Source organism: Vespa velutina, chromosome 9, assembly GCF_912470025.1.
Source record: "Vespa velutina chromosome 9, iVesVel2.1, whole genome shotgun sequence".
Classification (NCBI taxonomy): domain Eukaryota; kingdom Metazoa; phylum Arthropoda; class Insecta; order Hymenoptera; family Vespidae; genus Vespa; species Vespa velutina.
In genome coordinates, this window is record NC_062196.1 from 467,501 (window position 1) to 535,000 (window position 67,500).

Here is a 67,500-nt window from a genome sequence, read left to right on the forward strand (position 1 = left end):
ACCCACTTCTTCGCTCCTTCAGGAAAAGAAAATAAAACCCACAATGAATTTTTTTATCGTTTATTGTCTTTACGAGTCATGTCTTATTTAGTTAGTATTATAAATGCAGAATTATTGAATATAGCTGATCATATTAAGACATTAAATAAGTGAAACTTATGTAAAATAAATGGATAAATTGTCATGTAAAGGTAAGGAAAATGTAATACAATGTTTATAAGTAAAACATATATATAAGAAACTTAATTTTGTTGAAAACTATGTTTTTATAAGAATGAAGTTCAAAACAACAGTTGTTTTGTTTTGGAAAACGAATAACAACACAGAATAGAACAGAATAATATCAAAATGGATGGAATCGGACGGAATCGTATCGGTTAAGATAGAACGAGATCGTATAGGATCGAATAGTACCGAATAGGACCGAATAGTACCGAATAGGATCGAATAGTACCGAATAGGATCGAATAGTACCGAATAGGATCGAACGATAGAATCGGTTCCAATAGGATCGAATAGGATTGAACATGATAGAGTAGGATCGAGTAGGATCGTAATGGATCGAATAAGATCGAATTAGATCTCAAAAGGATCAAATTTAATTTAATTTAGTCGAATTGGATCGAATAAAATCGATTCAGACACAACTAAACAACATAGAGTCGGCACGATTCGGGATGAGTCGGCTTGATTGGTCGGTTCGACTCGACTATATTCGTATAGAGTCGGGTTTGCTTGACTCGGTTCTATTTTGTTCGACTCAGATCGGTTTGATTTGGGTCAACTTAACTAGGTCTGATTTGACTTGACTTGACCTGGTTCGGTTTGGTTCAATTCAGTTCGGATCGGATAGTTGAAAATAGCTTAGAATAGATGTAAATAGATACTGGTAATTTTCGTTTCTTTCCTTAGATATTGGCCAGCCGGGGCCATCCTGAATCGAACATACTCGTCCCAAGCCGATTCAATTCAATCCAATTGAATCATATTTGATTCTATTCGATCTTATTCAACTATTTCCGAACAGATCCTGTTTTATTCTATCCTGTCTTTTCTGTGATAAATATTTAAATGTTCATCTATTTGCCTATCTGTCTAGAGTAAGGTGGAGTGTTTAATTGGAAACTGCACTTAGGCCATACCTCTTACGGTCATAGAACTGTAAGAGGAATCGTAAACTTTTAGAAAACGATAAGAAAAAGGGGACGCTTTTCTGGAATTTTGTTCTAAGCAAGTAATACATAGATATTACAAAATTTTTGTTTCTCTTCAGATTTTATTCCTATCTTTTTGTATCATACTCTATTATTTTTACATCAAATTTGTTTCCTTTATTAGTTTATTTGTATAAAATAACGTTATTGTTAATTGTATGAAATAAAGTCAGACCCGATAGAATTTGTTATAGGTATTAATATAGGTCCAGAGATTTTATCTCCTTAAAAAAATCTTTTCTGATAATGACTCTTAGTTGTCTAATAGACTTTTTTGAACTCACCGAGAATCCTTAAAATATTATTTGCAGGTACATATCAATTATTATAAACAATATATTACCTTTCAGAATTAATAAATACTGAAAACACTATAAATGTCATATATTTAACAGATTATAATAATATTATAAAAACGATGGTTTGCTCAATCAATCGCAAATCATATCAATGTTATATATCAATTTTTATATTCGTCTTTCAAAACCGAACAATTTTTGTGTCAAACTTTTTTTTCAAAAATATGTTATTTTTTAGATATTTAGGTAACTCAATATAAAAAAACCTTATATATATCATAATTAATTTATCATTATGTGAAAATTCCAACGAAAAAAATTTATCTCTTTGTTAACGACGAAAATAAAAAAAAGAAAAAAGAAAGAACGAAAGATATGCCTTGACTGTCGGCGAATAAATTAAAATTGTTTTACAGGTGACGCAATATTGTCTCGTAATTACGAGTATATAACCCATTTTTAATCCGAACAAAATATGTTTTCCCACGCACAAAACAGTCGATAATCTTATATAAAAAAATATATTTGACTGGAATGCTGACGCAAAGATTCCCTAAATTACGGCTATGGGCGACGTTAATTGACCAATTTAAGTCGGCTTTTAATAATTTAATTAGAGGAACTTGAGCGATCTCTTTGAACCGTGACGAGCGATAGTCTAATAAACCATTCCGCAATGTTTCGTTATAGTTACGTCAGTTAGTCTAGAGAAGTCGATAATGGTCGACTCGCTTTCATAATTTTTTTACTTGTTTTTTCTTATTAAAAATGCGTGTTTTTTCTTACCTTTTCAAAAAATCGTTCTTTTTTAACATTTTTATAATTTTATTTTTTTATAAGAACGCGTTAACTCTTTGTATTATGATTTATTTTCTCATTTTTTCTCGGGCGATTATAATCTGATTTTTGCTACTTCCAATATCTTAACCATACATACACACATATATATATATATATATATATATATATATATATATATATATACTTATACATATAAATTTAAAACAATTTTTAAATAGAACTGTTTATCGTTAACTCAATAAAATGTTACTCAATGTAGAGACGATTCAAAAGTTTAAAAAAAAATATTGTTGTCACATCACTGAGAACTTTATAGAGCAAAGGGTTAATATAATATAATAAAATCCTATTTTTGATCGATTAATGAATCGTGTTTCGAAATAATAGTTTTTGATTTCATATAATTTATTACATCCATATTAAAACCGCAAGTTTATTGTGTGTAATGCACTATTTATAAGTCCCCCTTAATTCTAAATAAAAGTGATCAAATTGCACGATTCATCTTATATCTAGGTACTATGTATGCGCATGTGCAGGCACGTAGTCTTGCAAATGGAAGTCAGTGAATCACGAAGCAAGCGGTATGTAAATCCGCGTAACGGAGCCGTTTATTCGTCCCATAAAAAGGCCAATAAAACCTCTCCGAAGAGAAAATGGTCTTTCGCCACCCCTCGTCTTTACTCTTTTCTCCTTCTCTATCACTCTCTCTCTCTCTTTCTTCGTCTTTCTTTCCACCCTCTTTGAACGACTTCCGTTTCCCCCTTCAACGTCTGCCCTTTCGTCCTGTCGACTTCTTTTCTTATTTTTCTTTCTATCTTTCTTTCTCTCTCCCTCTCTCTTCTTTCTTCCTCTCTCTCTCTCTCTCTTTGTTTCCCTTTATCTCTCTTTCTCTCTCACTCCTTCTCTCTCTCTCTCTATTTCCCTTTATCTCTATTTCTCTCTCTCTCTCTCTTTCTCCCTCTCTCCTTCCCTCTCCCTCTCCTGCTTCTTCATCGGCCGGAAAAATGACAGAACATAAATCGTCGTAGGAATAAAGAATATAGGAAGAATTGTGAAGAGAAAGAGAGAAAGATAATGTGTATATATATATATATATATATATATATATATATATATATATACGATATATATATACGTACATATATATATATATGTGTGTCGTCTTTTCTCTTTTCTCGTTACATAGCCAATCCCGAGTGGATGGATTTCGAGAATAACGGAAAGAAATTGTTCTACATATTGCGTGAAATTGATCTTACTCCGCCTCTTCTCTTTCTCTCGTCTTTTCGTTTTTCTCTCTCCTTTCTCTCTATTTTTTTCTTTCCTCTCATTCTCTTTTTTGCCTCACGTGCACCCTCGAAAAATTCCCTCGAGCACGGCCTGACGTATTGCGTCGATAATTGCCAAGATTTTCATGAAAACGAAGGAAAAGTTGGAAGATTAATTGTATGGGAATAAGCGAGTTACTTCGTTAAAGTATAATTAGAAGAATCGTCACTGTACAGTTGTAGATAATTTATCGTGTAAGATATAGGGTATCTTCGAAATATATTTATGTATTTTTTATAAATAAAATAAATTTCAAAAATACGTTTTTCCTGTATAATTAGTAGATATGTAAATCAATTATAAATTAGTAAATATGCATAACAGCAATAATAAAAAGAAAAAGTAAAACATCCTGCAATATGCCAGAATTAATTTTTTTATATTCACAACTATTTCCTGTGCTCATAGTTATAATTCATGATAAATATGCATGAACGTAAATTCATGTGGCAAGGTGTCACATAAAAAGGGATGAAATTTAGTGATACCACGGGTAGATTGTCAAGATGATTTTTAAAAATCCGGTTCTTTTACGGACACTGTAATTCGTGCACCGGTGAATAAATTTAAGGAAACTGGATCTGTGCATGACGAAAGATGTAGACGTGTAAGGACAGCACTGAATTTGATACTATATATATATTTTTGTTTTATTGTAAAAATATACATAGTCAGATCGCCAAGAAAAATTTTTCAAAACTAAGATGATGAATACGAGTGTAATCAAAAATTATGTAACGATAAGTAATGTTAAAATTTTCAATATTTAATATTTAAGTAAACTATATTGTATTTAGTATTTTCCGCTAAAAATTTATATTATACTCAATAAATATTATATACTTACTAACAAATATAATATATATTTACTTATCATATTTATTTATATATATTATATATAGTTCTGTATGTGAGGAAACATTATTCGACAAAAGAATATTCTCCTTTTATTAAATGAGATCGAAAAAGCTTCGATGATAAAGAATCTCGCGAGATCGACCGCGTTATGGGACACGAGAACAATTTTCATAGCAATAAAAAGCAAAACGAAGGGTACGAAGGGCAGAGACGACTGGATAATCTCGCGATGCCTTAGTTTACTCTACAAACATCGCCTTGGTGTCGGAGAAATATTATTGCAAGGGGTGTTGGCAGCCCCTATCCGACGCTTCTGAAACCGATATACACCGTGCCAGCATACTATACATGGCCAGGTGTTAACCTTCGAAGATAATATTAAAAGGATAGTAAGGTAAATATAAGGAAAGGACCTGAAAGAGCTCTATGCAATCTTTCGTCGCTAAATCTTCGATCGTTATTAAGAAAAAAGTATCCAAAAAAATAGTTACGAGAAAAGGTCAGTTAATAAATTGTTTATAAAGAGAAATGTATTTGATTAAATTTATGATTTGTTCGTTAAATTTTTACGATGATACGATATATCATTTATAATGGTCTTATTATTAATTATCATTAATAATAGTTTTCGAAGAACTTTTTTTTATCGACGATTACATTCTTAATAGTAAATCTAATAATTGTTATATAAGATTAAAATTTTGTGAGACATTGAAAAGCAAATATTTTCTTATTTATAATATTATTTATATTGTATTTATATTTAAATAATTAATATCTCGTTATTTATTTAAATAATTTAATGTGATATAAGTATTATTTAATCATTACCTACTTAATGATCAATATTTTTCATTAATACATATTTACATTAATACATATCTACTATTATAATTAGATATTTATTAAACTACTCTACTAGTCAAAAAAAGTCCCTTAAATTAAAGTTAAATGTTAGATTTTTCTTAACGAGAACGATGCATTGCAGAGAGAAGGAGAAATAAATCTAAAACTCGAAGATCCGTCTTCGTCTTTTAACAAGAATCTCAAGATGTAGGCACGCGCCGTAAGACTAATTCGAAGCAGACTTTTTCTCGATCCTTGGTTAAGATTACTTCTCTTGTGTTCTCGAAAACGCTTATCACTCTACTTTATTCTTGTCTCAGTTTTTACGAAAGCGAAAGATCGATTCTCAAGAGCGACTTTACTCGTTGCATCTGCCGTGTATTCTTTTTTTTATTTTCCCTCTTTCTTTTCGTCTCGTTTTTTCGAACAAGCCGGCACACCAATCCGTAACTGCTATTTTCTCTTCTCTTTTTCCATTCTTTACTTTTATCTCTAAACGAAATTTTAACAATAAGTGCAAGAAAAAGAATTGTAATATTTTTTTCTTGTATTATTTCAATCTTCATAGATATCAATATTTTTTCATATAAAAGAAGCTGTACTAAATAACTACGTACAGCCATTACGATGCTTTTTTCTTTATTTTTCGCTTTAAAAATGACATTTATATATTAAAAACAAAAATAGCCATTTTCAAATGTTTTCTCGTATACAAGACAAATTCTTATCATCGATTGTAAAATCATTTTCATGAGAGAATTTATGCGACGACGAATAATTATTTGTTCTCAAATTGAAATATTAATTATTAAAACAATTAATTATTAGAACTTAATTATTAGAACTTAATTAATTAATTATTAACTAGAAGATGATTTTCGAGACTCGGATCGTTGAAAATTGAACGGAAATCGTATGGTCTATAACCAACAAATTCTTTCAACGCAAATCCAAAAAGATCGTTCGTAACCAGGTTAAAGTAATAAATGGAAAAGATGAGTAGCCCCGTAAACGGATGCGAACGTATTTATGTCGAGGCTCGTAAGTGCGACTTTTAACACTCCATGTGCGCTCATCTCCTGCGCTCGATTTAGGATAACGCAGAATAGTATCGGCATCCCTCAAACAACGAGCATCTGGCCTCCGGTGATCCGTCCTACGCATTCACTTAAAAGACGAACTGAACATTAGGGAGAGAAAAAAAAACCCGAAAGTATAATACGAACTATTTGAAATGGTTCGACTTGTTAACGATTTGCCGATAATCTTACACCGATAATTGATCGAATTAATTGATTAGAAATAAACAAGTGAGGAAGTAGAATAATTTTATTATAAAATATATATGTAGCTATGTTTTCATTGAAAAAAAATTGATACGTTGTATTCTTATACGACTATGTTTAAATGAAATATAACATTTCGATTCGGTTCAATCGATAATTTAAGAAATTTATGAAATATTTATGCAACAATTTATCACAAAGATATATCTATATGCAAAAATTTGTTATCATTACATAATAATAATAATAATAATAATAATAATAATAATAATAATAATAATAATAATAATAATAATAATAATAATAATAATAATAATAATAATAATAATAATAATAATAATAATAATAATAATAATAATAATAATAATAATAATAATAATAATAATAATAATATACTTTCAGATAGTACTAAAGATAAAAATTAACAATTTTCAACAAAATCTTTACTAATTGATTATTCACTCGATATCAATCATCAATTCACAGAAATCTTTTCATTATAAAACGTTCATAAGATTATTTCATAGATTATTTATTTCTCACGTATGTATCTAATACGATAAATAAAACTCGTAGAACCGTTAAAAGAATAAAAGCAAAGAAAAAAAATAAGAGAAAATCTCTATAAAACAATCGTAAAATAGTCGTAAAGGTTTACAAGCAGCGTGAACGGTTGATCAGGCTAATTAATCAGTGTGGCATAGTTATGATCCTCACGAGAGACAATAATATTCGTCACTAGTAGAGCCCTCAGGGGTCGAAACGTCCACACACGTTTCTCTCTCTCTCACTCTCTCTCTCTCTCTCTTTTTCTCTTTTCTCTCTCTTTCTTTCTTGCAATCTAACATTCTAACTACTATTCTCTCTCTTCCTCTTTCTTTCTCACACGTACACACACATATAACAGAAGTAGAAATCGCGGAGGCTATCGCATCTATGAAGCTTCTACTCGCGCAAAAGCAAGAGATACGATTTCTGGGTGTGTGTTAAAGCGTATTCTAATGCGTGAGAGGGCAGGAGCGAGTACACGTTCACTCTTGGCGCGTGAGCGTGCGCGCGATGCTTTAACAAGGGTCTGACAGGCTCGTTGCCGTTGTTATTTATCGGTTATGTCGGCGCATCTCCCATCTCGACGAGAGAAGCCTCGACTCTTCTCTCTCTTCCTTCTCTCTCTCTCTCTCTCTCTCTCTCTCTCTCTCTCTCTCTCTCTCTCCCTCTCTCTCTCTCTCTCTCTCTCTCTCTCTCTCTCTTTTATCTTTTCCTCCCACACGCGTAAAAGTCTACACTCCTGCAAAGACACCGTCCTATCCTTAGCACAGGGATGCAACTAAAGTGGTGGGTCGAACTCCGAGCGTTGTAATTTATCGTAATTTGTTCCTACGTACTTACTTTTGAAATGTTCTTGGAAAATCGAACGATAAAGTAAATTACGAGCAGAAAGAAAGAAAAAGAGAGAGAAATAGAAAATTTTTAATTCGATGAAATTATAGAAAATAAGTTAAGTAGAAAATAAGAATATGTGTTAATGATATTTTGGAAAAATTATAAAGTAAAACTGTCTTAGGGAATATAACAAGTTGTTTGTGTTTTTAAAATAATTTATCTATAGAAGCTCTATCAATGAATTAGAAAAAATCATTTAAAATGATTCTAACAATTTCTAATAGAATTTTTACTCTAATGAATTAAAATGATATTATAGGATTATTTAAATTTATTCAATCTCCCGTATCGATTATTTGGGAAAAGACATTTTTATTGGTGTTTTAATCGAAAATAATTTAATTAAGGAAATAATTCCTTAAATAAGGTATTATTGTAAAAAAAAAAAGTGTAAAAGAAAAAAATTGTGAAGTTGTGAAAATTTCGAATTTGAAATTTCAGTATGTGATAGGGTACCCGAGCATATATGTACGATCCTGGTTTCGCGATAATGGCGCCGGTGGACGAACGCATTCGTGTGCTCGAGCTTTACGAGTGCGATGATGTTAACGTGCGTAGAGAGTAGGATGAAAAGGCGGAGGAGAAGGAGGACATAGAGTGCTGTTAGGCTCTAGCACGTGTTAAAAACATAACCACTTACTTGAATGGACTTAGACTTTATTTATCGTGACTGTTTTTCTTTTCTTTCTCTCTCTCTCTTTCTCTCTGTCTCTCTCTTTCTCTATCTTTGTCTCTCTCTCTTTGTCTCTCTTTCTCTCTCTCTCTTTCTCTCTCTCTCTCCCTCTCTCCCTTTCACTCTTATATTGCCTGTTATAATTCGTCCAATCCGCTTTCTCGCTTATGTTTTCTTATAGATAGAGGAAGCTTGAAAATTACCGTGAAAATGGCATTACCAAAGAGATTCCTGCTTTTTGAAATGATCATTGAGTGATCTGTGATGAATGACTCTAATGGGCAAAGTTATTTTACAAGCTAAATCATTCGACACTTTACTTTGCTCCAGATGAATACGATCGACGGGGTTATATTCTAACCATACTCGCCACCTATCTTCGATATCTTGAGACACGAAATTTCTAAAAATGGCGCGACTCGAAGTGTCTATCAAAACTAACGGGAAGATTTTAACAATTATTGAAACTGAAATAAAATAAGATAAGATATTTTTTAATTTTTACTATTCTAAAAATTCAATTGTTACATTCTAATATTTTTAGTATAGAACAATGGTGTTCAAATTATAATTACCTGGAACAGCTAATATGTTGTTAATTTAAATTAATAAATATAAGGATATTAATAATATCATTTTATTTTTATTTCCAAGATAAAAACAAAAGTGTTTATTTTAAATTGTAATATTCTATTAATAGTTTTTATACAATCAACGGTTTATATACAGTACAGTTGTAACATAGAGAAATCAATTTTTTATGAATTTAATTGTAATGAGTGTCAATTTCAAATAGAAAAATATAAAATGTACAATATATAATAAATTCAATTTAAATATAATCTCCAACATTTTAATATTAAAAAAAAAAAATCTTCGAATTAAAAAGTCTTCAAATTAACGCGTATAACAAACACTTATAAAAAATACCGTTGAGATGTTCTTACAGCATTTGTTCTTTCCCTCTAATCCTCAAAAATATCAAACAAAAAAAGAAGAAGAAAAAATGGAAAAAAAGAAAGAAATAAAAGCATGATTAAAGGGTCACACATATATTTCTATGTGTATATGTGTATGTGTATATACCGTGTAAGACGATCAAGTTGGCAAATTTCGAACGGTAGGAGTTTCGAAAATCGCGGTTAACGTTGTTCGGACTGGATTTATCGTTCGGGGAATGGCCTTACGTAGAAAGGGAAGCTGACATCCCGTGGGAGACGTCTCCCTTTTACCGTTGACTGAGAGCTCCCATGGGTGAATGCGCGCTCATACATGCGAATAGGGAAAATTTTTGCGTTGGAAATCGGCTGCCGGCTACATATAGACACGCACACACATATGATATATTTCGTGATAACAACAGTCATCTAGAACTGTTCTAAAAAGAGAGATAGAGATAGAGAGAAAGAGAGAGAAAGAAAGAGAGAGAGAGAAGTTACATGCTCGTAACGCTTTTAATCGTTTCATCAACTTGTTGTTATCGCAGCGAATGGCCGGCCATTTTGCCGTCGATTGGAATGGCGAATGGCGACGGACGAAGAGCAACTTGTTTTGCCTCCCGAGGCACTCGACACTACTGTGCGTCGAGACACGAGAGCGTTTTCGCCAGCGATTAAAAGTAAACGCGCTACCGGATTGCCCCTCGGCACTCTCTTTTCTAGCTTACCTACCGAACGATCCTGTTGGACATACGCAGGGGTGCTACTGCAAAAATTGCAAATTTGATTTTATCAACTAAACGATTAAAGATTTATCATAGAACCGAGAGAGATCAAATGATCTCAACTTCGATTGATCATTCTATATATTTTTTTATTGGTAATCTTGATATTGTTAGGGCCTAATAAAAAGGCATCAATTTATAGCGGAGATTAAGTATAAAATTTGAATAAGTTTATATATTTTAAATTTTATTAAAAGCTCTTTAATTATAAGAAAAAAATCTTAGCCATGTAAGATTTTCAAAAATACTGATATAATATTTATATTATAAACTTGAATCATTCGATTTATCACGAATACTTATCTATTACTTCCACAATTTGCACAAAACGTTAATGGCCATCCTATAAAAACACATGACGCTATTTCACATAAGGCAACTCGAGTTTTTGGATTAACAACAACTTGATGATAAAGATCTTTTCAATTCCAAAAGAAGAAATGACTCGAATAGAATTCAAAAACGTCATTAGTACGCGAGACTTGGTATATAATGTAAACGATTTAGTCGAATTAACGAAGTAGTGAAACGAGAAAAGCTTCTTTCTTCTTTCCGGGAACGGTGACTATGAGATCATATATATTCGAAGGCACGACACTCGATCTGTTTTGAAATTAGAAGACGGTAAGATAGGTCGCTCGTAAAAAGATACTGGAAGATGCACGCGCGCGCAAGAGTAAAGCAAAGCAAACCAAAGCAAGGAAGAGAGAAGGTAAGATTCTATCTGCTAGAATTATGTCTTTATTAGATGGAATCTCTGTCCGATGACCGTAACGGTTTACCGCGAACAGCGTGAAACGCAGGTGTCCCAGAGGATATACTCAGGCGAGAAAAGAAAGAGAAAGAGAATGGGATCAAGAGAAAAAGAAAAAGAACGGGAGAGGTAGAAAAAGAAAGTATAAAGAAATAGGAATAGAAAGAGAGAGAGAGAGAGAGAGAGAGAGAGAGAGAGGAAGAGAGAGATAGAGAGAAGAGAGAGATTAAGAAAAGCAAAGGAAACAAGAGAGAAAGAGAAAAATAAATTTCTATTGGTAGAACAGTGCCAATCATGTCTCATTATTCACCCAAAATTTTAGACTCTAGATCAAGGAGTGATCAACAAACGAAGATCCACATAAAAAACAAACACTCTTCTCTTCGACTTCTTCTTGTTTTTCTTCTTATTCTTTTTCTTTAAATGTGATTGGTCTCCGAGTAACAGTAGCTTACCGTAAATCTGTCAGTTTTTTGCGTATACCGTTACTTTCTCTCTATCTCTATCTCATTCTCTCGCATTCACCATCGTCACCATCAAAAGAAGGTAAGAAGGTTCTCCTTCTTGGAATACTGATTTTTCCCTGTGATTCCTCATCCTCGCGCGCAGAAGGACGAGATTTCCATCGGATAAGAAAAGAAATTGGACGGGATCTGTTTAAAGTACTTATCAGTGTTCCTTATCACCTTTTGACTTTTTTTTTTCTTTTTTATAGGTAATCCTCATTCTTATCATTCAAATACGGTGAACAGTTCGCTGATTTTTAATTAGATATAAATTGTTCCTATTTTTATTCTTTTAATTATTATCGATAAAACCATCTAGACACTTTAATGTTGCTGTTTAATGTTTAAAATCGAATTTTCTAAGAGAAATGAAATTTAAATCATCGTACCACAAGATTATCAAAATCATCCTTTATATTTAAAATCAATACCGTAACGAAACTCGTTAAATATCGATCAACTAGTCCCTATCTACTGATTTAAAGTGTAATTCATTCTTGGAAAAGATAGAGCCGCGAGGTTGATGGTTTCCACAGAATTGGCAAGAACATACGGACGCCCAGCTTCCCTGTCGTGAGACGTGATGAACGATGTCCCATAATGTCCCGAATAACAGGGTACCATTGACTTTTGACATTGTCGTTTGATATATCCTAGAAGCACAGGGGTTTCCAAACTGTCGATTGACCAAAAACCGCCCCTTCTGTGTACAACTGCACAAATCGATTCTAAGTAAGTGCAGACTATTTATTATCTTGAAAACCTTAAAAAGGATTTGATCAATTTTCCCATTCGATCAAATAAATATGATTTTAGAAAAGTCCATCTAAATAACAAATTTTAACGATAAATCAATAACTTTATTTGAATAATTATATTGACATGTGCAAAAAATTTTTTTATAACTTTAAAGAATTCTTCAAGTTCTTGAAAAATTTGAAAACCCCTGCCGTTAGTATACCACCCGTTGAGAACCATACCCAACCACTTAGTTTTCTCCATTGTTCCGAAACTGGAACTGCGCCCTTATTCAAGCGCTGTTTTCACGCTTCATTCTTGAACGACTCATTTAGATACTTTTGAGAAACCGTGCCACGTTCCGTTCTTTTGTTAAATCTATCCTAACTAAAAGACCTATCCTTTTAACAATGAAGCTAAACAAAATCGTTTCTGAATTATAGTATATCCTATATATAGGATCCTTTTCTTGTAAACTTTTCACATATATTATAGAATATTCAACCAAAAAAACGAATAAAAGACGCATAAACAACAACGATAACAATAATAAAATAAACAATAAATATTATAAAATTCTTTAATATTAAATTGAAAAGACAAAAAAGTAATCACTGTTGTCATGATAATCGATAATTCAACTGTTTACCCTAAACTCTTTTTTGTTCGAATATTGAATGAAACGATCACTCGAGAATTACAATGAAAAAAATGTTGTCGAGCGAGGAGAACCTGAAGACTATCAGTCACGGAAGGACACCAACAACTAATAACTACAGTAATCAGGGAAAGATCGAAATCGTTCAGCTGCAGTCTGGACGTCAGAAAGGAAAAGGAAGCCAATCGGCAGGTGCAACGATGCCTAGCCTGCGGCATTCGATCCGCATCGTGGCTAATCGAAACGCCATTAGTACACGTTTGCTGCGTGTTCTTCAGATAGGTAGCCACCTTCGTTAGCTTCCATGAAGAATTAGCAGTTTGTTATACTTCTTATCTTAACACGTTCATTTTACTTTTCAAGATGATTTGAAAGATAAAATATTCAAGTTGATGTCTTGAAAAAATATTCATCAAAATAACAAATTGTGAGTTCATTAATTATTTTTTTATGGACATACTTATTCACTTCGTAATAGTTCAACTTTTTTATGAAAAAATGTATAATATTTGAAAGTAATCTTCTTTCTTATTCATCTTATTTTGCAATTTTTATTGTAATTTTGTTTCGCCTATGTGTACTGTTAATTATCTTACATGTATTTAAATATTCTATTAGAATGTAGAAGTGGATTTTGAAAAAAATGTTTTTTTTTATATTTCAAACAATTTACATAATTGTTCACAAGTTATATAAAATCACTTTATTATAATTTATTCATTTTCATTTAATATTAAATGATAATACTTCAGAATTAAGATCTCAAAAATTCGGAGAACATGTATTATTAATTTTTTTTCTTTTATAATATTAATTATCATGGTTTCTTTCTTATTATTTCTTCATTTTCATTTAATTTAAATGATAAAATTTAAGAATCAAGATTTGAAAAATTTAGAGAACATTTATTATTTATTTTCTTCTTTTGGAATTTTCTTCTTGTAAAATGTTAATTATCAAAATCATTATCTTACTGATTGTTCATTATCATTAATCAGCTTTGTTCTAATAGTATCGTTGGTTATCTCGTTAATCAGTTTCCGTAATCGTTTGGTATCCTTTCGAAAATCGAATTACAGGTCGACGGAAAGAGCTTCCGTCGTGACGGAGTCATAAGGTCGGCCTTTATTGACCATAGTTTACGTCCATTGTCGTTGGTATTGTGGACAGGTCTAGTCGTACCGCGTAAGCCGTCGCTTCCGTCGCTTCATCAGAACGCTATCGTTATTGTTCTATTCTATGGTATATAACTATACATGAGACATACATATGTACATACAATATATCTTGTACATATGCATATAAGGTGAATTGTATGTGTTCGAATGAAAATTCCAGTTCGTTAGTGAACCAAAAAAAATCTTTTCTTTGATAATTTATCTAAATATTCACAAAACAATTAATTAAATTTTTCATATGCATATTTATTTGATTGAATGAAACATGCGCTCGCTCTGTTAGAAATATCTATTTATAAAGTAGGAAATAAAAAAATTGATGAGATAAAAGATAAAAAAAAGGGAACACTTAATTATCTATAAATATCGATATCAAAAGAAAAAAAGAAAGAAACATTAATATAAAAAAAAACACATTAATATAAATTAGCATTTGTTAATAAATCAATAAAAGTTTACTATTGGTATCCATCTACGTACACAAACAAAATAAAATAAATAAGAGACAAGAATTATTTCCCAAGATTTAAAATCTTAATTCTTCAATCTTATCATTGAAATTAAATGAAAATGAATTTATAATAAGATAAGGATAAGACCAAATTAAAAAAAGGAAGAAAAAAGAGTGAAACGAACAACATACGAAGACATTTACGTGATTACTTACTTGCTATAAAGATATGATGGTGGATCGAAAAGAAGAGGGTGGGAGGTTGGTAACGTCACGATGTTTCTTAATGGAGGACCAGATAAGATCACCCCTTCGTAATCCCAATGAATTCATGCGTGGCGTTTCGTGGCACGAGGCGTGTTTTTCCTAGAGCAAGCCGTTTCTCCGGGCTCGGTCAATAAATCGGCCGATAACGGCGACGATAAGCTCACCAAATTGAAGGCAAACATCCCGCTGGCACGCGGTCATTATACCATCGTGGAATAATAGTTGGCCGTTTGTTACGCGCTCCCTAATTACGGTGACTACGAAACCGACGAATGAAGCATAGCGAAGCTCGTGTATGTAAGTAGAGAAAACATACCCTTTCCCTTATTCTTACAACTCCACCCTCCATTTTTTTTACATTATGCGCCATCAAATAGGTAGCTAGGTATACATCACTGATTCAAATGATCTCGCAAATCTCGTATACTATATACTCTATATAGACATACCTATGTGTAGATATATACGTATGTATATAAGTATATATGTAAGTATCTACGTATGTATACGTATTCCTCGCGTGAGAATAATTGAATATTAAGAAATCTCTCTCGTCCATCGTGTTCTATCCGGCCACTTACGAAGCATCGACGTAATTACGGGAGGACAATAATTATTTTCTTCGAATCTATTCAACGAAGCGGAGACGTGTAAGTGGTAGAATATTACGAGAAGTACAAAAAAATAGAAATCTGTTTTTTTTACATTATTTTTTCCTTTATCTCGATTGGATTGATTTCATTGTAAATATTAATATATATCCGTATATGTGAGATGCTTTATTAATTATAATTATATCATCATTGAACAAACATTTCTTTCTCTTAATCGGAATATCTTAATATTTTTTTTTTTTTTTTTTAATAAATAATATAAAAGACGAATCATATAACTTAACGATCTTCATTCGTGTTTAGAATTTGAAAAAGTACGATCTTTAAAATAAACATATACAACTTTTCGATGATGCTATTTCCAAAATTACTTGTTTCGTACTCGTGTAAAATTCGTTTCATAACCGTGCTAAGACATCTAAATCATTATTTCAAACGTGAATACGATGGATCTTTGAAGAGTCATTTATCATTCACAATATCGAGTGTGACATCTGTCCTCTGGTGAACAAGCAATTCGTAGAAACGCGATACGGAACTCGAAATGTTCGATATCGGCCCTTCCGACCTATGCAACAATGCCCATCCTGTTCTACCATTTACTGTATGTATATATACGAATGACTATTAATATATGGCCACTAGAACCATTGTTGCGAATTAGGTACCACCGAACGATCCATTGTCGAGGACAACGGGAGGCTTGAGAAATGTTCCCCAAAGAACAATTTTTCGAGGGTTGACTTCGAAAGTCGATTGACTTTTCATGAACTTTCAGCTTCATCAGTACCTTCTGTTCTTTTTCCTACCCTCTCTCGATCAGCGAAAGGGTCGAATAAGATTTAATTATGTGAAGAATAAAATTTCATTACTGAATTTAGAAATGTTTCGGTAGAATTGCTGACATATAAAATATATCTCAAGATTAAACGTTTAACCAATGAAATTGGCTCGAAATAATAATTGTGTCTTTGTTAATATTTTATTCGTCCTATATATTATATTTATTATATTTTATTATACATTAATATATTTTGTATATATATATATTTTTTTGTTGACAGTTACTAGTGATGCCATCTGATATGGATTTTATCAAGCACATTGTTTTTATGGATGAAATTGTATATACCGACGGTAGGTAACGATAACGTTCCTGAAATATCAACTTCGTAGTTCGTAGATACGTCATTAATGATAACTCTACAAGTTAAAAGTGTTAAATGTAAACTTTAAATTCAATTATTAAGATAATGAGATCGAATCGATTCTGTAGAAACAGTTTTTCTTTAATGTTTAGTGTACAAATACATAAAATGCATAATGTATATAAAAGTAACGAAATTGAATGATTATATTTAAAAGGCACGGGTTCCGCACGGATTTCATGGTTTGCCCGACTTAATATTTTCTTTCTAAAAAGGCATATCGATGCTTTTTTTTTCTTAAGTAGCATGGCTACGCATATATTCATAAAGTTCAGCTCTCTGTCATGTCCGTAAACGTTTCTGATCTATCTGTGACAAATCATCGATACGATTCGAGTTCGACATACGTAAATGAATCGAGAAAGCACATGTTTCTCCATTTACTAATTAAAAGACATCTCTGTTTCGTTCGACGGAAATAACTACATTTCATCAATCACAATACTTTGTTTCTCAAACGTCCAAGATTACCAATTTCTGTTTCCAAAACGTCTCCACGCTGTAAAAGAGAAAACAAAGTTTAACGTCTTAAAGTTTGAGAAAATAATTTCTTTCTTAATTATTTAATGAAATAAGAAATTTATTTCAGCATACTTTCAAGAACTCCGGTGGCTTTCTCGTGAATCCTACACCTGCTGGAGTACCAGTAAGTATTACATCTCCAGGTAACAAAGTCATAAATCTAAAAGCAAAGATATAATATATTCTTTGACATGAAACCTTCCATTTCTATTATGAAATGAAAAGAAAATAATACTAACTGGGATATATAAGCAACAATTTCATGAGGTTTGAAAATAAGTTCACTGGTATTTCCATTTTGCTTGAGATTACCATTTACCCAGGTTTTCACCGTTAAATTATTAATATCGGATATTGATTCCTTCGTCACAACAGCAGGTCCAAGTGGACAAAATGTATCCATGCCTTTACCAAGTAGAAATTGTCCACCATTGCGTTTCGATTTCTGCCAATCTCGAGCTGTTATATCTTGAGCAATTGTGAACCCAAAAATGCAATCCTCTGCTTCTTTATCACTGATAGTCTTACATCGCTTTCCAATCACTATAGCAAGTTCAGCTTCCCAATCGACCTTCTATATTGAAAAGATTTATAAATATTAATATCCATGAATATAGTATAATTTTTGTAATATTGTATTTTTTAAAGGATAACAATTATCTATAAATTGAAATTATTTTATATTTAATAACGTTTATACAATAAACGAATTTATATGTGAGGAGAATTTTAATTAGATGGAAATATTTTTTAAAAAATATTAATTACAAGATCATAAAATTTATACAATTTATATAATTAAATGCTTTTATATTTATTATTAAAATCATAAAACCAATTATTACATTATTTATTATTTTTTATCTCTTTTATTAATTTTCTACTTTACTCTACGCGAAACAAATAAAAAAATCATTGGATTGAAATCATATTATTATTTTTTTCTTATCTCTCAAACAAACTTAACAAACGAAACATTATAAATCAGAAAGACATCTAATATAATTAAATCAAAAACATATTAATCGGTTATATAATCTCAACGATTAAAAATATTCTGCCTACTCAAATGTTGATATTGATACTTTCAAAAGTTACAATATAACTTAGAACATAATATAATATAACTTAGTGGATATAATTAAAGACATTAATGTTTCTCATAGATGTCTTTCAAAAAATATTATTTAGATTAGAAATGAATCAATGTCATTGATTGATAATATGAATTCGAATCATCTGATCTTTAATTTGTTAATTATATATCTCAGTTAAATGTAAATTATATTGATGATATCTTCGAATAAAACTTGTCCATGATTTTATACCACAATTATAAAGTCAATACAACAATCACGCCGATAACGTAGATTTCTTTAAATGTAAATCTTAAAAAAATATTTTTATGCGAAATTTATACTCACCTCTGATATTGAAGGTAAAATAACATTGTCGGTTGGTCCTACGATGTTACTAGGAAATTTGCTGAAAACTACTGGACTTTCCGGTGGCGATACGCCCTGTTCTTCGCAATGTCCGCTATAATTTAAGCCGATGCATGCTAATTTGTCCATTCGCGTAATCGGTGCCAAAAAATTCACGTCTTCCGCCGGAATTATGCTACGTCCTTCGGCGACGATTCTATTCAAACATGATACATTATATCATAAATACATATATACACTTTTTAACATATATACACGTATGTCCAATATAAAAAAAAAAAAAACATTTTTCTTTCGAAGAATAAAGGAAATTAACAATTTGCATACTAATTTATAACATGAAAGCACTCAGAGAAGCTCTCAAGACTCAAAAACAAAAAAGAAAAATCTAAGTATTCTTTTCACGTTCGAAGAGGCATTAGAAATAAGTAAGGCGATAGGTATTGTATTTTGCACTTGCAAACATAGCCATACAGTGTGTATATTTTCAATTGTATGTAATACGAAACATTGTTGTTTGTTTTAAGATCGAAATCTCGTTCGTTACTGAAAGCCAAACAATGTGATAAGGATACAATGATAGCATATGAACGTGATTCGATAAGAGAACTTATATTTTCTCTCCCTCTTTTTTTAAAGTAAAGAAGGAGAGAGAGGGGGAGAGAGGGAGGGAGTATAATTATAGTCATGACAATTAAAAATTACTTTAGATTTCCTTATGAAAATTAGACAAAATGTAATTGTTTTCCAATAAAAAACAAAAAAATGATCAGGAATGTATAATGCAAACTTGATGGGACTTAAATTTCGTGCAATAACCAACCTCTCTACAGCCGCCATTAAATCGATATCGTCTTCCCTGGCGAAACAAAGTTTTTATATGAGAACGATATTTTATATATTTTCGTAGAAAGAAATAAACAAAAAATAAACAATAATAAAGTCATTGAATCGCTAATAATTTTTTTTATATAAAACTCAATGGTCGCTTCTTATCTCGTAACTTATCTCGTATTATAAATTTTTTATTGACCAAATCACGTAAGTATAATTAACTTTATCTTTATTTTTTCTATTTACTTTAAAAATTACTAGAAATTTTCAATGGAAATTTATAATTAAAATTATAATTGTCATTAATCTCGAAATCTTACAAATAATTTTGTTGTAATAAAACAATTTGAATATTAATTATCAGTAAAAGAATAATTAAATAAAATGATTCGTTTTAAATTAGAAAAAAAATAATAAAATTTCATAAATATTTATATAAAATATTCTTATTTTCATTTCATTTTTAAATTTGATAAATATTTTTCGACGATCACTATGCATTATCGTCCATTATCAATTGTCGATAACATTGCTAATAATCGATAGATGAAAGATAAAAAAACAAGGAGAAAAATACAATTACCTTTTAGCACTTTTCACAAGGTCATCTCCACCCTCGAGGAATTTCTTTAACGAATTCGGAATCCTGGAATCAACTGCAGACACAGCTATGATATCTCCACCTTCTTTAAGTTGGACTCCTAAATGTTGAGGACCGCCATTTTTATTCGTGAATTGCACGAATCTATAAAGAGAATTCGAAATCAGAACTTATTTTAATAAGTTCTCTCTCACTCTCTCTTTCTCTCCACGATTGATATTTAAAAATAAATTAAACTGATATTTTAGAAAGGATTTAAAGTGTAAATAATGAAAATAAACAAATCGTACTTATTATCCAAGATATAAAATATTTATGTATATATATATTACAAACTAAATATCGTAATCTCATATTTTTTTATCAATATTTTATAATTAATTATTCTATAATATTTTATTTTTTAAACGATTATAACAATTATTTATAAATTAAAAGATTATCATCTATGTGATAAAATCTATTAAATTTATATTTACTAACCAAAGCTTCATGCGAATAGAATATCAATTATATGAGATACTATTTCTACAGAGGACATACATATTCTTTGTTAAACGTCGACGCATTGATACGTAACTAACCTCAATATTTCAAAACCTGGGGACGTTAAACTCACAGGTGCAATTTGTTTCTCTATACATTCTCTATACATTCATTATTAGAAAAAAAATAAGAATAAAATATTCAATAGATAACGATTTATATCACTTTCTTTATACTTGACTACATGTGAATTTTTTTTAGCAAACACACTTGAGTCAACATTCAATTATGTATTCAAAAATATATAAATTATTATATAAAATAGATGTCATTGATATTTCAAGCTAAAACGAAGCATTTACGAAAAAGTATTATTGATAAACATAAGAAATTGAAAATTACATAATTTTGAAGGACAATCGACCAATTTTGCGAAATAGTTATTACGTCGTTGACAGTTTTCATAACAGTATAGTTAACTACAAAAAAGAAGGAATATGATAATCATATTTATGCAATATCAGCAATTACTTTTCCTGACATTGGATGAAATTATTGTTTTACGTAAATATATCGTAAAATTACCTATAAAGAATCGACGAATAATTGAGAAAAACAAAATAAAAAAAGAGATATAGGAAGAAATATATCTCCAGAAAAATACATCCAAAAAACAATGATCATCCAAATTCTTTCGAAATACATATATATATGTATTTTTAATCTATAATTAAAGATTAAAAAGAATGATTTATGCTGTTAAACTGTTTCACTCTCAAATGTTTTTTTATTTTGCAACTAGAAATACATTCGACATTACAATGTTCAAACGTGTTTTACAAGTAAACTATACGAATGTAACTTTCTAATCTAATCATTTTGTCCTTTTCTTCTTTTTTTTATATATATGTATGTATATATATATACACACGGATTATATACATATATATATATATATATATATACACATACGCACATACTCTACCATTTCACTTTCTCAATATTTAGTTGAATAATTAAATTTCAAATTAATGAAATGAAATTTCATTATATTTTTTCATTACGTTAAAATTGTCTTTTGTTTTTTTTTCTTTTGCTACAATATGTTATAATTCAAATAATATTTCGATCTAGTTTCATCTTCATTTCTGATCACAAAGTGCAAATATTTAATAAGAAAGGTCGAAGGGTTGAAAGATAGGAATGCACGTATATAAATTTTATTTCATAATGAAAACATATTTATGCGAAAGGAAAAGGAAAAAAAAAATTTTCGAAGTGGACATAAATGTTAATCGATTCATTAACATAAGGATAAATATAACAATGAATAGATAAAATAAAAAATACTCTAAAAAAATTGGCAGAATACCAAATGAACCGAACGTATAGAAGACATACGAAAAAAGAAAAGTAAGAAATATAGATAGACAAATAGAGGAAGGTCCAAATATAATCAAATGACCAATGACATCAATTTCAATTTAACCCAAAAGTATATATTTCGCAATTATCATTAAAAAACAAATAGGTTATATTTATGTGTGTGTGCATATGTATATATATATATATATATATATATATATATATATATATATATATATTTCTTTTTCTAATAGTAAATTATAGTTGTTTCCCTTAAGAACCCCTAAAGTAATACGTCCCTGAGACCGGGTGTATTTGACTCACCTCATATTGAGCGCGCTGTTCACAGAGAAGTTCCTAACAGCAGTAATATTTGCGACGAAATGTGTATTGACTTTCGCTTTCTCGCTGCAAGAACTCCTCAAGAAGAGGAAAGTTCTGCCAAGTAATCGGTATCTTCCACGATACGGCATATTCTCGTTTCTATTATCAGAATTTTTTCTTCTATTTTTTTTTGATAAATATCTTTAGCTTATACACCTTAATCAGTGATTAACAAATCTCAAACAAAAACTTTATGATAAACAAAATTACAAAAAGATAGAATAAATGTGATATAAAGAAATCGATACATCCGTTATGAAAGACTGATTGTGACTGAAGAATGCGTAACACTGACTAGTCCCTCTAACGGATATCGAAGGAACTCATTGGTATTGCGATAATGACCTATCTTCTTCATATAATTATTATGTTTTCAAATTATATCCAAAATTTTTTCTTATCTGTTTTGTTTATTCCATCTTTCGAATATACTTTATCATTTGAAGCAAAATAATTTGCTTTAGTATTTTTATTTAAAAAGAAAAAATTCTAGGTTCATACACCTTTTTTCTTTTATTTAGGAACAATCTCGTATAACTTTCTATTCGCAAGATTATTGTTGAATATGTGGATAAATTTTAATATGTTACGTATTACTGATGAACTGTTACATATTATTGATATTAGTATTAAATTATGTGGAAAGATTATCTTTCTCTTAAATCGATTAAATTGTATAAACTATGAGTGACTAATCAAATTTAGGCAAATTCGTATATAGTATTCGTATATAGTAAGAAACAATATAAATTCATAAATTGTGAGATTGGATTTTTGTTACTATCGCCATCTTGTGATATTTTGTAAACTTATTTTTTTTTTTAAATGTTCAACGTCTTTGGGAATTGACAAAAGTCAGTTTTTGCTGACTTTTGTCAATATGAAAATATTTTAATGATTTGCTTTTGATATAATCTCTTTTTTTCTGTAACATATTCTATAATATTTTATAAGATAAATCAGAATTGATTTAATATCCAATAAGTCTAAAATAAATAATTTAATCTAAAGGTTTTTTTCGTGTTATTCTGAATTCTTCTCTTTTGTGATATGGATTGTAAGGATCATCGACATAGAATTTTGGTCGTCTCCAATACTTGGTTACCATTGTATCAAGTAACCAAGACTGTGTACCATTAATGAAAATATGCTGACGTAATCTGCGCTTTCTACCTTCTGTTTTTCTCCACATATGTTTGTCATGTGCAACATATCTTCTTATCCATATACCCCTATGAAAATAAATATCATTAAATGTATGATCACTTAAAACTATATCATATTCATTCTCTGTATGGCATTAATATTATATCTACAAGATATATATTCTTTAGACTTAAAGCTTAACAGTTTTACCAATTTAGCCTATAAAATCTTTTGATAACTGTTTTAACAGTCTTCCTCTTTCCTTTCTTCAAAGAAAACTTTGTTAAGGTCCTTTTTGGAGTAATTAATGTATCTTGCACAGAGATAATATTTCCATGTGGCATTACTGCACTGTAAAAATTATAATTTTAAAATGTAAAATATCTCATGTACAATTCTAAATATAAAAGATGGCTATCATGTACCTATCAATCGATGATTTCTCTTTTACTCTATTTATATTAAACCATGTCTGCGTATATAAAAAAGAGGAGGATCTATTTTGGGTAATATTTGTAATAAGTTTCGGATATTCTTTGAGTAGAAGAGTACCAACATTTCCTACAGTCGCATGTGACACGATGCCTGAAATATAAAAAATGAATAGTAAATTATTAACGATTACAAAATAAGATTTACATCAAAATTACGAGTAAAGTGAGACATTCGAATGAAATTCAAAAATAGAAGAAAAAAAATAAATACACGATAAGACGAAACAGATAAACTACGAGTGGACTGTTCCTTCTGTTAAGAATGTTATGTGATCGTTCCGCTCCATTATAAAATCTAACCTAAAAGTATTCCGAAATAATATTTTCAAAGAGGCAATTTAGAAAAGGACAGAGGTGTTTGAAATTATGCGTAAGAACGAGAACGTATGACAAATAGTCGTAATGAGAGAAAATATTATCGATATAGAAATATCCTTAATAAAGCGTACCTCGAACTGCAGCGCTAATAACGCGCAACATTCTTCTTTCGCGTAGTTCCGTTCAGTGGCCAGCTGTTTTGTACCATCGTTCCCTCTTTTCCTTCGGCTGCCTGACCGGCCAACCCGAAAAAGATGTTTCGAATTGGACTCAAATTTCGTGCACGGTCTAAATGGGGTACGTAAAGTGGTAGTGCTATAAGAAAAATAGTCTTCTGTCATACGATTTCTTTATTTGACATTACTTAGAAAAGAATTCTCTTTTTGTGGTTAAAAACAGGACAGAGACAAAAAGAGAGAAAGGGAGAGAGGTAAAGAAAGAGAATGAGAGAGAAAGAGAATGATTGGAAAACAACATTTTCTTAGTCATTGATCTTTTATTTAAATTTTTCTTATTTCTCTATCAAATTCGTTTGCTTTTTTGAGGATTGGAAGGATGCGTATTCTTTGCACATTACTTGGAAATTATGAATGAAGACAATTACACGAGTTGTCAGTGATTATTGTAACGAATAAGATCAAGGTTGTGTACCTCGTGTGACAAGATGGCTTAAAATTAGGAATCTTATATAATTCTGGGAACATTGACTTGACATACGCTTGACCTTTTAGGTAAAAAAACACGGTTACTCTAGACTGTATCTAACTGCCAGGTACTACGAAACGCGTGCTCGTGTCAAGTGTGAACCGGAGGGAAAGTAAGAAAAAATTCTGTTATGACAAGTTTAAATAAGTTTGATTAAAATCTATCAAAAGATTTTATCTATGATTCTTTATATGTATAGCGTTTATGATTTGAAATTCTCTTACAAATTTTTCTTACATTTTATTTTATCATATGGAAGTTATTTTCTTAATTATTAATTCATTTAATATGTAGAACATATCGTATAGACAGGTAAGGTTATGTTTAAATAGATTACCATTCGTAGGTACAAAGTTTAATATGATAATTGTGATAACTTTTCAAAGCAAGTTCATATCAGAGTATATAAGCATAAAAAACAAATAAAATATGTATTTCACTAATATATAATAGAAGAACATGTTATAATGTTATAGCTTTTTTTTAGGTTTTGCAAGGATGTTAAACTTACGTCCAGACTTTCTGGACATAAGTATTCAACCGATTCCAAGAGAAGGTATTTAAATTTATGAATGCTGAAGTTAAACCTTATAGATAGGTTATATCTGTATGATTGTATAGTAAATGTTATATCAATGATTAATGAGAAGATGCATGGCAGAAATATGATTTTTATTTGATTTTGATTTGATATGTATTTTTATTCAGTTACAAAATAAAATTTATACATCTGTTTTTGATGGAAGCGAGAAGAGCAGAAGTTCCGGTACATTGGTAGCTTTAGGAGCCTTAACTATTGGGACCATAGGTGTATTGGCTTTTGCAAAAACTAATCCAGACTTTCGAGCGACATTAGAAGGATGGATACCAGGAACGGATAAAACAATACGAATCATCTTTCAGGAAGACTCTAATTATTTAGAGTTAATCCTTACACGTTTAGATGCTCTGAAGGAGAAGTAAGTTAGGAAAAGTTTTCCTTAGATATAATTTAATAATTGTCAAACAATATTAACGTTTATGTATTTTTTCTAGAATATCAAATATAACTTCCATTTTCTACAAGGGTACATCGGAAAAAGAAGAATCAGGTCAGGTTAATCGAAAATTATTAGATTGCACGAAGTTTGAAGATTATAAACGTGAGCTTAGAACCTTATCCGTAACAAATTAATTTACAATCGATCTTTCCCATTTTCCCTTCCTGCGTTATCATATAAAGCATTTATAATTATACAAAAATTAATAAGCTCTTTATATCTTAAAGTTTACTTACTAACATTTAACAAGTTCATGTGTATACTATAGCTCCAAAATCAGCTTTTGTAGAACTGATAAACAAGAAGGAATCATCTACTAAAGAACCTTATGCTGAAATTCGAGTAAGCAAAGAAACTAAAGAAAATCAAGAAGAAATTCAAGGCGGTATGCTTTTATTTATTTATTTTTTTTTATTATTTAGATTATAATATTTAATTCATAATCATACTTTATCGTAAACTTGTAACAATTAATTGATATGTACTTATTATATTAATTAAATAATTTATGTATTACACAGTTACTGAAAAGCCAGCATCTAAAGAAATACCAAAAGAATTAATGCCGGAAAATCTCGTCGAGTTGGAAACATTTTGTGGCCAAACTGCGGCTAAAGCTATTGCTGCTTATAAGACAGCAATATGTGCATTACAGGATTACAATCGTGATGTAATTAAAGTAGTAGAAAGTGTCGATACATCGGTACCCTCTAGCATTTGGAAGAGGTATACTTTTAAATTGCACAAAATATGGTTTTATAAATAATAGAATTACTTTTTTAACCAATACAATTTATTATAGATTAAAAGAAGCCACGGAAAAAAGAGAAGAAGCATTGCGTGAAGCAGAGGAACATGCTACTAAAGTCTTAGATTCGCTCAAGCAAATGTATTATTTGATCGATGAGCCCAAATTTGATGCACCAGCTCATGTGAAAACTGCGGCAAGGAGAAATATCAAAAAAGTGTTGGATGATCTTGACGATGTCAAACAGAAATTCGAAGATGAGTTGGAACATGGAAATATACTGAACGTTATTGGAAACAAGTGAGAGCGGCTCGAGAGAAATTTGAGGAGAATTAACATTTTATTCCCTAGTATAAATATTCCAAGAAAGAAATTTTCCGTCAAGGAGGATGCATTGATCTTTTCGTTTACACATGTACAATACAGTGATTTATCTTCAAAAGAAATTAGCAACAACTACAGGTAAATATCAAATGATATGGATAGTTATGAATGGAAATAAATATCTGATTAGTATTATTAGAATTATTTTTACGAAAATTAACGTACCAGTGTATTTTCTATTACAGACAATTCATACTGCCAAAGTAAAAGCTTGCCTAAAAGCATCAAAGGAAGATGTACGGATGAGAAATTAAATGAATTAGTATGCCTAGAAATTGAAAGAGAAAAACGTATTCTCGAGGAAAGAATTCGTAAGAAGGTAGTTTCTTTTTTCATTATATTAATCTATCTTAAGAATAATAAAAAATTTCAAAGGATGTTGATATTGATCGTTAAACACTGATGCTGTTGTGATCTTTGATCAAATATTTATAACACGAACCCAGTTTATGCTAATTATCCTATGATCGATATCATAACATTATCGAGAGTATTTGATGGAAGTTTATCATATTTTAATAGTGTAGGTGTAGATATTATCATAAGCGAAGATTAATAACATTGGAAACTCATAATATGTAACGCGTTATAAAGATATTACCTGTGTCTCTCGATTCTATATGGTTATGTGTATATATGAGTACATATATATATATATTCATTGACTCAAAAAACGTAAAGAGGAGTTGGAAAAATGTTGAGAGGAGGATGGTAGTGCTTCAAGAGAGAGAGAAAGAGAGAGAGAGAGAGAGAGAGAGAGAGAGAGAGAGAGAGAGAGAGAGAGAGCGAGAGCCTACTATTCCCTTCGGGCTTTTTATCTATTTCCATTTGGAACATGGCCAATATTTCGGCAGCAGGAGGCAATATTATCTCTTTAGACTAGTCTCGTGGTATATCCGTACTGTCTATACGGATAGTTTAGGCGAGATATCCCTTTCGAGAGAATCACTATGACTTACTGTTGTCCATTCGTTCCATACTCTGCATCCGTACTATGCAATGCATTCTTGTGTGTGAGAAGAGATATAAATCTCTTCGAGGTCCGATTGACGAACTATCTCCCATTTTCTCTCTTTCTCTCTCTCTCCTTTTCTCTCTCTCTCTCTCTCTCTCTCTCTCTCTCTCTCCTCTCTCCTCTCTTTTGTTTTTAACCATAGCTAGTAGGGCTCGTCGGATATTCTTCTATTCAAAGGGATTTTCTTCCCTTTCTTTGCTCTTTTTTTTCTCATATCTATTTTTTCTAACCATTTGAGAGTAACAATGCTTTTAGGTTATTTTTCTTGCGTCAGATTTCTCGCCAATTGTGTATTTTTCACTTAGAATGCTTGTTCAATTTTTTAAAGGAAGATATGATGTGTACTTCCTACTTTACGAATTTGTATTTTTAGCTTCTTGTTTAAAAGAAGTAACTTCTTGGTATACTTTTTGTTTGAAGGGTATTTTCACTCGATTTCTTATCCTCTTTTTTTTTTTTTTTTTTTTTTTTTTCTTTCTTTCTTTCTTTTTTTTTTTTTTTTTTAAGAGAAAATTCAATCAAAGGGAAAAAAAAGTCGGATGGTTCGTTAAACACAGTAAATAAATAAATGTGACAATATTTTTCTGTTGGAAAAACGATCGGTCTACATTTTTCGGATAATCGATTCGATGTCCGACTCAGCGTACTTTATTTGTGAGCGAAAAGGTCTGACGTCAAATCCCTTGGCTATGTTTCGAAAATTTATGCGCTGACGTGGCACAAGAGGGTCGACGAAATTATCTAAGAGTCGGAAAACTGTAAAACAAAGAAAAAGTAGAAGAAGAAGAAAAAGAAAATGGTAAAAAAGATAGAAAAAGAAGAAATAAAGAATCGTTATTCCACGCCGCTTCGGATTGACTCTGAAAACTCGAAAGTTTCTTATCCGGGCCAAGCCTTTCCAACTTTTTAATGCAAGCTTGATCTCGTCCGATGGTTACACGTTTAGGTTTTTTTAAAAATATAGAAAATACTCCGATCGATCGACTCGATAAACGACAAATCGTCTTAACGTGCATTTGCTTACTTATACGTTTATTTGGAGAAACAGTATTTTTGTTTTTTAACGGCGGATATATGATGGTTATACTTAAGATATTGACGAAAAAAAATAACAAGTTTCATTTTAATCTTTGAAGTAATTTTGACCTACAACGAAGTAAGTTTCGATTATCTTCAAATAAGTTTAATGACTAACATGAAATTGTTGGATTATTATTATGTGAATGTTGACGATCTTGCATAAAAATAGGTAACGCTCATATTTCATCGATAATTATGGTCATGGATGTTGACTATAAGAAATACTTTTCTAAGCCCCTGTACGTACATGCTTTGTTATATGCTTCTATGAAAGGGTTGTCTATCGTAAGGAGCATAAAGTTTCTTGCTTTATCACGAACATAATTATCGACGAGTTATAAAATGTTGTTCATTTTTATTAAAAAATTATCAACATTGCTATTAATTTCTTTCTCACTTAGAATTAATAGCAAAAGTACGTTTCTGATTGAAACATTTAATAATAATATATTTCTAATTTTTTTGTTCTTTTTTTTTTTGATTTTTCGAACGATTTTTGTGCTTTATAACTTTGTTTTCGAGACGTAAACAATTGTTATTCGATACGGAAAAGAGCAACGTAGATTTGTCTTGCGGCAAGAATTCGTTTCGAACTTTGTCCCCAAGCGAAACAAAAACGAAATTTTTCGAGTGAACGAAAAACGATTTCGTTGATACTATTGTACAATTTCTGATATTCGTGATAGACCATGGTATACTGTGTATCTAAACGATGTGTTTCAACTTTCGATCATCTTATTAAACTTTACCAATCAAATCGATATGGGAAGAAGGAAAAATCGAGAAACTTCTTTGTATTTTATCGTATACTTTTTCATGTATCTTCGAAAACATTTAGAAAAGTTATTCGGTTTTCGAGGATATGCAAAAAGGATAATGGATGATATCAATGGTGATATCATCATTGACATCGTTCGATGATACTATCTTCCAATATCGAATGGCATTCGCTCGAATGGCAGACCATTTTGTGGAAAATCGATCGTTTAACGATCGACATCTTGAAAAATTACGATATTCGAGTACGCGCCGGAACTTCGTTCTCGTGAAATCCAATATCCACAGAACCGATACGGTTGATGAAACATCTCGAAATAGTTCTATTCTCTAGGAATGAAATCGCTAAAAGAAAAGGAAACGTAAATCGCCCTACCGCAAGGCGAACCACTTTAACGATCAATCGAAACAGAAGTAATATGTTCGTCAAATCATATTTTCACATATTTTTGGTCTAACAATTTACGAGTTTTCGAACATATCGTATATAGTTATTTATTATGTTGCTATAAAACGAAAAATAATTATACTGTGATAGATAGTGAACCTTTTTCCATGACATTTTTAATAAATTCTTTTGTCAAAAAATATCCATACTATATAATGCAGTATTAAACTTTTTATGTCATTAGTTTCCAACTTATCGAATACCAAGATATATGAATAATTACAAATGGAACGAAATAATTAATATCTTCAATCTTCTGACCTATTCAACCTTCGATAATGATTCTCTTGTGATATTTATATAATTTTATATACATACATATATATTAACAAGTCCTATTTTTGCCCTTAATTTTACCTAAAATGAATCATATTAATAATTTCTCTCTCTCTCTCTCTCTCTCTCTCTCTCTCTCTCTCTCTCTCTCTTTCTCTCTTTCTCTCTGGTAAGAGAGACAGTACGGAAGTACAATGAACAGTAGAAATGAGAAGATAGTACGGAGTAGATAAAGGTCAGCGATCTTAAATATTGAAGGAGTCCGAGAATTGCATGTATCGGGAAATATTTAAGATTGCGCCTTCCAGTGCCCGTTAGAGTATATAATGGTTATAAATTGTCACGTTAAAATTTCAAAAGAAGTCTTGGCATGCGCTTTCGTGTTCGCTTGTCCGCAGGGATTTAGGATGAAACATAACGTTGGTATAGTATATAGTAGATGTTCGATGAGAGAGACAGAATCGTTAAATCATTCGATGGATCGACGGCTACGGAAAGCCGCGAATCTTCTCTTTATCTCTCTCTCTCTCTCTCTCTTTCTCGCACACTCTCTCTCTCACACACACTCTCTCTCTCTTTTTTTATCTATCTATCTATCCATCTCTGTCTTGCTTGGAGCATTGTTCACTTGGCTACACACAACGGCTTGTCGGATCAGTGGTGCGTTAATTATTGACACAGCGTCTCTTCACATAGAGGCGAAGTGCCAGTGGCTCTCGCACGCTAGTCCTGGATTCAGGAACAAGGATTCGTAGGCGTTGAGCATACAAAATACGTCAGGCAGAAGACGACATGCCCTGAGAGAGAATTCAAGAGAGTCGGAGATCGTGAAAATAGGCAGTAACATGTATGTGTATATAAGAGAGAATAAGGGAGAGAGTAAGAGAGAGTGGGGAGACAGATCAAACCTTCGAGACTTGGGTCACTTCCCAATCAGGGCGACTTGAACTAAACCTTAAGTGCGGGTAATTAATCAAAGTCTCATTACGCTTCGACACTTGACTGACATACTGTCCTTTATATACGTATGTACGTACATACGTGTGTATGTGTATGTGTGTGTGTGTGTGTGTGTGTGTGTGTGTGTGTATTTGAAGATTCTCCTTTCGTAGATTGTCTTTCCGTGTCTTTCGAAAGAAATCCTTAAAAGCAATATTTGCTTCCATGTTTATCACAGACATTTGAACTTAAGTATATCGATACTTGTTATATTATATCATTTTTATCGGTCGAGCTAATCCTAAAATTTCACTTTAAAAAATGTCTGATTTTAACGGTCCGATCAACAACATCTGTTCTTTTTTAGCTATTGGAGGAACAGCAAAAATTCGACGAGGAGCTAAGACGACAGCTAAAGTTACACTCACAGATTCATGCGGATCATTTGAAAGAAGCTCTTTTGGTTAAAGAGAAGGAAATGACCAGAGCGATGGAACGTGCTCTCAGCGAACAGTCTGAAGAAGAATCGATGAAGTACAAGGCTCAGCAAGCTCCGATCGTTGGCAGGTTACGTGGTTTGGAAGCTGCCCTTAAAGGTGAGAACTTTCATGATATATTTTCTTTCGAATTGGATAATCCTCTTTTCTTATTTACTCGACATAAGCTACTGTTATTTATTGACATCTTCCGAAGATGTAGTGATTAACCTTATAAAAGAAGAAAAGAGTAAAAGGAAAAACCATTTTCGATATAATACCAATAATATTGTAACTGATATTGCTTTTAATCGTTATCATCTATCCAATTATATCATGTTCATATATCATTCCGCTACACACACAACAATATTTTCACGTACATACATATTTCGATATTATTCTCTTGATGTCCGTGTAGTGATGTCATCGAATATCAAAATTGGTCTCATAGACATACGATTCGTCTACGGAATTACGTAACATGTATCGAATACGAGAGTGCACTTTGTCAACGATAATTTCGTAAATGGATAGCTCTGAAGAGTGATGGAGAGGGGGAGAGGGGAAGAGAAAGATAATGTTTACCGATAGTCAAAGTGAATTTTTATTTACATGGTTTTATTTTTATAATATATTCATACAAAATTTCACTTGGTTCCATCGTTTAATCGTTCTTATAAAATTTGATTAATCTCCTTTAATCCATACGGGAAAGTTTATTGAAAAAGACCAAAAAACAAAAAAGAAAGAAAAAATGAATTATCTATGTGAATGAGAAAAACAGATATAAAAAAGGGATGAGAAGGAGAGGATAGAAAAGAAGGATCGAATTGGGAACGCTTGTCCGATAAAACTCGGCGAAAACTCGCTTGCACGTCGTCATCCGACGAAGCTTGAAAGCTTCTCTCTAATCCACTATCCTTGGTGGTAAGTAAATGTCCGAAAGGGAATATCCTTTTGTCCGTATGCAATGAGTAAAATCTACGTGCTGAATTGGGAAACAAGGACGACGTGATGCTTTTTCCTTTGTCGCGTTTTTCCATTATATCCTATCGTGGCGCTTAATTACAACGACAAAAAGGCGCCGTAAGTATTGTAACGTGTGACATTGGCGTCAAGAGAAAAAAGGAGAAACAGAAAAACAGAGATAGAATAATTCGACCGCATTCTCTTTCTCTTTCTCTCTCTTTTGGCTCCCTCTCTCTCTCTTTCTCTCTTTCTCTCTCGTTCTGATGTCACGCTTTTTCAGCTTCTTCCTAGCATCTTTCGTTTCCCGTTTGTCTTGTTAGTTTCATTAGCTCGGGATCGCCCAATCGAAGCTTAAATAATACGGATTAGCTTAAGTCGGGCTCAATAACAGCGTCGACAATTTTGCCGGCAATGACTTTATCACCTTCGACCTGTTAGAGAAGATTAAAGCTCATAATCGTAGATGATAGTTTTGAGGTGAACATTGTGTCTATTTTTCTTCAGAATTTTTTTACGAATTTCCCTTCCTCTCCTTGATATTCATCTTTTCTTTTCTATTATTTCATTTCATTCCTTATAATTTCCTTGTATTTTTTTATTTTATCTCAAATTCGAGTAACAAATTAACGCAGAAATACGAGATTTATTTGTTACTGTAGTTATTATTCGTAGAAACAAACGCTCGATTTAATCGCGATTACGTTCGATCGTTCTTCATCATAAACTTAACTTTCCCAGCTACCGCCTTTTCTTCCTCCTCCTCCTTTTACTACTATTATCATATCCGGCTGTGGCTACGATGGCGGAAGGAAATGTTGAAATACCTTAGTGGCTGATTAAATGGCGAGATAAACGTAGACGAAGATTTACGAGCAAGTTAATCATCATTTTTTTTTTTTTCTTTTTTTTTTCTTTTCTGCTTTTTTTTGTGAGCAAGCACCATTACCATTTCACCATTACCAATCTTTTCATCTTTTCCCTTCTAGCCGAAAAAACAGCTCGTAATGGGAATTATTCTCTGGTGTAATTATCTGCTCGGCTTGCGTCATACGTTTTAGAAAACTTCATTTTATATTACATAGTTCGTCTAAAATAAGATTTGCAATTGTAAAAACTATGTTCATGATTTTTTATCTCGATTTTCGTCTTTCTTTCTCTTTCTCTCACTTTTTCTGTTTATATAAATCAAAGAGAGAGAGAGAGAGAATGAGAGAAAGAAAGAAAGAGAGAGAGATTCATGCATCGTATTTATTTTATCTAGGTTTAATCTTCTTTCACTTTTTCTTCTCATCGATGCGAATGTTTTTCTTATCCTCATTCCCACATAGTCATATTATCACTATCTTTCTTTCTGAATGAATGCTGAACGGAAGATAATAAAAAGGACAGAAAAAAAAGAACCAAAGAGAAAACAAAAAAGAAAGAAATGACTAGTTATCGGAGAAAGAAACATACAACGTACTCAAGATATAATAATATTTAAGCTCACAGCTAGATGTTTTTATTTAATTTGAAGAATGGCCTCACTTTATTTAACGATTGAAAAAGATGTTTGCGCAAACGAGGTCGTGGCTAGAAGTTAGTTAAGTACAGATCTCCGGATTCCTTCGGGAAAAGAGTGTGGATAGTAAAAGAGAAGAAGAAAGGTAAGTGTACATCTAAGAGAATAAGTAGAGGAGAACGACGTTGATAACGAAAAGAGAATTGACCGAGATAACAAATTTTTTTTTATTCTTCTTGCGAAAGATACTTCAATATGAGAGAAAATAGTAAATGAAGAGAGAGAGAGAGAGAGAGAGAGGGAGAGAGAGAGAGAGAGGGAGAGAGAAAGAGAGAGAGAGAGAGAGAGAGAGAGAGAGAGATTTTGATAAATAAAACTGAGAGACAGAACTTTGTTTCACTTCACAAGAACGACATCACATATTTTATGCCATTTTTGTTACCAGTAGTTAAGATTAGAATTATAATAAATTGATGAACTCCTATCATGATAGGAAAATAAAGAAATTTCGCATATTTTCAACAAAAATCAATTGTATAACGAACTTAGTGTTAAAATTATTTCGAATAATAATTTTAAATGATTTATGATATGTGTAGAATGTTTATCAAGATATTTCGATTGACTTTTCGATATCTATTGGAAATATTTGAAATCGCTTGACTAATGCCCGATAGCTACTACTTCGTCGTTCATCGATGGAACGTGACGTGGCCATTGACGCGAATTATTCCGAAATCATTACAGGTTTTAATGATCTTCGATTCATCATTTCCGTTCATGTTTTGACGAATAACGACGATTAATGAGAGATATGAAATTGTAAATGAGTTAACATTCACCAGAAAGAAAAATAGAAGGTAGTAAAATTAATGGTGTAACTTGGAGTTGTTTAAATCCCCTATTAACGAGATATATATATACACACATCAGGTTAACTCGTAAATGAGTGTTGGGGTTCTCTGGACGTAATGATAAAAACGTAAGCAATATATTCGCAAAGAGACGATATACGTAATAGTGGCACCCAGGGGTGGTCTTACCAAATAGCAAGCTCCAAATTTATAGTTCCCTCGATAGTTTGAACCAGATAAAGGGACAAAGGCGAACGCGGAGGAACACGAATAGAACGAAATAGATAGATATATAGAGATACATAAAGAGAGAAAGAGAGAGAGAGAGAGAGAGAGAGAGAGAGAGAGAGAGAGAGAGAGAGAGAGAAGGAAAAAAAGAGAAAGGAGTGATAAAGCAGCACAAATCGTCGATTCACGATTTTACAAGCCCGACGACGAAAAGCTAATATATACAGCGCGCGTTGTCAATTATAACTCGAGTTATTTATTTTTCTAAAGTGTTGTTGAGATGGAAACATGGAAACATGGTGAAATTATTTTCTTGCTTTTACAATGTTGTGAAGGGAGCTGAAAAATGGCCAAAATTAAATTGATAGATTTCTTTTCTTTCTCTTTTTCTCTTTATATCCAAAAATAACAATAACAATGGTGACAGTAAGAAAGTAGGGTGCTGGTTTAGCAATTGTGATCAACGAAATATGTTATCGAACAAAGCTGCTGTCTTCTCTCTCTCTCTCTCTCTCTCTCTCTCTCTCTCTCTCTCTCTCTCTCTTTCTCTTGTGTTAGTGACAGGTTTCTGGAATTACGGGTCAATGATGACAATGAAAGCGGCAGCCTAGTGGAAAACTCAAGAAAACCAAGCGAGAAATATTCGAGTAAAAAGAATAACCAGTTGGTACTGAACTACTGATTGAATAAATAACGGAATCATGAGAAATCATACTTTTTGTCAAATGAATTAGTTTTTTGAAAAAGTTTCTTTCCCTTTAATAATAAATCTATTATCCTATTATAAATCGTTTAGTTACTCAAAAAGTGTGTTGTAATTTTTGTTTGAAAGTTTCCATCGCTCATCAAAAATACGGTAACAATATGAGTAAGTTAGAGATAATTTGTCTTGGGGCAAAAACGAGTTTATCACTTCATTTTCAATGCTCCTCGAAAACTTAACGAATTGGAAAGCAGTTTGTCGCGGAGACAACCGTATAAGTAACTCACTGTCGGTGTGTTAGTGAAAGATCGCGATATTGTGGCGCAGATTTGATCGTTCCACCTTCGATTCTTGGCTGAAAGTTTTCGAATATTCGGATAATTCTCTTGGAACTTGTGGCAAAGTTTATTACATACCCTAGCAGTACGTAAGATCACGTTGACAAGTCCTCTCTTGGGGATATGAAATTCTTGTCCTTAGCAGCTTTTCTCCCCTTCTCTCTCTCTCTCTCTCTCTCTCTCTCTTTCTCTCTCTCTCTCTCTCATTCTTTCTCTTTTCACCTTCCTCTTTGTACTTTCTTGACGTTTTGGATTGACTCAAAGTGAAAAAATCGAAAGAAGTTGATTAAGAGTACCTCGGTTTACGGATTTCGAGGATCATTTGGATTTATTTGCTTGTCAAATTTCGTTTACGTTGTTTCGTCTACGTCTCTCTCTCTCTCTCTCTTTCTCTCTCTCTCTCTCTCTCTTTCTCTTTCTCTCTCTCTCTCTCTCTCTCTTTCTCTTTCTCTCTCTCTCTCTCTCTTTCTCTTTCTCTCTCTCTCTCTCTCTTTTTCTCGTTTTTTCATCGAGTTTATGTCATCTTTTTTAGTTTTAAGACTCTCTCCCTCGTAAGTACTTAAAAACTCTTAACAAGATTTATGCGCAGCCGATACCGCGAAAAAAGAAAAAAAGAGCAACCGGCATTCTGGGATTGTAGATCGACTTGTAAATATTACTGATGTCCATAAGTATCGTGAAAGAGAGAAAGAGAGAGATATATACCTGTATAAAAAGAATTACGATGGGAAATTGGTAGAAACTCCGAGTATTCTCTCGTTATTCTTTACCACTAGCGGCGTCACTTGCTTTCGAGCTGTTTCTTTATGATTTATGACTTCGTAAATTTTTAATGAATCACGTTTCTATGCCGAAGGTCGCCGCAATGTGCACCCGTGTCATTGGCATTTTCGAGTACGCTTCGTAACAGTATATATCATTTATCGATGCCCATCGACGGCACTCGTTATAATTTCGAGTGTCGGTGTCGTGTAGACCATTCTCGATAACTAGTAATGGTACTTCATTCGTCAGACTAGCTTATAACTTACCGATCAGCAAAACTTGTGTTTAGAAGCCATTTTATTCGTCTTCAGAAATTTTTAAAGTATCTGAAAAAATTATATTTTATCGGTATATCTAATATTTGTCCCATATTATATGCATTATTATCATAATTAATTGCAAAAGCAATAATACGATTTCTTTATGTCGATTTTTTTAAGTAAGATGAGAAAACTTTTTTTTTTCAATCTATTTCATATTTTTCTTTGTTTATTCTTTTTTCCATATTCTTGTCCCATAATTTTTATTCTTAATGTCGATATACGACAGTCCACATAAAGTACTTTGGAGAATTCACTATTCAGAAATAGACATGAACTCGGTTTATCTGCGGAAGGAAACTCATTTAATTTTTTTCTTTCGATCGTGGAAATTCTCTGGGTGAATTTTTTGTCTACTTCTCAAGAGATACCGATCATTCCATCGGAGATCACGGGAGAAAAGCTAAGTTGGTCCATCGAAGTTTCGTGAAGTACGATACCCTTTCGGAAAGAAAAAGAATGAAAAATAAAAAGAAAGGAAAGAGAGATATCTAGAGAGAAAGAGAGACAGAGAGAGGGAGAGAGAGAGAGAGAGAGAGAGAGAGAGAGAAAGAGAGAGAGAGGAGTGAGAAAGAGAGAGATAGAGACAAACGTATCGTTTATTGCAGTAGGTGAGTGTAGACTAAACCGTACAAAAAGAACGTAACTGTTGGATTTTTTGGAGATACTCTTTATCCGATTACATTTCCTCTTTCGATAGTATTACTTCCTTTCATTTCTTCTCCAATGAACTTTCCGTAGAATTTAAATAATCTTTTCTATTTCCCTTGATCTATTTATCTATCCATCTATCTCTATTTTAATCGAATTTCATTTGTAGAAATGAAAATCGAATAATAGCATATTAAAATTAATTCGTAGTGATGCATGATTTATGAATTCATATAGTATATATATGAATTTGTGCTGTTATCAAATACATGGATGTATTACCGCAATATGCCCAATTTATCATATATCTCTTGATATATTTTTGGTTTATCATTTATCTCTGTTAAATGATATAATAATGTAAGATAATTTCAGATGAGGCAACTGTAAGATCAATTTAATTTTGTTATTAAATTTTCAATGATTGAATAAACAACATATTAATGAGATGTTTTTCTTGTTTCTTCTGTTACATCAAAGGGAAATAATTACCATTTCAATTTGTCCATCAATAGATATATTTGCAACAGTGGACTAAAATTGGTGTATTAATTTGTGTATAAATCTCTCCAATTAATCATTAAGCATAAATTTAGTCTAGATCAATCATAGGGCTTAAAAGTTAACAAAAACAAACAAAGAGACAATCATTCTATTCCATCTGTGTGTGTATGTATAAATTATATAACGTTAACTTGAAAACAAATTTATACGAATGATTCCATTTGATCGCAGATCAACGATTTTATTTGATCGCAACTCAACGAATATCGTCGCTGTTGCTTGACGCGCAAATAATACTTTGGTTTCGATCTCCAATCAAAAAAAGCACAGCGAAGCGGGAGATTTGGATCCGCGTGAATTTTAGAGATACGAAAGTGCGAGCGTATTTTTATTTGACGTTAGCCGGTACATACTCCCATTGTGCCGAAATTTTGCTGAAACGGGCAACTTTATATACGAGAGGTACATATATATATATATATGTACATATATATATATATATACATATATATATACATATATATACATATATATACATATATATATAGATCAGCGGCTCATGCTAGGTATGCTGTTTTGTAGATAAACTGTATATGTATCGATGCTATCTATACGTATATAAAACATATATATATATACCTCGGTAAAATTTTTATTCAAACTTTTCAAAACAGATTTAATTTCTCGTTGATATTCGCTTTCGTTAAATTCATCGTTCGATCGATTTAATCAGTTATTAGTTTGATAGATATAAATGATTTATAAGAATATAAAATTTTTATATTACGTTCTCTCCCTCTCTCCCCTCTCTCTATCTCTCTCTCTCATTCTTTCTTTTATGATATATTTTTTTATTCATTTCTATTTTTCATATTTTTACTCTGTTTTTTCTGTCTTATTACATTAATTATTCGATAATGTAATTACGTACTGTTTTTAATTAGTTTAAAATTAATCTGTTCATTCATTCTTCCTTCTTTCCTTACCATAGAAATAGATACGATAAATGCAAAAAATAGATGCAAAAATTAAAATCATTGTACTGAAATCACGCTTCTCTAATTTTTTATCAAATTTCTCTACGTTCTTTCGCACAGAGTGACGCCGCGCCGTCCAGAGTTTTTATTCGTCGTGGATAGTACGTGACACTCGTCACCGTCGGAATTTTTACAGTCGTTTGGATAAATCGTCGCGACGAGGATAATGGCTGATCCGCTTGAAAACGAGGGAAAATCAAACACTACTCTGGCGATGCCTACGCGCCCCGATTGATTGGCCCATATCGAAGGAATTGTCGCTCTCCTCTTTTTAACGATCACTAACCCTTCTCTCTCTCCCTCTCTCTCTCTCTCTTTCCCCTCTCTATCTCTCTTTTTTTCTGTGATAATTCGCATGTGCTTTTGTTCTATCTCAGCAAATGGACAGTGACTATAATTTTTTGTTTCTTTATTCTTATCGTTCGTTCATTTGATTTTTCATCGAGACCGTTCTCGTGAGATTAGACCTTTAAATTGAACGAAAAAATCCTTTTTTTATTTACGAGGAAAAATTATACGGTTTATATCGTATACATGACTTAAATCGAATAGTAAAACTGTAATGAATATATATATATATATATATATATATATATATATATAATATTACACTTATCCTATTTATTTATAAATATGTATAGATATATATGTATGTGTAAATGATATTAATAAATATTCGTATGTAATAATCTTTATATACTAATGGATAGACTTGTCAGATTGACAACGCGTTGAGATCTCTTTAGGAAGAACGTAACATAAAATGCTCTTAGATTTGATACAAAACTCGTTTTTTTTCTCTCTCTTACTTTTCTTTAGAACCGTTGATGGAGATGGGATTTCGTCGTCTTGAGAAAGAAGGGTAAAACGGACGGAAGCTTTTAGTAGGATATCCGTTTACACGATAATGTCCGTTTCTTCGTTTCCATCTTTCGTCCAATATGTCAAACAAATATGACTGCTTCTACTTTTTTCTTTAGTACACAATGTTACGATAAAATTGAGATGAAATACATATATAGTTGAGATAGATATACATATATATTTTTTATATATATATAGTTAGAGAATACTACGTGACTCACGGAAGAGATTGATAGCTTTATATATGTAACATAAGCACATATTTGTTATTACAAGTAAACAAGTATCTAAAAATAAAAAAGTAATATAGTTATCGATACATTCAAAAATCCAGATACAGTTTCTCTCAATCCTTTTTTAAAAAATGATATTTTACTTAAGCGTTGATACGAATATACTCGTATTTTTTCTTTTCTTTTTTTTTTTTCTTGTTTTAATATCTATGTATTTGTATACGTGTATGTTGAAACTTGATACACGTTAACAAGTAGGGACGAAAAGGGATATTTATTGGACGTCATGTCATTTCACCACTTAACATCCCATTTCGAAATTTTTCCACTCACCTCTCTTAGTTTCTGTCCTCGATACTTTTTCCTTTCTATTCCTACAAATCGATCTTTCAGATATTCTCAATCGTACAAACTTGTTTCCAATCGATAAACATTAATAAATAAACTCATGCGATCTAATTTCTAATCGAACCGAAAAAAAGAAAACGAAAAGAGAAAGAAATAGAAGAGTGACAAAGCTTGGTTATTTTATTTTCCAAAAATCTTTATCGTAAAATTTCAAATTCCGATTGAGACAAATTTCGTTCGAATTCTTTTTGGAGCAATCGTTTATTTCGCGAGCGTTTAAGTGTTTTTTCGTTGCTACCACTACAGCGACTGAAAGAGAAAGAGAGGGAGAGAGAGAGAGAGTAGGTGGAAAAAGGGAATAAATAGATTGTATGTCGAAGGGGGAAATCGATTTACGTTTGGGGTGCGTGCAATGGGTCCTTTTGTCAAGCGTCGACCGCATCGTTACGCTTGTCGATCGCGAAATGTTTCGAAAACTGGCCGTAGAGCCTCGTTCCGTTCCAAGGACGAAAGAATACGATCGTGCGTTTCTATGATAGAAAAATAGAGAGAGAGAGAGAGAGAGAGAGAGAGAGAGAGAGAGAGAGAGAGAGAGAGAGAGAGAGGAAACGCGACAGAGCGAGAAAACTCGAGGGACACTATTTCCCTTTTTCCCTGTTTTCATGTTTTTCTATTTCTTTCTCCCTTTTTCTATCTCTCTGTCTCTCTCTCCTGCCGCTCTTTTTTTCGTATTGGCATCACAAATTCACAAAGCTTTTCGAACGTAAAACGTTACGCGGCCAACATATCGCGGCTTGCCGGCGTAATCTCTCACTGATTTTAACCCTCACCAAACCTTATTTTGGTGCATACGTGCGTGCTTGCGTACGTGTTAGTCTGGCATAGAACGAGCTTTGTCTGTCGGAACTATCCAAGCTTTTCGCCAAACTTTGCATCCCATTGACCCCTTTTAAATCCATCGTTCGTGATTCTATGTATTTCTCATCACTTTTCTCTCTTTTTATCTCTGTTTTTTCTGTTTTTCGCTTGTGTTTTTTTATATTTTGTTTAATTCGAACGTATTTGATTATTGTTTCTTATTATATAAAAAAATTTGATACAATGGTCTATATATAATTTGTATTATCAAATGCTTTTTCCAAAATAAGAACATCCGTTTATTTATCTCCTGTAAACACATGAATTTTCATTCTCGGGTACTTCATTGGTTCAAATATATAATCCTTATTTAATTATCGGCTTTAATTACACGCACGTGATCTAACGATCCGTAATTACGCGTAATAAATGCTTGATCGTATTTCCGATACTTGGCAGGCTTTTCCCAACCTTTTGATTATTCCGTACGTCACACGTTGACGAATCGTCCTCATGATTTATGATATCTATATATGTGTACATACATATTTACATACATACATACATATATATATATATATATATATATATATATATATATATTTCTGTTGATATATATATATATCAACAGAAATATAAAATAGGCAGAATAATAGTTGTTTGTTTCACAAAAAGAATTTAATTCGATTCGATTCGTTCGACGGTTATTGCTGCCATTCGAATCAAAAGCGACAACTCGTTAAGTAACGTCGAATAAAACAAAGGAATGTTTTGAAAATTGTTTGTATTTATTGTCGAAACAAACACACAGAGAGAGAGAGAGAGAGAGAGAGAGAGAGAGAGAGAGAGAGAGGAAAGGGGGAAGGTGGAGAGAGAGCCCGCATGTATTTGTCTCATCTCTTGTAATGAGGAAATTTTAGTAAATCGACATAGTTTCGATCCACTTTTACGTAATAACCATTCTCGTTACTCTTCACGCAAAACAGCTTCAACATGGCGCATTATTCGAGTATCAATAAATCGCCAGAACAAACTTTGCAAAGTTTGTCCTACCGGTCGACGGGATGTTATTTATTTTCGTTTTCGTGGACGCTCTTTGTCACTACGTCAAACGAATTTATTACTAAATCTTCGACAATAGTACTTCTATCTTTTTCCGTAACTTTTCTTACGTCGTTAGAAAGATAACTTTTATGTAAGAATCAAGTATTATAAAATATACTCATACTCAATCATAAATACATATATACACACGTACATACATATATATATATATATATACATACATAGGTCATCTGGCTTTAAGCAAATACATTTGAAAGACAACAATAACTAATGTAATATTTTTTCATAATCGATATTTTACTTATATGAAACGTTAAATAGAAATGTTAAACAGAAATAAATGTAATTCATGTAAAGTAAATAAATAAAGTCCTTCCGAAATTATTTTTTTTTGTATTGTACTAATTAATCTTAATTAAAGTAAAACTGTTTTTTTTCTTTTGTTATAGCACGTATTGAGGAGGAAAAAGGAGCTTCGAATGCTCAGCTCCTTTGGTCAGCTTGTATGGCATTAGCCAGAGCGGTGAAGGTCACGTCATCCTCGAGTGAACCTACCATAAGGCCTCTGGAACCTGAAATTAAGGCCATTGCTAACGCAGCATGTAAGAAGTTTCATTTTAATTTAAAACTTCTCTCAAATCTACTTGTTCGAATCTTATTTTCACATTATGGATAACAACGACAATTTAATTTGTATTTAACAATGATCCATTTATCATCTTACTCATCCTCTCATTCGACTCGAACAAGACAATGATCTTACTCAAAAATTTCGGAAAGCAAAAGAAAATATCGTCTCGAGCAAAGTCTTATCTTAAAATCTATAGTAAAAGTTTCTAAAAAGACGATTTGACAATGGGTAAAGTTATTACAATAATTCGTTTAAAATTACTTTCAATTTTATACAAATTCATTTCACATAAATTAATTAGATACAGTATTCACCGTCGATACTTTTTCCTAAAGTATTCCATATTGAATGAAATCGTTTAATAATTATAATAATACTCTGATATAATGATTGACTAAGTTTCGAAATAGCGTACTCGATAATTAGAATCTAACACTTAAATTTTTTCTAACAAGACAAGATAAATGATATTATTTATCCGAGTGTATGATATGACTTTAATAAGATTGGAAAGGAAAGAATATTCGATGATTTAAAAAGACTTTTTTCTATGGTTTTGCTTTTCTTGGATGAGAAAATAAATGAATGTTAAAGTTGGCCATAGAAAGAGAAAGAATGTAATTTCATTAAAACCCTTTTGATATAACACAGTCATTTTTGTCTGGCTGCTTGGTATTATTTCCAACGAGATGTTCGGTGTAAACATAAATCTTGTCTTGGTATCGTTAACGTCCGGCGGTAGCTTCCTAGTGTAAAAGAATTACGAGCTTGGCTTTAGGCATTCTTTATCTTTGTAGTTCTAATACTCTTTGTTTTCTTTCGCTTAGTTCACTTTTTCCTAGCTTTCGTCTAAGGCTTCTTCTTCTTTTATTTTTTTCTATTGCTGACTATTATTGCAGTTCACGTTCGAATTTTCGGTTTTGTGACTTTCCTTGATTTCGAATTTTCTCTCTTAAGTAAACGAAAACGTATGTTCGCATTAATATTTCAAGTTTAACCCCATTTTCATGTCGTCCTTCAAACGTTTACGATGGCACCAAAATATAATGGAAGAAACGATTATGATACAATCGAACATCGTTAAAATCTTTAATCATTCTTTATGTTTCCTTATGGTTTTTCGAATGTATCGATAAAAAGCTTATGGGTTATTGGGTCATTTTATAGTAATAGTCTATCCACATTCGTTGGATTATAAAATGTTTCGATATATATTGAGAGAGGTCAACATTGAATATATTGATAATAATATTTAGAACATATATATATATATATAATATATAATATACATAATATATGATATATATATATATATTTATATATATATATCATATATTATGTATATATATATATATATATATATATATATATATATATATATATATTTATAACAAACAGTGTTTCATTACAAGCACGTTCTCTTTTTTGTTTCTTATAAATCATAATTTGCTACGATTTTAAAGAGATGTGAAATAGAAGTGTGAAATAGTGAAATTATGATATTCAGAATTCGTGAAATGAATCAAAATTGCAACGTTTTATTCTAAAAGGCACTTTACATTCTTCACAGCATAAAATTTAATTGCTACGTTTTATGTTAAGAGGTTCCTTTACATATTTCGAACAATGTAACTTAAGCTGTTTTCTGTTTCTTTCTTATTTTTTTTCTTTATTTAATTCTGTATATTTTCTGTTTATTTTTATATATTTGAAACAGATATAAATATAATAGAACCCTCTCGCATATTACTTTATTATAATTATCAATTGTGAGTTTTATTTATATAATTTTCAGCGAAAGAAGATCCATTGGTTGCTGCTGCAATCGACGGTATTCCTGTAGAAGCTGCAAAGAGAGGTGTTTATCCGGAGGATATTCTTCGCAAAAAGTTCCTCGATGTGAGTTTTATTTCAAAGTCTCTACCTTTATATTTATTTTGTTTCTAAAGGAACAATTGAGTAATGTTGATTTTTCTATTCTTTTATTTATTTATTTTTTTATTCGAAACATGAGAAAAATTGTCATTTCTTCACAACGTTGATTTATTTATCTCTATCGTCTCGCATTATCATGAATTGGTTAGCAAACATTTCAACAATTTATATTTCAATCTTATTACTTTTCTTTATATTTCAATCCATTTGAAGTTAATTCAAAGTAATCGATGCCTTACTGATAAAAGCCTTACATATGATCTACTTATATATCATATGTAATGTCCTCTATGAAGAAGTCTTCCGCAAATTCTCCGTTCTAATCTCATTAGTGCAATTAATAGTCGATTACGTTAAGAGGCAAGAGCACTTACGACTTTGTCTATGGTCTTCTCACTAATCGACGTAATTAATATCGATCTCATCAATCTAAACTAAACGCCACAGAAGATATTTTGAGTATTTTATTGTTCATTATTATAGGAACGTAATTCTAGTAAAAGAATTTGTTATTATAAGGTCTCGTTAACACAATACGAGAGAGAGAGAGAGAGAGAGAGAGAGAGAGAGAGAGAGAGAGAGAGAAAATTCGTGAAAGATGGAAGAAAAAAGGGAAATGTTATAAAATTCTTGTCCCGCGTGGAAAATTCGATTTTTCAGATAGAGAAACAAGCGAGAAGATTAGCGTTGGTACCAGAGGAAGGAGCAGCTCTACCAATTCATCTTCTTAGCTATCTTCAAAGCGTCTTGATTGTGAACACTGATATACCGAAGAGCGAAATCGAAGACGCTCCTATTGACGTGAATTCTCTCAACACGTACGACATACTCCAACGTGCGAGGTAAGTCGTATTGTCATTATCGTACATTTGACAAAGATAGAGATAGATAGATAGATAGATAGATAGATAGATAGATAGATAGATAGAGAGAGAGAGAGAGAGAGAGAGAGAGAGAGAGAGAGAGAGAGAGAGAATACTTTCATTCTTACGACTAAATCGTTTAACGATTATTTAACATTCCGGTCACGTTCAATACCGTTTGCTAAATTCGACTTTTAAGTATCGACACGTATATAGACTAAGTACGGAGTTAAAAATTCCATTTGAAATCTGAGAGAGAAAAAGAATATTTTATTAGGCACGTACGGTAAAAACGGAGAGTGGGTGCTACCGGTTGGTGACTTAGCATGATCTTTGTTCGATGTTATTCGGGCACTTGGACACGTAATCCGTGCAAGCCAAGTGGATGTACCTGTCGAGTTTAGGAATTTAGATGATACGATTCTTACGTTTGTCAAAAAGAAAAAGAAATTAGGACGATAGACGTAAAACTGTGAGGAACATGTGCCAGACATCATAAACGAATGTTCCATCTAATCTTTTTTCTTTATTTTTCCCCTTTTTTCTTTTTTTTTTTCTTTTCTTTTTTTTTTAAGGTATTGGGTCGATCGAGGAGACTTCAAGATGACTCTACGTTACATGAATCTATTGAAGGGTGCACCCAAATCCATTGCCAGAGAGTGGATGAACGAAACGAGAATCTTGTTGGAAACTCAACAGGCTATCGACACTCTGATGGCATACGCCGGAGTGACGGGCCTCATGTTTATCGGTGGTCCTGACTCGCCCAAGGTCAGTTAGTATCCTTCAACGTGATATTCCCGATCTGTGTCTCCTGTGTATTTGTTTCCTATTTTTTCCTGTCTCTCTTGTCGTGTATACATCTCCGTTAATAGATAATGTGTCCTTGTCCTTGTGAGAATAATACGTTCGTCTTGTGTAATTTGTATCGTCATATTGTGATATAAAGACAATTTTTTTTTTAGTACAAACAAAAAAGAAATGAGACGAAGATAAATTAATCTATCTTTTACTTTATATTTAATAGTTTATTTAACTTATTTTTATTTAATACTTTATTAGGATAGTTTAGATCGTACAATTTGTTTTTAAATCGTTGCTGAGCCATTTTGAATTTTCCTTTTGTATACATATATATATTGTCTTATTATCGAAGCTATTTCATTTCTAAAGAAATTTTGTATACAGGGTGGGACAATAACTTTAATCATTGAGAATATTTTCCTTCTTTTTAGAGATATGGAAAAATTTTGTTTACAAAATTCGTACAGTACGCAGGGAATCGTAATATGACAGTAATAATTTTTTAAAAGGTGGATATATAAGGGTACTGTATCTTTGTTAAATGAAATTATATGCTTTTAATTGGTTGATACACCTCAAAATTTTCTATAAAAACAAGTATTAACCCATGTATGTCGAAATACTGAAAAAGTGAATAGATATTAAATGTAGTAAGTGTAATAGTATATACATAGTAGTAGTAAGAGAGTGATAATTTCTTAGACTACTTTAGGCTTACCCTCTGGTTATATTATACATATTCGTTGTAAGTCTGTACGACTTTTACTTTCGGAGATATTTCCATTAAATAAAAGACGTGGCTATTAATTATGTAGAAAAAAATTGTTTCTTTGGTAAACAAGTAACTTGTTTATTAATTATTTATTTATGGAATAAATAAATAAATAAATAAATAAAATAAATTAATGTAATTTTATAAATCAGTCGCAATCCGATGTGAATTTTTATTGGCAAAATAAGATAAATTTAGTTCGTATGAATTTATTTATAAAAATTATTTATAATAAATTGTTTTTTAATTATTAACAAAACGTTGAAAAAAAATGGAAAAAAGTCTGCTCTTTAAAATGGTATTTGATTCACTTTTTTATAATTTCTAATTCTGAAGATATTTCCATTTAAATAGAATATGTTTACGTTGGTTCACTGACCTATATAATTTAATTCTAATAAACTGGGTGACACATTGACCTATATAAATTTCAAGAATTTATGCGGTCCAGCTGCAGAAGCTATTATACTATACGATTATTACATATGGGTACTGCGACTTATGAATGAATTTTTCAAACGTGATATCTTCGGAACGAAAACTTATACAGACTTAAAACAAACACCGTTTTCAAATAGATTATATTTTATTCTTTATCTATTTAAATATTGCAATATCGATATAATAAAGTCAATTTTGTTAATAATTTTTAAATTGACCTTTCTTTTGTTTCGTAATAAGGACATAATTATAATAAAATCGTTTAAATTTTTATTATAATTATTTTTTGATAATTATTAAATATTAAAGTTTATTTAAATTTTTTATTGTAATGATATAATTTTTATTTTGTTTATTTAAAATTAGAAATTAAATATCTATTAATAGTCCATAATGTATGTAGTTGAATGATTGAAAATTCAAAAGATCTTTTGTAATTAGGACTCTGCATTTATACTACATTTATTTTGCGTTTAGTTTACACTATTATTATACATAAACGCAAAATAATGATAAAAAACAAGCTAAGAAACCATCACTTACTACTACTATTATTTACTTACTAGCACTCTTACAACATTTTATTCGCATATCTACATGGTTTCTTAGAAATATTTAAATTAAAATATCTATTAAACTATTAATTTGTTTGCATATATGATTTAATATTTTTTTTATAGAGAATATCAAGTTGCATTAACCAATGATATCAGAAACATATGATTCTATTTTTAAAAAAGAGTTGATCTTCGTATGTCTTTTACATGTTTATCTAAAGAAAAAAAAGATTACTACCATATTACAGTTCACTCCATACCGTACGTCTTTTGTAAACAAAGTTTCTCTATATCTCTAAAAAGAACGGAAATGTTCCAAGTGATCAAAATTATTGTCTTACCCCGTATATATAAATAGGATAAGTCCTGTCTGAATAACTTCTAAATTATGTGTCTTATGAAAAATGATTTTAAAACCGAAATATTATATGGTTTTTAGTAAAATCATTTGAAAAATTTATTAAAAAAGAAAAGTTAATACATTATGTAATGTCTCTCTTAAAACTATGCAAATTTTTCATACGGCAATATTTCATAAAACGTATAATTTAAAAATTACGCAAAGTAAACATGTTAATTGATAAGTTAGTTAGCTGAATATCAGTTACTCTCTTGCCAGTGAAATCTCCTTCGTGTTGTAACTTCATAAAAAAGAAGAGATAAATAGAAGAATTAATTACAATGTAATCATATCATGGTTGTATAATATGCGAGCAGACTGTTTCGAGGTAAGAGAAGTAAATGGCAAGCGCAAATTTGAAGTGGGGTGATATCCCCTAATTCGATTTTAAATGGAGATAATGGAATTGCACTTACTTTCGAAAGAAAATTACTGTGAATGTATAAGTGTGTAGGTATTCACAGCCCGGGTAGATGTTCCGTATAACTCGGAAATTTTCGTGTAAATCTCTAAACGTGTTTCCTCCCTTAGAGAAAATGTTCCCTTCCATAATCCTTGAAACTTTTCTAATTTATGCATTCACGTTTCTTACGAATGTTTCAGCTATCGGCCGGACAAAAGTAAAACCGGATAAAAGTTGGACACGATCGAAAGCGAGGCCAGATAAAATAAAAAATATAACCAGAATGTATGTATGAATGTATGTACGATAGATAGAGAGAGAAAGTGAGAGAGAGAGAAAGAGAGTGAGAGAGAGAGAAAGAGAGAGAGAGAGAGAGAGAGAGAAAGAGAGAAGAATAAAAGGGTGAAGCAGTGAATGAACAAAAGAACAAATTATCGGCATCGACTGTCTGCCTTGAATGGGGTCTAATTTTAAAGAAATTATTCCATTCAAGGATATATATTATTACGAAACGAAGCAAGTACTTCCCTTTGCTAATTTTCAAAAAATCGTTTTTCTATAATTAATTCGCGCAATTTATACATGACGCGACTGTTATAGGAGAAAATAACGCTTCGTTGATAACAATAAAGAAAGATATCGTTTAATATGCTACGTTAAAGAAACGTTAACGACTATTTCTAATTGTTTCTTCGTTGAATGTCCAGAATCGATGTCCAGAATCGGATTTTAAAAGAATAAGAGTATAATAAAAAAGAAATAAGAAGAAAAAAGAATAAAGTATTATTCATAGGTAATGCTAACTAAAACCGTGGTCGAAGCGTTAATACGTTTTTCGTACGGCTAGTCGAAATATCTCGATCGGAAGATGGTCAAGGTATATGAAATTAAATATTGTTATACACAATATAATTCGTTGTAATGTCTATTCGAATTTCCTATCACTCGAATCTCTATCCAAAAATCCCTTTCCTTAGAGTTTTTTTTCGACCGCAATGTAAATTATCGTAGAAATATTTTTAAAATCAATTAAGAGAAGTCTATTGAATTTTTAAGCAGATATGAAGAAATAAGTGTGCCGTGTAAAGTATGCAAAGAATTAAAGTACGGCTTGTCTGATTGAATTTATTCTGAATTTCTCGCTTCGTCTGTGTAATCCTTGATGCCGAGTATTGTTTGTTTATATTACAACAATAACGAAACGAACGTGCTTCGAGCAGTTTTTCTTTAAACAGTATTCAATGTGATTTTGAAAAGTGATCTGTGGATCGAGACGTAATCATTCGTACAATTTTCCGAACCATCAGTATCGCAATGATTAAATGACAACAGAATTTTTTTTATAGCAGCGATAATAAGTACGGAAGAAAAATTTTTTCGATTCTTTATCAAGATCAATTCTTTATTTCAAAGAAATATTTGAAGAGTCTAAAAAAAAAAATTGGTCTAAAAAAAAAGTATCGTATATAGGATATAATGATTTAATAATTTTTCTAAGTTAATAATTCTGCTAAGAGAAAACTCTTTAATTTTTATATACGAAAGGTAAACATTGTTCCATGAAAATGGATTAATAAAAAAATCTGATCAATAAACATCTTATAGATTGCTTTGTTTAAACAATTGAACGACTTTTTCAATAGAGAAAATATAGAGGGAAAAAGGATCTTAAATATTACAAGATTCATACGAGTCATCTACTTGCACTAAGGATTTGGGATTTTCCACTATTGAAGTACCATTCGCAGAGTTATTCTACGATCGACTTAAACGAACTTTGAGTGGTACTTTACTCGTCTTTCCTTTGCAGCAAGGATAAAACTTCGGATCGATTGGAACATCGAAGACCGATTGACTCGTTCGAGTAAATAAAGTCAACTGATTTTTTTTGTGAATACACGAAATGTATCAGAAACATATATATATATATATATATATATATATATATATATATATATATATATATTAATTTTTATATGAATATGATATATAAAATAAGTTTCTTTCCATAGCAATAATAATGATTGATTTATTTTATAAATATTTATTTCATTTTTATGGAGGAAATCGAAATATTCGTTACATTTCATTTTATTTTAAATATTTTTAATGACATTTAATAATAATTAAAAAATTATTTATTATATTTGTTTCATATTTCTTTGCGATCATATATTTATTGATGATATAATAGTAGGATAGAATATTTATACATACACTCCGTAGATAAGCATTTGTAAGTTAGAAGGAAAACGAGGTCGTGAACAACAACACGTTGCGTATAATGATCGTCAACGGACCGTCAGGCCACTGTCCTAATTTAAAATCAATTTGGTGGCCGCGTGTTTACGATAATGGCTTTCGCCCTGTAACGGTGTCGCAGGATTCAATGCCGGCTTAATCCCATCCCTATATACAACTACATCTCTCTCTCTCTCCTCTCTCTCTCCTCTCTCTCTCTCTCTCTCTCAAATTGAAACAATTCCATCGACATTCAAAAACGATTCCTATCGTGACTCTCTGATCCTTGTCGAAGATTTACTAACAGAAATATCGCTTACTAATCTGTTATTCTCGTAACACTAATATTAATTTAGTGGATTACCAAGAAATTTGAATACCATAACGAATTTGAAATATTCGAATTTAATAATCGAATTGAAGTTTTATTAATATTAGATATTAGATATATTTTGATATGTGTCTAATTTATAATATATTTTCAAATGACAATCAATAGATGCAAAAACAAAATTTTTTTTCAACACTCTTTTATAAGTATCATTTCTTTTATGACTTTTCTTATAATTATATCTTTTTTACGAACATTTTCTTTAATATCTTCTCCTTTTTAAAGACGATTCTATTAAACGTACGAAGCAACTCTTACGATCCTTTCAACGAGATCATCCTTAACGTAAAACATTAACGATCTTTCTTGTTATCACTATTTTTTCAGGTATTTCATTAGAAATGGCGATTCTTTAATTCGTTGTGTGAAGAAACGTTCGTTATCTTTCCTTTTTATTTTTTTTTTTTTGCTTTTTAAGAAAGAAATAGAAAATTGTATCATCAAACTCATAATAAAAGTAAATCAATAAAAGTATTCTTTAATGTGCCGATAGAAAATAGATAAAAAGAAAAAAAGAAAAATGAATAGTGGGATAATAAAAATGTTTAAAGAAGAAGAAAGTTCGAAAGTGTTGATATAAACGAAATTATATGTATAAATAAGCTAAAATAAGAGCTAACAAATTTGTACATTTATTATAGAAGAGCTCGATGAATGCGATCGCAGAAGGCAATTAAACTTCGATCGTTTCTGTTAAATCGAAATGGTATACTCGGGTATACTATATATGTGTACGTTTCAGGACTGCAGCAAGTTTGTTTGATTGGTTTCGATTCGCTTGAACTTTACCAGAATTATCCGACGAGGCATTTTAACGTTTCATATCTATTTAACGCTCATTGTTAACTTTTCAAGGATCTTTTTATTATTTTAGATTGACAGAAATATAAATTAGAACGTTGATTATTGAAGTTAATTATATAGTTGGACTAACGAAGTTAGACGAAAAAATTATTACCAAAGTATTAAATGTATTTAATATAATAATATTCAATTTTTAGATTCACAATCAAATTTTATTTACTTACATTGTTTGTAATTTATACGAATTTGTTTATCCAATTTCTAATTCGTTCGTAATTTTTAATACGTCATTTTTCTGTATCATATGCTAATCAAAAACACATTATAATATTTGAAGGCGTGAAAAATTAAATTTCCTCGAGGATAATTGATCCATTTCGGTAAATTTCCTGAACGATAGATAAAATTCAAGTATTTCGTTCGATAAATTGCTTGACGCTTCATAATGATGGAGGGATGCAGTGTCGACCTGATAAAAGAATTTTCTAAAACGGGCACCATCGAAAGCGGAAAACGTCATCGATCATTTGAATTTAATTACCATTAATTAATAATTATTCGTTCCAAATTGGAGTGTCAAGAATCTTTTGACAATGTCATCATAATCGATGATAAAACAAGGGAGACATAAAGAGAAATGAAGTATGAAAAGCGAATTTATTATAAAAAAAAAAAATATATATATATATATGAACAATCTGTATATTTTTAATTTCCTCGAAAGAATTATCGAACTTCTTACTACGTTACAAAATTTATATCTCGCTTTTATTTGTGATGTATTTCAGTAATAAAAATTTTAAATAGGAACTATCTACATTTCTTTTTCTTCTTTTTCTTTATTTCCTTCGAGAGTCGATAAAAAGTTTTTTTCAAACGATTTCACAAAATTTCATCTTATTTAATCAGCACGATTCAAACTAATTGTATTCATGACGAAAACATCGTTCGAAGATACTGACAGAGTAGATAATCGTCGAGCTAACGATGTTCAATTCATATGCATTTATTCGTCAGCCTTAATTAGCTATAACTTATTTCAGCGAGGTAATGAAGATAACGAAAAGAAGAAAATCGAAAGTGTTGGCAGATTAGTAGAAATAGAATAGAATGTATATCAATTATAGTGAGATTCAATTTTCGTCCTTGCTATATCTCAACCGTTTTATTATTTCATCCATTCCATTAAGTCGACTTGTTTCTTACTTTTCAATAATGCAATCAAAGCGATGTAAAAAAGAAAAACGAAAAGAAAAAATAAATATTTTAGTTAGATTCGATTTAATTATATACGATCCAATTTTTTACCATTATATTTATAATTTATAATTAAATTTATAATAAAGGAAGGTATTGAACGTTTTACCTTTCATCCTTGAAAATAAATCATATAGTCTCCTAGAAATTGGGATAAGGAATAGTAGGGTTGCGATGGATATACGAATTTAGGGAGGAATTGGCATTAGCATATTTATTGAACGTCGATCATCTCGGCTAGGCGATATGTGTCTTCATTCGATGTCGAATCCATACGCTTCGATGGGACACCCACGTTGAGCATAATTACTTCTACTCGACCAACAAGATCCATCTCGGTGATCCTTTCAATCAGGTCATATAAAAAAGATCTATCTGTTTTCTATAATTTATCTACTTTTCTATAAAATCATGTTAGTTTTCTTTATTCTTTAAAAATAAAAAGAATATTAATGATTTCATGATTTTTAAATGTTCTTTTGTAATACGAGAAGATAACACGAATCGAACAATGCTAATCGCATAATCTTCAAGTGGATTTCCGCCTCGGTAAAGTCGTACCTGATAAAGGTAAAGTATGCTCTGGAAATTTGCTGTCTGTGAAAATTGTAGATCATACATCGAAGATATACTTCCATCCGGCCTGTTCGTGTATCTATGAATTATACCATTGCTATAAATCACAGAATGATAGCCTACTACTACCACTAGATATATATGACATATTATACATCTGCACAGAGTCAGTATTAGTTTCCGAAATAAAGTAAAAAAAAAGAAAAAATGAAGTTAAATAGAATTAAATTTATTGATATTTTTCACGCAAAGTATGAATGACGAGACAATTCCGATTTTTAGTAACGTTTGATTTAATTAAAATTTATTATAAATTAACAAAAAATAAATTTAAGTTATATCTTTTTAGATTATTTCTAAAAAAAGATTATTATATTTAAAAATATGTTAAATGAATCGTTGCAAACGAAATAACTGTAATAAATTGGATTATAGAAAATCGTGTACATGAATACATAATGTATGTATGTGTATGATGGTTGCGACAAACAACATGAGCGCACCATTAAACTTTAAATTTAATTAAACTTCCGCTACGAGACATAAACCATTAAGTGTGTTAATACCTGTGTTCGGAATTGAATATATAGCCATGATCCAAAAGTTGTAGCCGCTTTAATCTAATTAGGCGCACATTCTTAACCGAGAAAATTTTGAAATATAATCGTTTATGTGGGATAGGAGATACATATAATTTCGCATTACCATTTTTCAAAATGTTTTGTTAAATCGTCCTAGTACGTATAAGTATATTTCAAATGAATATTCTTTTATAATTCAATGTTTTTTTCGAAAAACAGAAATTATGTTTTATAAAGTGAAATATATGTTTTGTAAAGTGAAATATATGTTTTGTAAAGTAAATTATGTTTTGTAAAGTGAAATATATATAACTTATAATTAATAAATATTAACGGACTATTAGTTTTTTGGTGTTAAAATTAAATGTAACTTGAATAATACAGATATATCTACATGAGTGTGTATCTTCGAAGTTAAATGGTATTATTAGATAATTAATTTTCGTGAATTTGTAGATATAACCTTGTAATGATAAATGTATATATACCATATATAATGTACATATATAAACGTATATCAGTGATAATATTCTTTAGTCAATCTTTCTCTCTCTCTCTCTCTCTCTTCCCAAGTTATTTAAAAAAGAAAAATTCTTTAAGAAACTTAATCGCCGTTGCTTGATAATAAAAGAGAGTACTGTGTTTCAAGGATAGAATTTATTACAACTTCATTAAATTACATTCGAGTCGTATGGATACATATTTTTCAGAAGAGAAACGTGAAACACTGAGGCGACCACATTTACAATTTAAATGCAATCCTTAGCGGACTCTTAATATGCAAATAGCTATAACAGATGAGTAACTGTATTTATGTATCTTAAGTTACAATTTACGTCTAGGTGTGAATTAAAAAAAAAAGTATCAAACGCTTGGCAACAGTCGACGTAGACGAAAATGAAACTTTTTCATCTGCTCGTGAAAGTTTATATAATATAATTAATGGATTTTAACGCCGAAACCGATGACTGCCGAACCTGAAAGGCAAAGGCTTTATATATAATTTTTTCCCCTTCGATCTACTTTCGGCACTCCTATGAGTGAATTTTTCTTTGATCAACACATTTTCGTCCGATAAACACAACTTGACGTTTGATATATGATTGAACTTAAACGATACGAAGCCAAATCAATTTTACTAAAAGCAACTTTCTTTCATAGATGATAAATTATAATAAATACATACATATAAATCATTGTAAATTAATTGAAAATGAAATTGACAAATAAATGAAAAAGGACAAAGCAAAGATGATAAACAAAATTTGTTTTCATTTTTTTTTCTTTTTCTTTTTTAAATAAAAATTGTTAAACAATGATCGAGGATTAGATGAAAAAGTTTCTCTGAATATAAAGATGAAAGATTTCAAAAAAATTTACCTTTAACCGTAAGACAAGTGGAAAAGAAATACACTTCTTTTATTCTAGGTTGAATTAACGTTGCTCGTTGTTGACGACACTTATTAAAGAATCGGTACGCTCTGTGAAATCGTTCTCGACAACAGAGCGTACAAATTCTAAAATAAATAACGTAACACTGTTCTTCGCTTCGAGAAAAGAATTTTCCCAGATTCCCGTCGTTATTTTTCTCCCATCGTACGATGCTTGTAAATTTTCGAAGATTACAGTATATCTTCTTCTGTCACCTAAAATTTTGGGAAAAATTTGTTTCAATAATTACTTTTTTTTTATTTACAAAAAATATTATTTTTAAAACATTATAAAATTATTTACGCGAGAAAAATTCTTTAAAAAAAAGGGCGTTAGAAAGTTAAATAAAAAATATAAATAAAAATAAGTAATAATACTAAACTTAGAAAGTTAAATAAAAAATATATTTTTTATATATATATTGAATATTTTTATATATTTTATATTTATAAATTTGTATATATATTGAAGAGAAAAGATTTTGTTTATCAATGTAAACGTATTCAGAATACAAAAAACATTTTTACAAGTATTACACAGGAGCAAAGATAGAATAGTTATACTCTTCAGATGTGTTTAGATGTCTTGAAAAAGTAAGTCAGAAAATGGATCGCCTTAAGAAGACGAGTCACTGAAAAACAATCGAATCAATCTTAATGTTTTTTGTTTGTTCAAAACTTTTCCCTTCGAACCTAACTTTAACATTGGCCTTCATCCAATGATTTTGATCTTCGACTTACCTGACCTGATTATTCAAGCGTATAGTATATACATTTGCAAGGTCCATTATCGATATAGAACATACGTAAACCTGATCGTTATCTTCATTATCATTATTATCATTCTTCGTCAAAATTTCAAATAAAAAAATCAAGAAAGTGACTTATAAATTATATCATTGCTATTATCAACGAATAATTAATGTTCGATATATATAAAAAAAAAAAAACAGAAAATTATTACATATTATTTGTCCTATTTAAAATATGATTGAATAATAAATCATAAATTCATAATCGATTGGTAAAACTTGATGAAGATGATATCGTTCATCTTTTACTTATTATTTTCATTCGTAGGAACACGCATTGACCCGTAAGAGTAGAAAAGTATTGAAATAGATTTATAGAAAGTACTCGTTATAAACGACAGAGAGAAATTTCAGATCCTTTATGCATTCGGTTTGCGAGCGAAGCGGATAAAAAGACTATTACATTTTCGTAGAAGTGGGGATGGGGAATGGGATGAGGGGGGCTAAACCACAAAACCGCTGCCAAGAATGGTCTGTAGCGCATCCTAACATCGTTGAAAACCGCAGGAAACGTACGTTATAGGACTGACTACGTATCTCGTCAAATATTCAATGCTTCTTTTCGATTGGTATACACGAACGATCTAACATAACGATTTCTAACTCCGGTTCTTTTCGTATCTTTTATTGAACAATTTTTATTATTTGCTTATAATAAAAAATAAAAACAACAAAAATGAAAGAGAAGAATAAAAAAGGAAATAAAGGAAAAAAGAAACACGAGGAAAAGTTATTCGTTACTACAGATGAATATCGATTCTTACTCGAGCGAAGTTAATTACAGGGACTCTGCGGCTTCTGCTTTTACATGTTTGGCATTCACCCGCGGACAAGTGGAAATAATCGTCCGAGGGTGCTTACATCTCCACCTGGACTGTTTTAAACGCCCAAGGGGAATGATGCCCAGTTGGATACAGACGGCTAGAGGAATGCTAAACTTTTTTAATTTGTGACCGCTAATATAAAGTATCTTTCTATATTTATTACTCGTGTACGAACTAGCGAATAAACGACAATGATCATAAAATTTTCTGAAGAACGAAATAGTAATTTTTAATTAGCTCCCGACAAATTTTAGATATTATTTTTACTAAACACGAATATCTATTTTTCGACAAACCGAATTTATAATTAATATTTCAATTTTCTCTCCTACACACAGAATACCTACTCTCACTTATAATAATAATAATATTATTATTATTATTATTGTTATTGTTATTGTTATAAGTATATATCAATTTATAAAAAGAGACATGCAAATTATTTGATCGTAATATACAAAATGGCAAAATTACTACGCTGCCTTCACTATGCCCTTCATGGTGTAATTCAATTTGAGTTTCGTGGTTTTGACTAGGAAAACGAAAATTATGTTCATTCCACCGATTAAGCATATGATTACGCATAATCTTTATTTCGAGTTAATTACTGCACCTCGTCCATATGCCTGATATCGTTTCAAATTATTCGAACACGAACGTGATAGCATAATATTACGTATCCAATAATTATCTTTCCTTCTCAATCATTGTTTACCCATTTCTATTTCTCTCTTTGAATAAAACATAAAAAAAAAGAGAGACAAAGATATCATATGTGTATAAATAGCAGGAAGTATTTACGTAAATATGAATAATAATAATAATAATAATAATAATAATAATAATAATAATAATAATAATAATAAAAATAATAATAATAATAACGATAATGATAAAGAGAATAAGTGGACGCAATGCAAACGAGGGAATAAAAGCAGATAACGAAATTGTTATTGGTCTTTATACGAGGTATCTGTAATTTCCAAATATTATTTTATTTGTAAGAGATATACCGATTAAGTTAATGTAGTAATAGATACTAGTAAAAAATGTAATCAGAGAAAAAGAGAAAAAAATAAAAACATGAGACATTATTTATTTTTTCTTTCATTAACTATAACTTTGTTTCAACAAACAAGATAATGTTTAACCATTTAAAAAGGACACTTGCTACTGATAAATTATATCAACGAGGCAAAATACCTAGAAAACTTAGTTGATGGACACCCCGCATAAAGTTTTATAATGAAATGAAATAAACTCGTTTATTACGACAAAGAGCCCTTTCATAATTTTAGTTTCTTAATTAGAATTGGACATTCACATACGTCCGCAGATAATTACGTATAAAGACTCTTTGCGTCGTCTTAATTATGTTTCTCATTGTCCTGTGGGCTTTCGAAAAGCACACCATATGTAATATGTAAATATCTACCTCGGGCATGGTCCCTCGGTAATATTTCCTATAGTATAATAATTTTATTTTTGCATTATCTTATGTTTTCAGTTTATAACAAATATGAGAGCCGGTCGGTTCTTAATACGACAGTGAAAACATCCTTCGGAGTATGGTTTTTATTATTGCGTCTGTATGTCTATTATAAATGTACAACTCGCCATACATATGACTCTGCTTACGTGGCTATATAATTTAATATAATATAATATAGTATAATATATATATATATATATATATATATATATATATGTGTGTGTATATACGTGTATATACATATATATACATATATATATATATGTATGTATATAACATAATCGTAATATTTTCCTTCGCTCGGTCCGTTCAACTATCGATATAATTAATATATATATACATATACATATATATATATATATATATATATATATATATATATATATATAATCGTCGTTTAAAATAGTAATCTTAAAATTTATTTTAAAACACTCGCAAATCTCCTCCTTCTCCTCCCTTCTTTCTCTTTCTCCTCCCCTTCTATTTCTCTGGCGTTTTTATTTATTATTTGTTCAGTGACTTGTTTTTCTTTTTTCTCGTCCATTTGCGTCCGAGTACTATCTTTGCTACATTGAAGCATAATTTGCAAAATAAAAGAAGGAAATAGAACTGATAGGCTGTCAGACTAGAACAACATTGTTGTGCTCGTTAGAAAAAGGGATAGACGAATGTTTGATTTTGCCAAGGGAAGGAGGAGTCGACGAAACGTGAAAAGAAAATAACATTTTCTCTATCGCTATCTCTCTATCTCTCTCTCTTTCTCTCCCTTTCTCTCTCTCTCTCTCTCTCTCGCTCACTCTTTTTCACTGTTCAAGTTTAAGCGTTTGACTTAATTAATTTCTTTCTTATTTTGTTGTTTTATTTTCTCGCTTGTCCACTCATTCTTACATACATTCTTTCACACAAGCGGCAATGTTCACCCGAACGACGCATTCTCATAAATCTCTCGAAGTTCATTTTCTCGACATGTATACTCATATTCTCGTTCATCGACACGACAAGTCCTTCTCATTTTCTCTCACTATCACTCTTTATCTTTCTCTCGTCTAAGCGACAAGTGACAAGGTTTCTCTTTCTATAAAGCACCGACGAGCAGCTATGGTTATACACTCGCGATTGAGTCTCCGACACGATATTACAATATAATTGCTTCGACGTATCGATACGACGAATCGATTAACTTCAACGCAACGTGCATGCACGTCTGTTCTCTATCTGCGTGTGCGTGTGTTCGTGCGACCAGGTAGAAAAAATAGGAGAATAACTTGTAAATACATACTTGTAACTTGATCAATAGCGGACTATCTTTTTTCTTTCTTTTTCTTTTTGTCTATTTTTTTTTTTTTAATTTTTTTTAATTTCTTTCCCGAATATAAATTACAAAAGATATATTATTCGTATATTTTTTTAGTTGTTATCGATCGTGTCTCGTTCGCAAATACGCAGCAACGTATTTGTATGTTGATTTGTTTGTTTTTTTTTCTTTTTTTATTTTCTTTTTTTATTTTTTATTTTTTTTTTTTTTTATCAATTCTTAGCTGCTCGTCGAAGGATCAAGGTTAATCGTAAGAATTCTGAACGTGTTGTACGTATTTATTTACATACAGCACGATTGTCACTTAGAATTTTCTCTGTTTAATCAACGAGGTAGAATCGATTTGTCCGTCGGCATAATCGACGCTTTCGTTCAAGAACGTTTATTTCATTTCGCTTAGTTAAATATTTTTATAGAACTTCGTTCTTTTTATGAAAATAAACGGAGAGTTATGGTGTCACTATGCTTTCTTTAAGAATATCTCGATCTCGAATTAAATATTTAAATATAATTTGCGTATTTCCACCAATTGGAACGCATTATTTTCTTTTTGTGCATTTTTCAATCAACATTGAATTGTTTTTTCTGATTAGTATAACTTAATTACATAAAAAGAAAGTTATACAAATGATTGATTTGTATCTAAGAATAAAGAGATTATGCCTGAAATAGAAACAACATCGGAAAAAAAATCGCGAAAGGAATGAAAATAAAAAGCTATGATATTTGCATCAATATCTTTTCGTGGGATGAAGTGAGATTAAATCGAGATTGACGTGAAAGTCAAAAGTGAAAAACCATGCGGAATAAGAATTTTCACATATAAATCTGTAGAACTAAATTTTTTTTCTTTGTCGATTCCAACCATTACAGTCTTTTTTTTTTCTTTTTAAAATTTATCTCACGAAAACGAAAGCGTCGAAATGAAATAATAATTATTATTATTACCAATCGGCACGTGTATCAACACTCACGATACTACCATCGCCGATGATAAGTAAATGTTAATTAATTCATTATCTAGCGGCAGAAGCTTCGTAGGACTCGGAACGATATTAGCGTTTGTTTTTCTTTTCTTTAAGTCATATATATTTATATATGTACTATATAACTTGTAATATAATAATAAAATCTTACGCGCTAGATAATCGCCTAATATTATAATATAATATAATGGTGTGAACGTTTTCTTTACTTTTTCATGATGACGCATCATTCGAAGGCTGTCGATAGCTCGTTTTTTATCAACTCGATATTCTCGTTTTCTATCAAGTCGATATCCCTTCGATGATCCATTCTTCGAGTTTTTCTTTCTTTTTCTTTTTCTTTTTTTCTTTTCTTTTCTTTATTTTCTCTCGTTAGTTTTTACTTTAAAGAATATCTGTGTAAAATGATTCGAGGTATACGCAGGATCGCGGCTCGATCGTTTACTCTCTTTTTCTTTACTTATCTCTTTTTTTTTATCGACAACAGTGCCCCGATCGTTGTCTCCATCGGCGGTACGAAGCAAGAAAAAATAAAAACCACAGTTACATCGTTTCCTTTTTAATCCACGATTCAACATCAATTCTCGTCATCGGACTGTCGGTAATTGAAAATATGTATGTATTTGTCTTTTCTCTTTTCACCGAGAAGGCCGAGCGACGATGGATGAAGATCGATTTAAATTTAACGATCGTTAAATTTAATTTTACGCGTTTCGATAGAATAGTGATAAATCTGTCCATTCCTTTTTTCTGTCATGCATTATAAAAATATACGAATAAGATTTAAAGAAATAGATCACCGCTCGATTGAAGGATTAGCGATCGCATGTATGAAAGGAAGGATAGATTATTTTCTTTTTCTTTCTTTTTATCTTTCTCTTTTGTTCATTAACAAATTTTCTTAGATATCGAACTTTAAACCTTTGCACTCGTACACACATACGCACTTTTCCATTAACTTCTTTTTCTCTTTGCGTTGATATCGTTAGCGAACGCGTTATAATATTCAAGATTTATAATAGTTCACGTTTTTTACGAGATTCGTAATGTTCGGTTATGTAATCGCGGTATAAATAGTCGGTAAATCTAAGATTAGATTACTTAGAGATAAAATTCATTATTAATTCGCAACGTTGCAAACTATCTCGAAGCTATATTTATGTTATATACATTACCTTATTATTGCCCGTCGGACATTATTTGCAAAAATTCACATATATAGTATGAACATAAATTTTCAACATATATATATATATATATATATATATATATATATATATATATGCACGCCTATATGTACCTATGTGAATATATATACATACATGTATATATATATGTATATATTATATACATACATACATATATATATATATATATGTATATATTTATATACATACATACATATATAGTTACACAGGTATATAACCGCAAAATGTTCATTTTCATTGTTCCTGATAAATCGATCAATCGATCGATCAATTTCAATTAAATTTTCGTTTGAACACTGATTCCGATTTCATCGAATATTCGAAAAAGAAAATATTTGCTTAACGTATTCAAACGAGTGTCAATAATACATACATATATACATACATATATACATACATATATACATATATATATGATATATATACATACATATATATGTATGTTAACCACCTGCATATTGCAAATAAATTCCGAGCTGTGTGCGGCAACGATAATAAAAAGTGAAGCTTAGTGCGGAGGATTAAAATAGCGCTGAACGCCAGCAATGATCGGGTAAACGATCGATATTTATTATACGTACTTTATAGATTATTTTATGTATGTAGCTTTTAGATGCGTATTTAGAATATATATGTGTGTGTGTGTATAACGTGTGCATGTATGTGAATCATCATCCTATCGATGTTACGTCGACGATCGATCCGCGTACGCTCGAAACATTCGTCCAACAAATCAGTTAGCGACGTATCGTCGCTCAACGTCCGATTAATCGATCTATCGATCGAATATTTCTACTTAAATTCGAGCTAACTTAAAATAGATCATCTCGTAATTCTTAATTTTTTTTTCTTCAGTTTTTTTCTTTCTAATCTTTAAGAACAGGTATATAATCGCTATAATCTACCTCTTTTACGATACAATCCCTCTTGCTCGCCCTTCTTACTAAACCACGGTAATTACACTTTATTAAGGCTACTTAAAGCGGTTACATGATATTCGATCAACTTCACTCGATTCTTATTTTTTTTTCATTTCTTGTTATATTATTATTCTCACCTATCGTCGTACTACTATAATTATGTATATTGGCGATGTTTCGATAATAATGTAATAGTAGTATTAGTAGTTGTAATAGTAATAATAGTAGCAATAGTAGTAGTAGTAATAATAGCAGTAGTAGTGGTGATAGTAGTAGTAATAGTATTAATGGTAGTAATACTTAATCGTTAATAATAATAATAATAATAATAATAATAATAATAATAATAATAATAATAATAATAATAATAATGATAATAATAATAAGTAAGTGATTTAGTAATAATAACAGTAGTAATAAACAATTGTAATAACATCATTATCATTATTATCCTCATTGTTCTTCATTAAAACATTATGTTTGTATATATGTATATATGTATGTATGTATGTATATATGTATATATGTATGTAAGTGGCTTTCTTTCAGGTTTCTTCGAGCTTACGGCCAGGAAACGCACGATCCTTTTTAAAATTTTCGTGAATTCTAACAAGATAGGCGGATTTTACTTTACCTTTTTTTTTTCATGTATCTTACTGCATTATTTTTCTTCTCTCATCTTTTTTTCAACGACGTGGTCGTAATGTCATAATTTAAATGTTCTCGACGATAACGTTTTATAGATCATGATAACATTTCAATGTTTCCCTTTTCCTTCTATTTCTTTTCTATTTATTCTTTTCCTGATTTCTCTCTCTCTTTCTCTCTCTCTCTCTCTCTCTCTCTCTCTCTCTCTCTCTTTCTCTCTCTCTCCTTTTTATCTATATATTCTATCTCGAGTTTTACAGACCTGACAGAAGAGGCACGTGGATCGAAGATGTTATTAGATATTAGTAAAACCTGCAAGAAAGACTGTTTGAAAGATATTTACGAACTGTTAGGATTTTTGTAGAAGTTTATCCTTCGAAGTTTTCAGAAAATTTCGCTGTTCCATACAATTTGCTTTTATCGAATTTTTTTTATAGAGTTTCGTGAAAGATGTTATTGAAGTAAACGAGAAGACGACCGGCGAAGGTGAATACTATTTATCGAAGAAGCAAGCGAGCAAGCGAGCGAGAGATAGATAAATAAATAGAGAGAGAGAGCGAGAGAGAGAGAGAGAGAGAGAAAGGAGAGTGGAAGAATGAAAAAAATGTAAAAAAGCAAGAACTATAACGAAGAGCATCGAATGCGAGTGGTCGCTCGACAAAAAAGTCGCATCGATCATTACCGAGCATTACGATCGTCAAGAACCTCATTGTCATATCCTCGTTAAAAAAGAAACTATCGAGAGAGAAAGAGAGAAAGAGAGAAAGAGAGAGAGAGAGAGGGAAAGTGAGAAAGAGAAAAAAGAGAGAGAGAGAAAGAGAGAAAGAGAAAAAAGAGAGAAAGAGAAAAAGAAAGAGAGAGAGAGAAAAGAGAGAGAGAAGAAGGAAGGGGGAGAGGTAGAAAAAGAAAAAAGGAATGATAAAAGCGAAAGGTAGGGCACTCGTTCGCGACGATTCAAAGAACGCTCGAGAAACGACGACGAGGATGACAACGACAACGAGAACGACGATCACGAGGATGAAAATAAGAGTAGAGAGAGAAAAGGTAAAAGAAGAAAGAAAAGAAGGAGAAGAGGAGGAGGAAGAGGTGAACCGGAAAAAGCAGGAAGGAACCGTTGACGTCACTACGTTTTGCTTGCGTGAAATCTTACAAACATGGCGTCAACGTCGTAAGCGCAAACCGTAATAATTCTTCTGTTTATTGTTGTTGTTGATGTTATTGTTGTTGTTGTCGTTGTTGTTGTTGCCGTTGATGTTGTTGTTGTCATTGTTGTTATTCCTCTCGTCGAAGGAAGGAAGATGGTCGCGTTCCCAAAACTGGCCGCAGCCAACGATCCTGGAGCCGTATAAAACGGCTTCTTTACGTCTTGCGTCATGACGTATTAGCCACGAAGACTTCGTTCAAGAATAAGAGCAAGCATCGTCAACGTCAAAACAACGACGTAACTATTGCTACTAGACGTCAACGATGGACCCGAGTTGCAACCATCTTGCTGACAGCAATATGTTCTCGTACTCCAAGCCTCTGTAAAAATACAAAATAAAAAGGAACGTTTATTTAGTTTTGTAAAAAATAATTTCTTTTTTGTCTTTTCTTTTCTATGGTATATAAGCATATTTCATTTATACAATTTAAT

At 31.0% G+C, this 67,500-nt stretch overlaps 4 protein-coding genes across 7 annotated transcripts in view; 1 reads left to right on the plus strand and 3 right to left on the minus strand.

The window, feature by feature from the left end:
- Positions 1-16,909: 16,909 nt before the first annotated feature.
- LOC124951478 (fumarylacetoacetate hydrolase domain-containing protein 2) lies at positions 16,910-22,911 on the minus strand. Of its 2 annotated transcripts, XM_047499930.1 has the most exons (7): positions 22,427-22,823; positions 20,234-20,395; positions 19,640-19,675; positions 18,796-19,012; positions 17,611-17,945; positions 17,444-17,531; positions 16,910-17,348 (listed from the first exon to the last, which is right to left on the minus strand). In XM_047499930.1, the coding sequence occupies exons 1-7, from the start codon at positions 22,573-22,575 to the stop codon at positions 17,286-17,288; spliced, it is 1,050 nt and encodes a 349-aa protein (XP_047355886.1). In that variant the 5' UTR covers positions 22,576-22,823; the 3' UTR covers positions 16,910-17,285. The 2 variants fall into 2 exon arrangements, with proteins under 2 accessions (XP_047355886.1, XP_047355887.1); XM_047499931.1 differs by lacking the exon at positions 19,640-19,675 and having other exon boundaries at positions 22,427-22,911.
- Positions 22,912-22,980: 69 nt separating this feature from the next.
- Positions 22,981-24,729, minus strand: LOC124951480 (39S ribosomal protein L35, mitochondrial). The gene is made up of 4 exons (XM_047499932.1): positions 24,576-24,729; positions 24,058-24,217; positions 23,843-23,983; positions 22,981-23,718 (listed from the first exon to the last, which is right to left on the minus strand). The coding sequence occupies exons 1-4, from the start codon at positions 24,604-24,606 to the stop codon at positions 23,487-23,489; spliced, it is 564 nt and encodes a 187-aa protein (XP_047355888.1). The 5' UTR covers positions 24,607-24,729; the 3' UTR covers positions 22,981-23,486.
- LOC124951481 (MICOS complex subunit Mic60) lies at positions 24,684-51,286 on the plus strand. Its single transcript, XM_047499933.1, is given in 20 exon segments — positions 24,684-24,721; positions 24,723-24,750; positions 25,176-25,261; positions 25,637-25,705; positions 25,896-26,108; positions 26,185-26,291; positions 26,458-26,574; positions 26,711-26,915; positions 26,992-27,215; positions 27,218-27,266; positions 27,268-27,333; positions 27,335-27,399; positions 27,490-27,552; positions 27,555-27,640; positions 32,224-32,452; positions 44,023-44,175; positions 46,000-46,103; positions 46,800-46,981; positions 47,578-47,773; positions 50,580-51,286. Coding segments are annotated over 20 exon segments (2,286 nt in total). The 5' UTR covers positions 24,684-24,698; the 3' UTR covers positions 50,601-51,286.
- Positions 51,287-65,719: 14,433 nt separating this feature from the next.
- LOC124951562 (lymphocyte antigen 6D) overlaps positions 65,720-67,500 on the minus strand; it is a 68,253-nt gene continuing 66,472 nt past the window's right edge. For all 3 annotated transcript variants that reach the window (XM_047500135.1, XM_047500136.1, XM_047500134.1), the window contains one exon: positions 65,720-67,388. In XM_047500135.1, the coding sequence (XP_047356091.1) occupies positions 67,246-67,388 (143 nt within the window). In that variant the 3' untranslated portion in view covers positions 65,720-67,245. The remainder of the gene's footprint in view (positions 67,389-67,500) is intronic.

What these genes read in the sequence shown, in the direction of transcription:
- LOC124951478 (XM_047499930.1), bottom strand. Translation starts at nt 22,575, where the DNA reads ATGCCGTATCGTGGAAGATACCGATTACTTGGCAGAACTTTCCTCTTC. An exon ending in TTTTACCTTCAATATCAGAG is followed by an intron (nt 17,946 to 18,795) that starts GTGAGTATAAAT and finishes TTTTCAATATAG; the next exon opens with AAGGTCGATTGGGAAGCTGA. An exon ending in AGCCACCGGAGTTCTTGAAA is followed by an intron (nt 17,349 to 17,443) that starts GTATGCTGAAAT and finishes TCTCTTTTACAG; the next exon opens with CGTGGAGACGTTTTGGAAAC.
- LOC124951480 (XM_047499932.1), bottom strand. Translation starts at nt 24,606, where the DNA reads ATGTTGCGCGTTATTAGCGCTGCAGTTCGAG. An exon ending in TATTAGCGCTGCAGTTCGAG is followed by an intron (nt 24,218 to 24,575) that starts GTACGCTTTATT and finishes TTTATATTTCAG; the next exon opens with GCATCGTGTCACATGCGACT. An exon ending in GAGAAATCATCGATTGATAG is followed by an intron (nt 23,984 to 24,057) that starts GTACATGATAGC and finishes TAATTTTTACAG; the next exon opens with TGCAGTAATGCCACATGGAA.